Below are 72,089 nucleotides of genomic sequence, written 5' to 3' on the forward strand. Positions count from 1 at the left end.
TGCACGGGGACGACATCAGGTTGCAGGAGCATAGGCGGGAAGATCATCAAGAAGTCAGACTTTCATGGATACGAGAAGAAGGCATGACGCCAAGAGCGGCAGGTGCGAGCGAAGGCAAGGAGGTCGGAGAAGGAGCTTGCCAGAGCAATGATGGAATGAAGCAGCACATCTGATAGGTGTTAGAATTTCGCCCACAAGATCGATCACATGAAATCACGACAGAGACGCGCACAAGAAACTTTGATAGCCAAAGGCACATGTCGTGCCTCTCTTCCTTTTTATTTGTTTTCTTGTTCTCTGTCGATACAAAACCCAGACCAGACCTGTGCATATATATATGCGTCAAGCAACCGACCTAACAACTCTAGTCCTATACCTACACGGACTCAACCAGCCAACACACGGCCACGTCCTAGAAGGACTCAGCCAACGTGAAGGACTTGACTAGTACGCTACTTGGACACGTAGCGCAGGAACTCACCTAATACATGGAAACTAATCAAGATTACATCTAACAGTAGGTCTGCCCAACCTTGATGTCTAGACATGGCAGAGACACAAACACAAAGGCCCTTGGTTTTGCAGGTTGCGGCTTCTCTGCAACAAATCATGAACCCAAAGACAAACATTAGATGAATACTGAACGAGGTGCTAAGAACATGAGATAGACTGAATGGTGACCAAGAAACATGACAGGTGCACATATGGTTCCTGGGGTGCTGGCTGTAAGTATAGAAACATGTTACATTAGAACATACAAAAATAATTAAGGCACCCTGAAGTTTTTGCATTTTTTAATTGAAAGAACATCTGTATAGTGTATGGTTCAATGTATAATCCTGAAAAATTTGCATACACAACACAGCAATTTGCGACCTGCACAAATCGACACACGTTTTATAGCATACTACATTACATCCATGACCTCTTACATATAATTCTGTTGTAAAAACTTGCAGGTTTTCAAAACTGAATGGCTCTTCTTAAGAGCAGGAAAAAAAACTAATTTACCACTATTAATATCAACCTAGTACAGCAGCATACTACATACTCCCTCCGTTCCTAAATACATACAAGTCTTTTTAGAGATTTTAATAGGTGACTACATACGGTGGAAAATGAGTGAATCTACACTCTAAAATATGTCTATATACATTCGTATGTAGTCCATAGTGAAATTTCTAAAAAGACTTATATTTAGGAACAGGAACGGAGGGAGTACATTACAATCATGAGCTCTTACATATAAAGTTTTTAAAACTTGCAGGTGATCAGAACTGAATGACTCTTCTTAAGAGCAGAAAAAAAATGTTTTACCGCTGTCAATATCGACAAAATACAGAAGCCACTATGGAGTCGGAGTGATCGTCAGTCATAGTCACGCTACTAGTAATGGGTAAAAAGAGGTAGCTCTTGAGTGGGGCGTGAGTGTTACCAATACTGCTAGTAGGCTGCTAGTAACATCATGAACGAGCCACAAGGAAACAAATACTAGTATAGCGGCAGATCCGCCTACTGTGGAGGGAGGACGAACTGGGCTGCTGCTGGCCCCCGATCTCCGCTGCGCCGGAGCCGGCGCCTAGGTAGGTCTGCCGACGGGTCCCATTCCGGCCAACCGACCGCCGCGGCTCCCAGATCCGCGCGCCCACAGCCAGCCAGCCATCGATCGAGCGAGGGAGCGGAGCAGGGGTTATCGGCAGCGCTCCTCTGGTTTCTACTCCCGGGAGAGACCCAAGAGATTGGTATCCCGAAGGCGACCCTGCCCAGCACCAGGCAGGTTCATCGCTATCCTATCCGACCGTGCGCCAGCGTGCCGAGCAAAGGCGCCAAGCATGCGGTAGGCCAGTGGACCACTGCCTTTTGGCTGGACATGTCATGATTTTCTTTTTTCTTTCTCAAAATCAACGTAAGCAAACCATATCCTTCCGGTCCCTCTTCTTCTTTCTTCCTCGATCGATGGCCACCCCTCGAAGACGCCGTCATCGAGTAAGTCAAGGGGAAGGGGCTATTGGACGGCGTCGTGTTGATCTTGTCTTTTCTACCTTTGGATAGGCCAAAGGACCGAGACTATTGTACTTCAATTATTATTTTATTATTTTTGGATCTTATAAAGTTTCAAAACAATCTGAAAATTTCACCACAATGACATTTGCACTCTTTGAGCCTTAACTATGTACATGTAAGGCAAGGGGCCCCTGTCCCTTCTTCCGTCGCTCCGGCGACAAGAGTGGGCGGGGACCCTAGGGCTTCGGTCCAATGGTGGCATAGTTAGGACAAATTTAGGGTTTGTACCTATTCAGCGTTGACGAGATGGCTCACTCGGGGTGTGTAAGTTTTGTGTTCCCTGACTTCGTCTCACTGGAACTAGGGTGTTCAACAGGCCCTCTCCGGTGTTCTCTTTTCTAAGGAGGCGATATACTACGTAGATCGTGCCAGCCGACATCTTATGATTTTCATCGATGACTTCCTGGCCAGTTCTTCTACAAACTTCTAGGTTTAAACAAGTTTTCTCCGCTGACATAGAGGCCGAGAGACGACAACGAGCTTTGCTCACAGTGCGTCGTTGATGGATGTGGGGGGAAGATGACTTCGACGCCCAAAGAATTTAGATGTATTTTAATTTCCGTAGGGGTTCATGCTATTTAATGTATGGCCTTTGGCCTTTTTGCAAATAAAAACAAGTGCTGGGTAGAATAGACAAGCATGTGGATCTCTAATATATGCGTGTTTTCCATTTTTTCCATAACTTTAAAATGTGATTTAAGAAAAAAGAATCAAAATCAGAGACACCCATGAGCCAAAAAACTCTCTTAGCATACCCAAAATGGTAGCAATCGTTTTCGAGGGGCAACTTGAAAAAACCCAACGCAATCCTCTGGAAGGAAAACTACCTAACATTTCAAGACACGCCCAGAACAAATTCCCTATAAGACAGGTGCGGGTGCAAAGAGCATTATGTTAACTTTCCTTTTTTGAAGTTCATGTTATAGCATTCTTATTTGAGTAAATTTCATTGGACAACAACCACATTTATATTGGAAAATATGAAAAACGAAAACATGAAGTATAATAGTATCATTTATCAGGGAAAATCTTAAGCGCTAAGTAATGGCTTACTCGCACGGGGTCCACATTATTTCTTCCTTAGAAGGTTCCCCTAGATTTATGGGCGATTTCTCTCTCTTTGTTTTTTACTTCTGTTTCTTGGGTTGATTTTTCTAATCAGTTTTGTTTCAGTTTTAACAGTTTACTTACGCAATTTCTAATATTGTTCACTGGAGATTAAAAATGTTCACCAAGCGCAAAAAAATGTTCAGACCATTTAACAAACGTCCTTGGTATTTAGAAAAATGATCATAATTTTAAAATATATTAAATGCAAAATTTTAAAATGGTAAATTGTAAAAAATGTATGTGCCATTTAAAAAAATATTTATAAAATTTAGGAAATATTGCATGTATTTAAAATATGTTCATTACATCTTAGAAAAATGTTTGTGTGCTATTAAAATTTCTTCACATAATTTTGAAACATGTTCAAAAAATTAAAAACACATTGTGGACCTTGTGGAGTGAGGTGGTGGCGGCGACGATGACAACATGGTCGCCGGTGGCAGTGATCTCTTTCCACCCGGTGATTGATAGTTTCACTCTGCTCTCTGTTCTCCCCAATCATTGGCAACTTCGGGACTTTTTCTTCATTTGGAAAATTTGGGGTTTTCGACCGAAAATGCTAAATGGAGACTGAGCTCCATGGAGCTCTTTATTTTGAAAACTTTGAAAATCACATTTTGAATTTTCAACAAAATCTAAATAAAATCACACTCGTTCAGATGGATGTTTAATACATGTGTGTGAAATTTGAAGATGATATACATTACGGTGGGAGCTGCACAAAAAGGTCAAAATTGTTATTTTGAAATGGTGAACAGTACAAGTAATTTTCACTATAAAAAATGCATGAATTTGTCTTTTTTGTGTAGCTCTCACCATAATGTACCTCATTGTCAGACTTTACACACATGTAAAACACATCCATGCAAATGCGTATGATTTTTTTCCAGAATTTTTCAAAACTTAAAAATATTATTTTGGAATTTTTCAAAAAAAAAACGAGTTCCATGGAGCTCGTGCTCCAAAATGCTGCACTCAGTTTTGGATGGGCTACCGTCTGCTTGGGATCTACCTAGCTGGCGGTACTAATGGGGCTCATGCTCGACATTGTACATAACTTGTGTACCAACCACAACAAGACGAGAGACCGAGTGTTCCTGAACCAGAGTGGCCCATTCTCTTTTGTGTTGTTGGTAAGGTGAGCCATAGGTTTCAATCCGTTTCAAAATTCAAAATATCTTTACATTTCTCTACAAAATCTTTGTATTAGAATAAATATGAGCTGAAAGTTCCTTCATACAATGGGTCTAGGAACCGTAGTGGAACGGTCTTCACCGGTACTCTACGAATTGTACCAAAGACCGTTCAAGATTACATGGGCACAATTGTATCTAAGACTCGTACATGACATATAGACTCAGCAACATAGAGCCCCAATTTGTTTGTCTTGTTCAGCAAGTTCTAGCTCTAATGCATGCATATGCACTATGCTGCTTGGTGAGCTTCTGACTCAGTTTTCCAATACATCCCATTCCGCTGCTAGATCATGTTGTGTGACAGTCGGTGCCATTCATCCTGCTCCTTATTGGTGCTGGCCTCCCATGCTTTGCCATCCTCTAGCAGTCTCCTAAATGTGATCCATCTACGAGGGGAATAAACTAGCTATTTATAGGAGGTCACCGATCGATAACCGCTGTGTGTGGCCAGGACATCATCACTGCTTCACCAAACATCACATGCCAACAATTTTGATCGTTGCTGACATTCATACCACTCATGGCATTTCTAAATATGAGAACCCTTCTGGTGTGAACTAGCAACATGACTCTGATCTCTTTTCCCACGAGGACCAACACACGACGGAGTACCAAACAGAGAATCAATTGATGGGGTAAGGGAAGGGGGAAAACTAGCATTCAAGTGAGAGTGTAGAGGAACAACGCGAATATGAGATTCAAAAGGGCCAGGATGCTAGCGCTCCTTTTTGGCCTGTCAGTATATATAAACTACAGAAAATCCGCTTGTTTTATTGATGAACCAAAATTCGATCAGTGAGGGGCTAAAAACAGTGTCCAACAAGATCCGCGTACCATTTTGTGTGGCATGGGGAGACCATAGTACATGCTAGGGTTCTAGCCACACTAGTCAAGGGAATGCGAATGTTGCTTCTTCGCAAAACCTACTCTACCAATCAATGAGTCGGCCAGTCCCACCTATTCTAGGATTCTTCAATTACATTGAGGCAAGAAAGGATCCAACCAAGCAACGCGATTCAGACCTCTTTTCCCCAAGGATAACCACATGATGGGGCACCATACAGAGGATAGATGGATGTATGGATGGAGGAGGGGAGGGGAAAACCATAGTTCAGGTGAGTGTGCAGAGGAATTGCGCGGACCTAGTAGAGCGAGTCTACGGCAATGGTGACAGAGATGGCTGGCTGATGCGGTGGTCCATGACGGCTTCACGCTGCTCTGCTCTCCCCCTCTGCTGCTACTTTAGAATTCTTTTTTCTCTAATAGAAAAAAATGGTTTGGATGGGCACCATTTACCAGGCTGCTCCATACAACTCGGGTTCGAGCTCAACATAAACACTTGCTGATAGGATAAAGTAGCTCGATCGGATACATGCTGGATCGACGAACTGCGGCCGGTAGTATATGGTAGTGTCCTATAAATTAGGAGGTGTGTTGGTTAACATATGTTTATTTGTAAATAATAACTTCATGCCACTGAGTAGATGGATTGTACTCTCGTGTGGTTGAATTATATCATGTCACTGCTAATACCCGATCCATGTATGAATCACGGGAGACAAGGTTGTCAGAATCATGATTCTGAATCGGATCGGAGCTCCGATGGTAGGATAACAAATCATAGAATCTTAACTACGAGGATCGTAGAATCAAATGGGTTATTTTGGATCGTAAAGTCGTAGAATCATACAACAGAATCACTATTCTGACAACCTTGACGGGACATCATCCGAGATTACATGTGCACGAGGATGTAGAAGAATGGGATGTCATTAGATCCACTCTTATGCAACTTGACTGATGCTATCTACGTACTGCTGTCCGTTAGGCTTTAATCACGTACATTTGATAGCACAAAGTCATGATTTGTTTCCTTGTAGAGTGATAAGAGCCGTGAATTGTTCAGTATCTTCTAGTTACACCCATCATCGAAGGACTATGCTTCTATACGTGCTACTATCTCTAATTCCCAACACATCTCATTTCTCCACCAGACCGTGCTATCTGACTGGTGGTGCCATTCACCCTGCTCGTGATTGGTGTTCTCCTCCTACGATTTTTCATCCTCTGCCAGTCTACCAACTAAATGTAATCCCTCTACATGGGGAATAAGCTAATTAATATAGGAGATCACTGAGTGATCAACGTTGTAGTGTGACCAGGACATCTTCATTGCTTCACCAAGCATCACGTGCCAACTGTTGTGATCATTTAATTCTACAATGAGTTGTGTAGCTGCAGACATTTATAACACTCATGGCATATCTAAATATGAGAAACCCTAAGTTGAATGTTCCTAGCGAACCATCGGAATGAAGTTGTTTTGAACTCAAACTATTATAAATACTGATGGATTTGGGTTTGATGAACCATGTATACAACCCTGTAGGAGTTATTATATATTACTCAATACAATGTTTTTCAATCCTGTTTCGTTACTTTTTAAATATGTGATTTAATTACCTTGATCTCCAAGACTTGTATACATCAAGAGAGATATGGCAAACTTAAACATGTGAGGTAGTAACCACATCATTTCAACAGTCTCCAAAAATTAACTCTATAAACAAAACATATTGTTCTAGTGAATTGGCCGGCAAATATGCTCAACTATTTTTTATACATATAATATTTTTATACAAAAATTCTATGAGTTCAATAATTGAACCTATTTTGGAACGGTAGCTGCCTTCTACAGGTATTCGGTTGGGGTCTTGACAGGAACATGAAGTAGATCATTTCACTAACTCGGTTAAAACTGTGGAACATCACAGCTACACAATTCACCTAGCAATGAAATCAGCATACAAATTCAGTTACTTGGATAGTTGGATGTTCTTTGATCAAAAAATAACTTTGTTAAAAAGCATTTCAGAACCTGTACACTTTGGACATTAGTTGTCTTCTTCAGTGATTCATAGAGATGATAGTTAGGTTGATAGGGCTAGGAAGTAGATCATTTCACCAACTAAGTTACAACTGTGAAATATCACAACTATGCAATTGAGCTAAAAAAAGAACATGCAAGTTAAGTTTCCGGGATATTGCTGCCATTGAGGCTGCATGGCTGTAGAGAATAGTCAGAACAGAGTTCACCAGACCATGAAAATAAAATCTATCATATATGTGTTGTTCTTGGAGATATAATCAGAGAGCAAATGGCTATTAACGGATAATAAGTTACTAACAGCGGGTCTAATTCCTTCTACAACTATACCTTCCATGGTGACCCTGAGGTAGGGGCAAAGGGTTGACCGCCTTCATGCGTTGCTAAGGAGTGAATTCCCATATGAAATATGTCTTAGGTGTGGGACAGTAAATATAACAAATTGCACCAGCGAGATGGTGTGGTTGGGGCCGAAGCCTTAAATTGCCTAGGGGCAAAAGTCTTCATGCTAGTTCACTACCTTCCCTTTAAATAGGGGGCAACCGATTCCTCCCCTCCCTCAAATTGACAAAATGACTTGGCAATTTACACAAGTATATCTTGTTTACCAACTTTCAAGTCCACTCTCGCATGTCTCAGTCAGTTTCTCCCCGTCGTGCACACTTGTGTGATTGTGTAGTCAAATAAGGGACCACAATCTAGTCTACTTATCCAACAGCATAGTTCATTCACGTGCCCTTTTCTGTTGTTACTCAAACACCATTGTCATTGTGAGCACAACATGTCACATTTTATTGAAATGTGATAGTTATGCATGGAAACTGATGCAGGTTTACTGCTCGAGCACTAGTACTTCTTTCGATAAAAGATAACATATTAATATCAAATTGAAACAATGCAATGTCAAGAGCTAGCTGGGACATGACTACTAGAAATCCCCATTTCCCCCGCCATTTGAAATGTTCCTTTGTAACAGTAATGCAACAATAAAGAAAGAATATATCCATGACATGTGGTTGGCACACCTATGGAAAAAACACTTTCCATAACTTTAAATTTTGCTTCATAAAAATTGTTGGAGAGAGAGAGAGAGAGCAAACAAACCTAGGGGACGGTAGTTTCCTTATTCTCACTCTTCTATTTATTTACGAGAGGAAGAAGCCCTTTGTCTTCCTTGTTGTGGGAGGAAAAACAAGCTTCACAAAGCTCTTTCTATCCTCTTCATATTCTGAATTTTCAAAATTCTCATAGAAAGCGAAATTTGCACATAAAAATTGTGAGAAACTCCTCTACTAAGCATATAATGATTATATAATGTATCAAAGCTACTTACAAAAAACTAAAATCAACAACATGCAAGCTCATTTTCTAAGTCACCAGTAGCAGCATAAATAGAATGATGTAGAGCATTGTTCAAGAAAGAAAAACTAACTGTATACATGGAGGAGTCACATACCAAGGGGAAATCCCTTCAAAGGAATTTGAAAATAGTGCAAGGAGCAAGGAGATCAAAATGGGGCATCAAAGCACCAGGAAAATTTTGATAAATTTTTGGAATATTGTAAGATGGCAGGGTACATCCTTTTTCTCGAGGGTATTTTTCTAACCATGTGTTCCTTATGATAGGCAGTAATGGAATTTTTTCCTTACAGCCTTAAGAGTATTATTTAGGACCCGAAAAAAGAAAGAACATTCCTTGGGGACCTTTTGATTCGAAGGATTTTCACAGGATTTTGGTAGGATTATTATCCTTAGGAATTTTCCTACATTGGTCATTTCATCCAATAGAAACTTCCTCTAAAGTATCATTGTAGTACATTTCATAGAAAATCTAACATCCACTTCAACTTCTTAAAAAAGCATTTGATGCAATCAAACAACTGCAAATTATGTAGGACTCAAATGCGTTTTTCCAATCCAGCAACCCCGACACCGTATCCTAGAGGCTCACCCCTTCAGGAGTCTTTTCTCTTGGCTCAGCATACCATGCTTTGTGCCGAAGGCCGTCTATGGCCTAGACATCATCGTTCTGGAAAGCGCCTTTACCATTGAAAATCAAAAAAATTGTTTGCCAGTTGTTGAGGGATCGCCTTCCATTCGGAATGTAGGTGATCAAGAGACACACACCGAGGAATGGGTTGTGCCCTCTATGTGATGTCCCAGAGATAGGGACTCACATCCTCTTCTCTTGCACGATGGCTAGACTACTTTGGAGTTTTGTCCGTGAGGTTCTTGGGCCGGACTAGAAGGCCCTGGACCTGGTCGGGTTCCTGCAAACCCGTGTCAACCAAATCGTGAAGATAACACGCCTTCTAGCTGGTGTTTGCAGCACTAGCTTGGACGTTGTTAACAACACGCAATAAGATAGTGATCAAGCGGTTCTTTCTTAGGCTGGTCTCTGACTCGATCTTCAAATTTGCGTTTTTCTAGCACTAGCATCCACTGTCTAGGCAGCATGATCGCGATCAACTGGGCCTTATGATGGATGTGATGATTGTTGCTGCTCGTTGACGGGCCTCGCCGCAGACTTCCTAAGGCGCTAGATATTTTATACTTTTTTGGGGGCGTGTTTGTGTTGTTGCCCCAGTTGGATATTTTATTTGATTGCACTTAAACTTGTGGTTTGGATGTGGTGACGGTGCTGATGGCTTTATTTATAAAGCGGGACGAAAGCTTATTTCGAGAATTTTCCACGGTAAATCAAATGGGAAATTCTAGTGGTGGTTGAGGTAGCATACATCCAAATTACTACAGTACCTTTGAAGGCCAATCTCGTGGTGCTGTCTAACGCACGTCTTGCTTTCAAAGTTTTCGGAAGAATGCATACCATATTTGCGGCTCCCATTCTCTCGGTCAAGCAACGAGAGCGACGCCACCCATCATTTGGCTGCCTAGTTTGCTTTATGTATCTATCGGATGTTTGGCAGCCGACTTATATGACCCCAGTATCCATCCAATTATTGGAATCTACAGCATATATTTGCCGTGTGAGATAATGGAACCCAGCCATCCGCAGATCGGTATGCACATGGCCCCAGAACGTACGAATGACTTTGACTTTCATGTCCAGCATGGTCACCGTGAACATATGGACAGATGTACGTGTGCGTTCGTCCATCCACTATTTAAACAGCGTGCTAGCGGCCATTAGCTCTCACAACCACCAGAGCAAATTCCATCCAGCCTAGCTAGCCATGGAGACGGAGCCACCCAAGATGCTCGCCGTGATGGCGACGATGATGATGATGATGGCCACCGCCGCTGCACTCGTACCGGAGGGGGCGGTGCTTGCAGGACAGGCGAGGGCGCTCCTCGTCTGGAAAGCCAGCCTCGACGACCAAAGCCAGCACACACTGCTGTCCTGGGAGAACATGTCGGCGCCCTGCAGCTGGCGTGGCATCACGTGCACAGGGCAACATCGCCGGCCGGTGATCAGCGGCATCTCTCTGCAGGGGATGCGGCTTAGAGGGGCGCTGGGGCCACTCGACTTCTCAGCCTTGGCGACCCTGACGCGCCTCGACCTCTCGCACAACCACCTCAGCGGGAGCATCCCTGCCGGCATTGAGGCCCTCGGAGAGCTCCGTGCTCTGCTTCTACAAGGCAACCAGATAAGAGGCTCCATTCCACTAGGCCTAGCAAATCTCACAAAATTACGCTCCTTAATGCTTAATGAAAATGAACTCTCCGGTGGAATACCAAGGCACATAGGCAACATGAGTAATCTTGTGAACCTCACCTTGTCGGTCAATCACTTGGTTGGTCAAATCCCCTTTGAAATAGGCCACCTAAAGCACTTGGTTACATTAGATTTTTCTAATAACAATCTTTCCGGCTCAATCCCAAGCAATATATGTGACTTGACAAAACTTGCTACCTTGTACCTTGACGCCAACCAACTCTTTGGACACATCCCTCGAGAACTTGGTCATTTGGTCAATTTAAAGGACCTGGGCCTTAGCCGAAACAAGCTGATAGGTTCCATCCCAAATAACTTGAGAAATTTAACAAAACTCACTGCCTTGTATTTTGGACAGAACGAACTTCCTGGCCAAATTCCACAAGATTTAGGTTATCTAGTGAATTTAAAGGTCTTGGATCTTTGTCAAAACACGTTCTCAGGTTCCATTCCAATAAATTTGTTTAATTCGACGAAGCTCACTATCTTATCTCTATGGGGCAACAGGCTCTCTGGTCAAATTCCACAAGAATTAAGTCAGCTAGTTAACTTGGAGGAATTAGAACTTAATACAAACACACTATCAGGTTCTATCCCAATCACTATAGGGAATTTGACCAAACTCACTAGATTATACCTTTTCCAGAACCAACTTTCGGGGCAAATTCCACGGGTGCTAGGTTATATGATGAACTTAAAAGAATTGGCTCTATATGAAAACACACTCTCAGGGAACATTCCAAGAAATTTATGTAATTTGACCAAGCTCACTGTCTTAATTCTTTCACGCAATAGACTTTCTGGTCAGATTCCACAAGAATTAGGTTACCTTGTGAACTTAAATGACATGGATCTTACTTTTAATACACTCTCAGGTCCTATCCCAGTCACCATAGGCAATCTGACAAAACTCAATATATTAAGCCTTTTTATGAACCAACTTTCGGGGCGAATTCCACGAGAATTGGGTTACCTTGTGAACTTAGAGGAGTTGGATCTTAATATTAACAAACTATCAGGTTCCATCCCAAACAGCTTACGAAGTTTGACAAAGCTCACCAAGTTATGCCTTGCACAAAACCAACTCTCTGGATCTATTCCTCAAGGAATTGGCAAGTTAACGAGCCTAGTTCAACTGCAACTCCCTTTTAACAACCTCTCTGGTTCCTTGCCATCTGGTCTTTGTGCGGGAGGTCAGCTACAATTTTTGATCGTTAACGACAACAACTTGGTTGGACCCTTGCCATCAAGTTTGCTAAGTTGTACAAGCCTAGTCAGGATTCGACTTGAACGGAATTACCTCGAAGGAGATATCACCGAGATGGGAGCTCATCCAAATCTTGTCTATATTGATATAAGTTCAAATAAACTATTTGGTAAACTATCTCATCGTTGGGCTGAGTGCTACAATCTTACAGTGCTACGTGCATCAAAAAACAATATAACCGGAGTAATACCATCAAGTATTGGGAAATTATCTTGGTTGGGGATACTTGATGTTTCATCAAATAAGCTTGAAGGACAAATTCCTCCAGAAATCGGCAATATAACGATGTTGTTCAGTTTGAGCCTTTTTGGTAACTTGCTCCAGGGAAATATGCCCGCAGAAATTGGATCACTGAAAAATGTGGAATATCTAGATTTATCATCAAACAACCTAACTGGGCAGATACCAGGATCAATTCAGCATTGTTTGAAGCTTCACTCTCTAAAGTTGAGCCATAATCACTTCAATGGTATAATTCCTAATGAACTAGGGATGTTGGTAAACCTACAAGATATGTTGGATCTAAGTGAAAATTCAATTGATGGCGCTATTCCTAGTCAACTAGGTGGTCTTACTATGCTTGAAGCCTTGAATCTTTCTCACAATGCACTGAACGGCAGCATTCCACCATCATTCCAGAGCATGAACAGCCTCCTATACATGGAAATGTCATACAACAAATTAGAAGGGTCAGTGCCACATACTAGGCTCTTTGAAGAGGCTCCAATCAAATGGTTTAAGCATAATAAGAAATTGTGTGGTGTTGTAAGAGGTTTGCCCCCTTGTGATCTTCCTCAAAGTAGTGAACAAGGGAAAAATTCTGGTGCTATTTTACTCTCTATAATAGCCGCAATTGCATCTTTTATGTTTGTCATTGCACTGGTAACATGGCAGTGCAAAAAGAAGAAAACCAAGACAGCAGTTATAGATAAATCACAACAAACCAAGATGTTCACCATTTGGAATTTTGATGGGGAAGATGTGTACAAGAAAATTGTTGATGCCACAAACAATTTCAGCAACGCTCATTGCATTGGATCTGGAGGTAATGGATCAGTCTACAGAGTCCAGTTACCAACAGGTGAATTGTTTGCAGTGAAAAAGATCCATATGATGGAAGATAATGAGCAATTTAACCGTGAAATACAAGCATTGATGTATATTCGACATCGGAACATTGCAAAGTTATTTGGTTACTGCTCTGCAACCCAAGGAAGATTTCTTGTGTATGAATACATGGATAGAGGAAGCTTATCAGCATCTTTGAAGGGTACAGAAACTGCAGTTGAATTGGATTGGCCGAAGAGGTTAAATATTGTTTGCGATGTTGCTCATGCTTTGTCTTACATGCATCATGACTGCTTCGCACCGATAGTCCACCGAGATATAACAAGCAACAACGTTTTGCTTGACCTGGAATTTAGAGTTTGCATCTCAGATTTTGGTCTAGCGAAAATACTAGATGTGGATGCATCGAACTGCACTAGTCTCGCAGGGACAAAAGGATATCTTGCCCCAGGTAAAATTATTATATCTATGTTGCTTACATCAATAATCTTATCATTATTTCAAGTACCTCTATGTTTTAACTCTCTAGTGTTGATGTTTCAGAGCTTGCATACACAACAAGGGTGACGGAGAAGTGCGATGTTTATAGCTTTGGGATACTTGTTCTAGAGCTGTTCATGGGACATCATCCAGGTGATTTCCTTTTGTCCATGGGCAACAACAAAAATAGTACATCAATTGAGAAATTTCTGGACACCCGGCTCCCACTCCCTGAAGCTGAGGTCGCAACTAAGATATTTCAAGTGGTCGCCATCGCTGTTCGGTGCATAGAGCCCGATCCATCGCACCGTCCGACGATGCAGCAAGTAACCAAGGTGTTGTCAGCAGCTGAGCGACCTGCTAATAATCTTGATTATCTCCACACTAGCATTGTCATCCCTGCCTGCTGGTCGTGAATGTTCATCTGATTATTACATCCGACACTGTATATAACACATCATTTTATTCGCTAGATAGCTTGTTTTCTGCTATATATCATTCGCACCTACTGGTTGGCAATTAACTACATCTAAATATATTTTGTATGGCAGAGCTCCTGCTATTTCGGTAAAACATTGATAAATAAATCCATCTGCATCCTCTCTCGGACGTCTCCTTTTGGTCCTTATAGCCTTACAAGGTGCTCGAGCCTTTTAGCTGTTCGTGTCACTTGGGGCTGCAGCAAGAAGGGATTCGCACTGCATTACCCTGTGAAGGGAGTCAAAAGAAGCCACACAATCTGAGGAAAGAACTCCCCATGGAAGAGGAGCAAATCAATCAGATCAGGGAGGAGTGCAGCGTGCGTGCCTGGGTGAAGGCATCAGGGTCATTGCTGGCGGACAGAAGGAGGTAGTCCGGGCGACAGACGGTGGTTGCTGCGGCGAGGAGGAGCATTGCGAGCGTGGCGCCCGCAGCCGCGACGGCGGGGCCAGGGTTTTGGATTTCGGACCGAAAAACCGAAAAGTGGCCGAAATCCGCCCATTTCGGTTGGGCCCGGTAAATGTTCAATCCGGTCAAAACAATTCGGCCTCGTTTGAATTTCCAGCCCGGCCCATGGTCCAGTACAGCCCATAGATAGAACCTTGTGCTATAAAAGCTCAAACCAAACCCTACCGTAGCCCTAATTTCATTTTCTCCACTCTCCACTCCTCTGTGCGGCGGCTGCAGACAACGAAGCCGAGTGAGGCGGGGGCGCGGCGCCGTCTCTGCCCATCTCCCTCCTCCCCGTCGCCTCGAGAGATCACCACTCCCTGTCCCTCCCCATAGTCCGTTCTCCCCTTCTTCCATCCGCGACCATGGATGAGGAAGGCTTTCTCGACAGCAGCCGTCCGGCCGGCGACCCAGTTGGCGGTGGCAGCCATAGAAGATCGAGGTCAGGGGGCGACTGGGTCGACAATGAGGGAGCCATGGGGCGTGGCCACGTCCGGCCGAATATGGGGCTGGACTTGGGCAGCGGCTTTGGAGCTGCCGATGCACAAGCTGGGCAAGGTGAGCCTTTCAGCCTTACTGTGCGTGCATGTTTATTTAGCATTTGCGTTAGCATATAGTTTGTAGATAGATTACGTAATACATGTGGTTGCTAGCTTTTGTAGCAGTTTTACTTTCCGGCCGGCCGTCCTAATTTGAATCAGTAGATCTTCTTGCGTAGTTTATGCTAGCTTATGCTACGTAGATGTTTAATTCTAGCTTATGTAAGCTATAGCTTGTAAAAGTTCTTCTTGATGAAAACTAACACCGGTATTTTATACGCTCCTCTCGTAAGAGGGTAGGCATCGATGCTAGAAGGAGTGATACTGTCAACTTAGACGATGAAGATGATGGTCTGATCAGGAATGGTTCAACAACAAGAGAGGCACCTTTTAAAGGTTGATACCGTGTTACTCTTGCTTTTTGTATTTCTCTTTGTTCCCTATGTTTTACCCCTGTAATTTGTGAAGCACCTAAATGATTTTAATTCTACCTGTTCTGTAATTTCTTACTAGCACTACTTGTACTTATTCTAGTTTTGTTTAGTTTTTTAATGCTGATTTTACCTACGCATATTTTGTGGAAATCTAATTCCATTTGCTTGCTTAGTTCTGTTTCTGCCAATGCATTTTTTACTTGTGCTTAATTCTGTTCTGTCTATTTTTGTTTAGTTGTTTAATTCTGTTTTTGCCTATGCAATGTATGCATTGTTTTTGCCTATTACAAGAGTGGTTTATTCGTTTCATTGTTAACATGGTGCTTTCATTTTGAAATGCAGGACTTAAGACCAACGACATACATCATGTGTGGAACCATGGCCCCAAGCACGGAGGAGGATTTCATTGTCGGTATTGCAACATGAAGAATTCTGGAGGAGGTGCAACCCGCTTCAAAGAGCATCTTGGCAAGATAGTAGGTGAAGTGAAGGAGTGCCCAAATGTTCCAAGAAATGTGCATGATATAATGAGGAAGGCCGTGCTTGAGATGAGGAAAAAGAAGAGGGAGAAGGAAAGTCGTAAGCTTAGATTTGAACGTGAGTTGATGGATGAGATGTACCAGAGAAATGGTGTGATAAATATTGATGATGATAAAGATGAAGAAATTCATATGGCACTACGGGAGTCACTAAGAGACAGGAATGTTCTGTTTTTACTTTATTTTGTCTTATTCTGGTTTTACTTTATATCATGATGCATTTAGAGTTCTTTGTATTATGCCTTACTCTTGCTTTACTTGATATCATCATACATATTGAGTTGAACTTTTTTTACTTATGTTTTACAGGAATGTATCTCGTGCAGTTGAGAGGAGGCGTGGTAGTGGCAGTGGTGTTCGCGTTTCCCTTGGGAAACAGAGTATCACAGCCTACTTTGACAAGCAATTGTCGAGCAACAAAGTATCAATGCAACCCAAGATCAGCACTGCTATGGATAGCAGCTCAAGGGATGCTGTTGGCCAAGCTTGGGCGAAGTTTTTTCATGCAAATGACATCGCTGGTCGAAAAGCTGACTGTCCATATTTTCAGGCTGCCATGAAGATCACTCAAAATCTTGGTGCTGCTCCTATTCCAACTGGAAAAGAGATTGATGGGGAGTATTTAGACAAAAATTATGAAGAGTCTCGAGAGTGGCTGAAGCTATTCAAGCAAGATTGAAAGAACTATGGTGTAACTGTTATGTGTGACTCCTGGACTGGGCCTACTGGCATGAGTCTTATCAATTTCATGGTCTATTGCAATACACGGATGTTCTTCCATAAATCCATTGATGCTTCTGGCCAGTCTCAAAATTCAGGTTAGATTTTTTGAGAAAGGGTTATTTCTGGTTAATTATGACTATTGCAATTCTTTCTACTATGATGCTCTATATTTCTGTTCTGTTATTAATTCTAGCATATTTGTTCTGTTTTTATTTGATATCATGATGCATTTCAAGTTGAGGAAGCCAAACGTTTATAATAGAGTACTTTGTCTACGTTGCAGAATTTCTCTATAGAGAGATTAAACAGGTTGTTGTTGAAGAGATAGGCCACGAAAATGTAGTTCAGATTGTTACTGATAATGGCTCAAATTACAAGAAAGCTTGTAAAACTCTTGTTGAACAACCAGAATTCAGTCATATTGTTTGGCAGCCATGTGCAGCCCACACGGTTAATCTAATGCTTAAAGACATAGGTAAGTTTCCTGAGGTTGATGTGATAGTCAAAAGTGCCAAGCAAATCTGTAGGTTTTTTTTATAATCACAACAACCTACATGATAGCATGAGGAAGAACGTTGGTGGTGAGCTGATTAAACCGAATGCCACCCGGTTTGGAACTGTGTTTATGTTCCTTGAGAGTTATTTGGAGAAGAAAGATAAATTTAGGAAATGGATGGTGTCCGACGACTGGAAGAACAGTATTTGGAAGAATGATGCGGACCATGTGTTTGCTGAAGAGTTGCTATCCAGTAACATGTGGTGGACAGCCTTAGAATGGGTTCTTGATTTGCTTGAGCCACTCTATGTAGCCCTCAGATATGCTGATACACAAAAGAAATGTACTCTATCTGGTTTCAAGAAGACTATGATGACAGCCATACAAAAGATGAGTTCTCATCTTGGTGGTGGGTCACAGATGTTAGATAGAGTCATGAGCAAGGTGTCCCCGAGGATGGAAGATATGCAAAATGAGACACTAATGGTTGCAGGTAGATACTAAGTTAATGAAACTGAAATTTTGTTGCTTTTTTCTTATGGTTATTAACTTCTCTTGATTCTCCTTTTCTTATACAGCTGCTGTCCTTGATCCGTTCACACATTATCGGGTGAATTTGAGCAACCTTCCAGAATATGCTTCTGCACTAACGGATGTCATCGAGAAGATAGCAGACCCTGAGAGCGCTCTTTTGGCTATCAATGAAATCAGCACTTATAGGGAATGTCGTGGGAGGTTTAGGCATAGTTTGGCACGCTCTTCCGCAGAAAGAATGGCACCAAGTAAACCACGATACTTATCTCCATTGATTAGCTCTATTGCCTCATGTTGCAACTTCATTTTAGCATCTCTAACTTTGTTTTAACCATGCAGCTGAGTGGTGGTTCCAGTTTGGAGGGGAAGTTCCTAATTTGCAGAAGTGGGCATTGAGAATTGTTTCACAGTGTGTCTCTTCAAGTGGCTGTGAGAGGAATTGGACTGCTTTTGCCTTGGTCCACACGAAGCAAAGAAATCGCCTTCTATACTGCAAGCTTCACAAAAGTGTTTCTGTACGCTACAACCTGAAGGTATGTTTGCCATGGTCTATGCATAAAGTCTCAACTTAGCTATGCTACAAGTATTTACTTTGCTAAATCTTGGGTTCTGTTTTTATACATTGTAGTTACGTGCTGTAGAAGATGAAGATATTGTGAAGCTGAGTTATAGGGAGAAGGAAATTGATCCATGTGCAGTGATGATGGATACAGTTATGCATGACGAATCAAACCCAATGATGGAGTGGCTGAACGAGGATGAAGAGCATATAGTCCTTGATGGATCTGATGCTGCTACTGCTGTGTTGGAGGAAATACGTCGCCTTAACTCAAGGAGGAAAGCCTCTCATCTTGGAAGGAAGGAAATTAGCAGGAAAGGAAAGAGGGTACGTGAAGATGAGGAGGATGAGTTCATTAGCAGTGAGGATGATGATGAAGCGAATGGATCCATGGACATTGATGATGGTGATGATGGCCAAGAAGAGGATGATGAATCTGATGGAGAAGGTTTGCCAAGACAAGCTGAAAAAGATGCACGAAGCCAAGTGAATGATATTGAGGTAACAAGGGATGAAAATATGGTGAATCGTAGATCTGGACGGCAAGCCAAGAAGGTCAAGGACGTCAACTCCCTTTACTATTAGGTAACAAGTTACTTTTTCTTATATGAGCTAGCTTCTGGTTGTATATTTTTCTTCATACTGCACTCATGTTTTTGCGTTAGTAATAAATAACATGGTAGAAGCTTACTGCCTGGACATACTTTGCAATGCTAGCATCCATGCCGTTTATATAATTTGTAATGCTAGACATTTTTGTTTCATGTACACATAACTGATGTTTTGTATTGCAATATTTATGAAGCCTCTGACCATATTTGCATTTTTGTTTCATGCAAGACTGAAGACTGGAAGAAAATTGAAGTCTACCTGATGTGTTTTGGAGGCGCTGGTTTGAACTTCGATTACTTCTGCTCTATGACTTGTGGATTGTGAATCTGGACTATTGTGTGTGTATTTTGGACTCGTAGTAGGGATTGGTGTGTGGGTATTTTGGACTGTAATTTGAAGTTCTAATATGCACTGTTATGTGTGTACCTTGGGCTAATATGGACTGTTAACTAGCCTATTGAGTAGATCTGGACTACTGGATGTTATATCATGCTCTGAACCGATGTTTACCATTGAGATGGAGTTCTAATCTGGTATAACATGTAAATTGCTGCTTTGTGATTCTATATTTTGCTTGTACATGTTTTCTTGTGGCTATTTCAAATTTCTGGGCAAATTTCGGTCAATTTCGTTCAAATTTCGGTCATTTTTCGTCCCAAAATTCAAATTTTGGTTTGTGCTTTTCGTCCGAAGTTTCCCGAAATTTTTCTGAAAACCCGATTTTCGGCCATTTCGCCCTGGGGCGAAAAATTCTGCAAACCGAAATCTAAAACCCTGGGCGGGGCAGCGGCAGGGTGATGCTTGGGGAGGAAATTTGTGGATCTGGTGATAGGTGGAAACCCAATTGCTATCGAAAAAGTCTTTTGCCCTGTTTTATATATAAATAAAGCAATGATAAACCACAACCAAAGTACAAACGCACCCCATCACAACACACGCACACATCCAAGGCGGGATATATAGGCGCTGAGCGCAGCAACACCACCCCTAGCACTACATAGCAATCGGGGTCCATCATCGTGAACACGCCACCGTGAAGAGATGAAGCCGCATATGACGAACCGTGTGCTCCAAGGCGGCGACACCAACACGCCGCCACCGCCCGACCTGACGATCAGAGTTTCCCCTGGAGCAACACAATGACCGATGAGAGCCACGAAGACGCCTTCAAGCAGGGAACGAGCTACGCCGCCGCCGGTTCGTCCGTGGATAGAGCAGGTTTTCACCCCGGCCAACATTCACCGCCACCGAACGCCACACCCACGGTGACCATGCCACCCACACGGCCAGCCATGGCCACCAGGCAGCACTGATCCACGGGCTCTGCCCAAGAGCACCGCAGAGCCACCACCAGGGCCGCCGCCCCGGCCTCCAAGACCTTGATACCACCTCACCTAAGGCCCGCCGCTACCCCAACCGAAGAAACGAGCGGAAAGGACCCACCTTTTGCACCCCTGGGTGGCCCCCAGCAGCGAGACCCAGTAGGCCGGCCAAAACTAGCCTCCATCGACCCGTCCAACGGCACCGAGCGCGAGACGGGGCCGGTCCTGCTGCCGGGCGTGAGACGGGCGATGGATCACAATTGGGGGAGGACCTGCCCTTCGACGAAGCCAACATCCGGACGACGAGGGAGAGGGATCGCAAGTCGAAACGGACCGCCTACAAACGAGCCGGCGCTGAAAAACCAGCCGTCGCCGCACCCGGCCCGCCGAACTGCCGTGATGCCGCCATGGCGAAAGAAGCCGCCAAAGAGGGCTGAGCCACCTCGTCGCCGCAGCCCATAGCCGGAGCAGCAGCCACGCCGGGCCGAAGCCCCAACCCGCGCCGCCCGCCGGAAACACAGCATCAGAGCCGGCCGGCACGCTCCACCACCACCGCCACCAAGTCGCTGGCGTCGAGCGTCCACCACAAGCACGGGCGGATCCCGGCCAGCCCCGCAGTGGCCGGCAGCACCAGCCAGCCCCACGAGCACCACAGCCGAGCGAGAGGACGGAGCCACGCCGCCCATGGCCCACGCCATCAAAGATGCCACCCGTGAGAACTGGCCGAAGACTAGCCGCGCCGTCGCCACCTTTGCGCGCACCACCCGCCACTGTGCCGCCTGATGCATCATGGAGCCCACCACAACGGAAGCACGTCGCGGCGCCGTGGCGCCCGTCGCCCGCACAGCGCCCAAGCCGGAGGAAGCTGCCTCGCGCCGGCCCCGTCCTGCAAGAGATCGAGGACGCCCCGCCGCCACCGGCTGAGGGCGGGCTTTGCCCGGCCGAGCCCAGGGCGACGGCGAGGGACGAGAGGGAGGAGGGCTGGGGAACCCGGTGGCGGCGGGCTAGGGTTTCCTCCCGGCCGCCGCGCGGGGGCGACACGGGAGGAGGAGGAGGGTGTGGCGACCAAATTGCTAACAAAGTATGCTTTGAACTTGCCTGTTTATTCAAACACCACGTGTATAGCTTTGACCTAGAACACAGTTACACTATGTGCCATGTACCAGGGAGAAACTTAACAAATACATTCGCACATTTTATTTGAAAGTACAATGACTGGCAACAAATAGAAACATGACCAGTAAAATGCAAGTTAAATGATTGTAAATTCATAATTCAAAACAAGAGACTGCCAATAAAAATTGGAGGTTGGGGTTTTTGATTATTAGCTGAGAGTTTTCAAACACAAAAATCTGATTGATCGATTAACTGCAGTAAAACAGAAACAGGGTTAGAAACATTACTTCGCTGAAGTTATGTCGGTCATATGTAAATCCATCCTTCTTCAACCAAGTAACAAGAAACAATCTACAAAAGAGAATTTTAAAACAACTGAAATGAGATTTAACGGGACCACAAAAGCAAATGGAGCCATCATAATCAAGAAAGTGATTATATTGTTATCTACCTGTCACCGAGAAGCTTTAGACCTTCTCCAAACATATCCCCATCGATTTAATGCTGATCTAAAACCTGATGAATGACACATCAATAACTAGTGATTTGGTCTAGGGTGGGTGAACCATTGTTGCGCCATGTTAAACAAGGGAAGTAAAATATTTAACATACTTTGCCAGTTTGAAGTTCAACCTTTCGGACCGGTGACTGTAGATATAACATTTAGTGCTTTAGAAAAAACGATTGACAAAAGATTGCAAGCAAAGCAAATGCAAGCTCAAGTGACAAATTGAAACTATATCCACAACGTACTATTTAGGCCCTCAAATCGTGACACGTGAATACAGTAATTATCGGGGATGGTTTTACTCGAAAAACGCTCAAGGCCGGTATCATCAAATCATATATGTGATGTCCTCAGAGATATAATTATAGAGCAAATGATTACTAACGCATAATAAGTTACTAAGGGCATCTCCAATGCCCCTCACATATGCTTCGGCATCCGTCCAGGGACAGTGGACGGACATTGATGCAGTAGCCGGCCATCCAACGCTATCCACATACATTCAACTACTGTTTGAACTAACCGGACAAAATACATGTAAACACAGTAGGTTTCATATAAACCGGATGAAATCCATTACATTTTTGATATTTTTTAACTAAAAATGATATCGGACTAAGATAAAACTAATATATGACTGGCGGCGGTGGATATCCATTCCGATGACGTGGATACACTTGACTAGTCTACGACTGGCGGCTGTGTATCTCCATTGTCTTCCCCATGTCCGGCAGCCGTGAGCCCTGAAGGTATATGCTTCGACGCAAATGGTGGTTCGCTTCCCCATGTTCGGCAACGCCGCTCATCGAAGTGGAACCGCCGGCTGATGCTTCAGCTGAAGGGGAAGAATGCGCTAAGCTGCACGGATCAGGGTTGGTTTTTGAGTAGAGGGGCGACGAAGGCCTGCGATCAGGCAAGACACCGGTTGTGTACGTCAAAGTCGCCTCAGTGGTGGCCTTCATGGAACCCGAGCGGCGGCGGCCTTCCATATTGTACTTCTCCCTCTTATGATATAACTTGCAATTTAAGAGAGAAAAGGTATTAGAATTGCATCACAAATTGAAATACAACTCTAAAACATTATAAACAACTGTTGAAAAACATAATGCCAAATGGATGTATCAGAATGTACAAAGCTGATGCGTGCCCTTAGAGCATTTACAGCCACGGACAACAAATCCGGGCACTCAAAAGCCAGGTGCGCCGCAGATAGTGACTGATCACACCTTAAATAATCGATTCCACATTCGCGTACCTCATATCTAGCACCCTATATCCATAGTACGCATGCAGCGTTATGAACTACTCTACATGATCAAACAACAGACAAACAAATCGCATCAAACGAACAATGAAATGCACATAAACCCACTACATCATCCAAAAGATCACCAAAGTTTATGGCTGGACAAGTTCTTAACTTAAACAACTAAAAACAATAATATAAACGAAGGAGGGGCGGGATCACCACTTCCTCGCCGGACCTTTGCTCTTTCGATTGTCGGCGCAGCTGTAAGTGTCCGTGGCTGTTGGTGAATCTTGGTCATCAGGGGAGGAGGTGGAGCTGTGGTCGTTGCCGTCGTTGGACGAGGAGTCGAAGACGATGATAAGCCCCTTCATCCAGCGGATGGCCCTATCCTGCTGTAGCTTCAGCTTGGCCACCAGAGCCACCTCCGTTGCCTCGCGCTCAATGGCAAACCGGACTGCCTTCGCATTCTTCCTACGTAGGCGGCGAGCATCCGTCTCCGCTATCGTTAGCGACCGGCGATAGACACAAGAAAGGAGCTGCTCGTCTCGTCGGGCTCCTCCAGCAACCCGCGGTGGCGGTGCACGGACTGCTCCATCACGTCCCTCTCCCTTGCCCGCTGTCTCTCACGGTGGGCCGCGCGCGCCTCTGATACGTCTCGAACGTATCTATAATTTATGAAGTATTCATACTGTTATATTATCACTCTTGGAAGTTTTACAATAATTTTATAGCAACTTTATATTATTTTTTGGTACTAACCTATTGACATAGTGCCCAGTGCCAGTTGATGTTTTTTGCTTGTTTTTTACATCGCAGAAAATCAATAACAAACGGAGTCCAAATGCGACGAAACTTTTTGGAGAATTTTTCTGGACCGGAAGAAACAACATGGGCCAAAGAAGTACCAGAGGGGTGCCCCGAGGGGGGCACAACCCACCTGGGCGCGCTTGGGGGCCCAAGTGTGACCTGGTGGGTTGTGCCCACTTCGGTGGCCTCCCGCACCACCTCTTCGCCCTATAAATTCCAAATATTCCAAAAACCCTAGGGGAACCGATAGATCCGAAGTTTCGCCGCCGCACGCCTCAGTGACTGGTCCGCCTGCCCGAGCGTTCAAGATAGGTATAAAATGCCTGGCTGTAGATGCTCTTAGAGGCGAAGGTCCACCAGCTGGAGCATCTCGAGGGATCAACTGACGGAGGTGCGTCGAAAGAACCCGTCCGTAACAATTAGTATGTTTTTTTAGTAAAGAATTAGTATGGGTTTCTTATACCAGGGTGAAAGAGAATCCAATCACTAACGATTACAACCACTTTTCAACAAAAACAATCACACGATGGGGTGCCAAACAAAATATTGCTGAAGTTTTTAGATATAAGGCCCAAGGCCCTGACATTATATTAATAAATCCCTGAAGCAAACTATTGGTGAATGGAGAAAGCGGAGAGAATTAAGGTTTAAGTGACGTTGTAGGAAAACGACCTAGACCTTGTAGAGATATCCGCGTCACTTGTCACACCCTAAGAAGGTGGGAGTGATCTTTAAAAGAAATCTATATCTATAGCTACTATTAAAAGGAATAGGTATTCTTGATTTGGTTTAGTCCTTTTCGTTTGGTTTATACACGCTAAGCGATCTGGCCCAGGTACTTGTATGTCGATGGGTCTCTAATGGCTTTGGCGAAAAAAATATTTAGGTCAAAATAAGTTAACATTGTGGGCATTGAAGACATGACCTCATGTCTAGCTCACTAGTAGAAAATGGGTCATTAGTCCCGGTTCATAAGGGCCTTTAGTCCCGGTTTTCGAACCGGGACTAAAGGGTCGTTACTAAAGCGAAACATGTCCAAATTTAAGTTTTTAAATTTTCCTAAATAGTAGATGTAGTAATATAACTACCTCTCGAAGGATTTTATTTTTTGAAGTTTTTATCATTTTCTTTTAATTTTTTCAAAACAAAAAAGGCGATCCAGGGGGGGTAGAGTTTGAAAATGGGACCTTTAGTCCCGGTTTGAGACACAAACCGGGACTAAAGGGCATCGCACCCTTTAGTCCCAATTCGTGTCTCAAACCAGGACTAAAGATTTTAGTCCCGGTTTGAGACACAAACCGGGACTAAAGGGCATCGCACCCTTTAGTCTCGATTCGTGTCTCAAACCGGGACTAAAGGGCTCAGGTGAACCGGGACTAATGCCTTAGCCGCACGAACCGGGACCAATGCTCACATTAGTCCCGGTTTGTGACTGAACTGGGACTAATGTGAATATTGCCCTGTGACCAAAGCCCTATTTTCTACTAGTGGCTCTTTAATGTAACAACCAACAACCTATGTGCCTTTCACATTTACTAATCCAACTCGCTCTAAATATATGAGTGGCAACCGTCATGTTTAGGGCGAGCTTATTAAGCGGATAAGCTAATAAAGAAAGGATTGTGGGCTTAAATATAATATTTAAATGAATGTGGCTAATTAAAGAAAGGATTATGGGTAAACCGATGAAATAACTAAAAGAAAGATTACGGTCTTAATAAATTCTACATGGAGGATTTGAGGTAAAAAGGTAGGATAATTAAAAGGAAGGATCTGCAGGCTTCAATTTGTTGGGGCTGCTAAATTAGAAAAGGAAGGATTTTATTCCTGACTAAAACGAGTGAGGACGTCATGATAATTAATGAAAGAATTACACTTAAATATCATTAAAAAGGATTATAGTTAAATAGAATCAGTGGGAGATTATGCCCGGCAAAGAAAATATGAACACAGCTAAATTGCAACTTATTTTTTTATGTTCATTTTTTAGAAGGATGCTGTGTTGCAGCATGTTCTTCATAATGAATATGGTGCTGTGGGACATTATGCTTGCACAAAACATCAAATTTTCCGTTGCAATGCACGGGTGTATGTGCTAGTACTTCTTAATTAATGATATCGGAGATCCGCCGGCGACGCTCCCTCTCATGGATTCACTCTATGCTTCCCTCTCAGCTTCTCTTCGAAACTAATGTTAATCTTCTGTTCGGGAAAAAATGGCGTACACAGGCCGCTTGCTGCTTGGGCTCCACAAACTTGGATGACCCTTATCGATTGGGCTCCATCTTGTTCAAGGCAACCACCGCCTCATCCTCCCTCTCCCGCCGCCTCATTCATTTAATGTGTAAATAGTTGAAATATTATATGTGCGCACTGGCGGAGGAGACCGAGACATATTTAGATCCTGCGGCGTAGCCAAGGCTGGGCTACGCCTCGGGCCATCTCTCACAACTACGACACCTTTAATAGCTACTCCCTCCTTTCCGATTTATAGGGGTTATCTTAAAATTTTAGTTTTTCCATTTTATAAGGCTCAATTTGGTTGTTCCTCATCACATGTTCAGACTTCAAGGTGCATTAAATCATTGCATGCAAGTATTAAGAGAAAACTGACCAATGCATGCATTTTATGCATGCATGCATTGCAATTAATGCATTCATAAACATAATTTTTTGAGGAAAACGAAAGCATTAATTGGGTGCTTTTGCAAACTATAAAAAATATTCCACCACTCATCATCTACCTTAGTTGGTGAGATTTTTGAATTGAGTCGTATAAACCGGAAAGGAGGGAGTACAGTGGTAAAAGAAGCTACAGCGAACGAAGGATTATACAGCCACGCCGCAGGCCATGGCCCTGCTAGAACTACGCCCCTGTTTAGAACTACCCATATGCCACTCTAGTGATGAACTACAGGAAGCAGTTGTTCTGCTCGCGAGCACAGGTGAGCACCTTATCGAGACCAGTCGATACCGCATTGGGATGTGTGTCATTGAATTACTGAGCCAGCGCATCGAGCAGTGTTAAATCGCGAGGGGAGGGAATACAGTATACTGCCGCCTCGTACACCGTGTCAGGACGGAGCCCGCGGATGGCGCCGTGACAGAATTTCCCCTGAGCCGTGGCTCGGGGTGTCAGTTTCTCCAACTTTAGTTGAATCGAGTGTGTCTACGCCCGGTCCTTGCGAAGGTTAAAACAACACCAACTTGACAAACTATCGTTGTGGTTTTGATGCGTAGGTAAGAACGGTTCTTGCTCAGCCCGTAGCAGCCACGTAAAACTTGCAACAACAAAGTAAAGGACGTCTAACTTATTTTTGCAGGGCATGTTGTGATGTGATATGGTCAAGACGTGATGAGATATAAGTTGTTGTATAAGATGATCATGTTTTGTTGAAGTTATCGACAACTGGCAGAAGCCTTATGGTTGTCTCTTTATTGCATAAGATGCAAGCGCTAAATAATTGATTTACTTTATCGCTATGCGATAGCAATAGTTGCAAGAGCAATAGTTGGCGAGACGACCATCTGACGACACATTGATATAGATCAAGATGATGGAGATCATGGTGTCATGCTGGTGACGATGGAGATCATGACAGTACTTTGGAGATGGAGATCAAAGGCGCAAGATGATCATGGCCATATCATGTCACATATTATGATTGCATATGATGTTTATCTTTTATGCATCTTATTTTGCTTAGTTTGACGGTAGCTTTATAAGATGATCCCTTACTAAAATTTCAAGGTATAAGTGTTCTCCCTGAGTATGCAGCGTTGCCAAAGTTCGTCGTGCCCAGACACCATGTGATGATCGGGTGTGATAAGCTCTACGTTCATCTACAACGGGTGCAAGCCAGTTTTGCACACGCGGAATACTCAGGTTAAACTTGACGAGCCTAGCATATGCAGATATGGCCTCGGAACACTGAGACCGAAAGGTCGAGCGTGAATCATATAGTAGATATGATCAACATAATGATGTTCACCATTGAAAGCTACTCCATTTCACGTGATGATCGGTTATGGTTTAGTTGATTTGGATCACGTGATCACTTAGATGATTAGAGGGATGTCTATCTAAGTGGGAGTTCTTAAGTAATATGATTAATTGAACTTTAATTTATCATGAACTTAGTCCTGTGAAAGTGCAACTATCCCTGGGTGGTTTTGGTAATTCCTAACAACATATAGCTCATTGAGCTAACATTATTCCAAGATTAATATTTCAGGAAAAGCTCAATGAATGGCATGGCATGGATGAGGAAAGTGGATCCCTCAAAATTCTAAGGACAAAACGTTTTGCTCAAGCTTGAAGCTCAAGACTCTACATTATATATTTTAGTGATCCAAGATCACATTGTGTCTATAGGAAAAGCCAATACTATCAAGGAGGGATGAGGTGTTGCTTAATGGCTTGCTTGCTCAAAGTGCTTAGTGATATGCTCCAAAATCCTCAACTACCTTCCCACATCCACATATGACCTAAACCAAAAGTCAAACTCGGCCCCACCGATTCTTTCTATCCGGCGCCACCGAGTTTCAAATGTCATAGCCACTGCCACAAACCCTAGGCAAATCGGTCTCACCGATAGGGATCTCGGTCTCACCGAGATGGGATTGTAATCTCTCTGTTTCCCTTCGTAACGTTTCAGTCTTACCGAGATGAGCGATCGGTCCCACCGAGATTGCAATGTAAACTCTCTGTTTCTCTTTTGTAACATTTTGGTCTCACCGAGATGAGCGAATCGGTCCCACCGAGTTTACCTGACCAACTCTCTGGTTAGCTTATTACCAAAATAGGTCCCACCGAGTTTGTGTAATCGGTCACACGAGATTACGTTATGCTCTAACCCTAACCATATCGGTCCTACCGAGTTGCATCTCAGTCCCACCGAAAATCATAACGGTCACTAGGTTTGCTGAATCGGTCCGACCGAGTTTAACCATTCGGTCCCACCGAGTTTGGCAAATTGTGTGTAACGGTTAGATTTTGTGTGGAGGCTATATATACCCCTCCACCCACTCTTCATTCATGGAGAAAGCCATCAGAACATACCTACACTTCCAATACACATTTTCTAAGAGAGAACCACCTACACTTGTGCTAAGGTCAAGATATTCCATTCCAACCATATGAATCTTGATCTCTAGCCTTTCCCAAGTTGCTTTCCACTCAAATCTTCTTTCCACCAAATCCAAATCCTGTGAGAGAGAGTTGAGTGTTGGGGAGACTATCATTTGAAGCACAAGAGCAAGGAGTTCATCATCAATACACCATTTGTTACTTCTTGGAGAGTGGTGTCTCCTAGATTGGCTAGGTGTCACTTGGGAGCCTCCGACAAGATTGTGGAGTTGAACCAAGGAGTTTGTAAGGGCAAGGAGATCGCCTACTTCGTGAAGATCTACCGCTAGTGAGGCAAGTCCTTCATGGGCGACGGCCATGATGGAATAGACAAGGTTGCTTCTTCGTGGACCCTTCGTGGGTGGAGCCCTCCGTGGACTCGCGCAACCGTTACCCTCCGTGGGTTGAAGTCTCCATCAACATGGATGTACGATAGCACCACCTATCGGAACCACGACAAAAACATCCATGTCTCCAGTTGCGTTTGAATCCTCCAAACCCTTCCCTTTACATTCTTGCAAGTTGCATGCTTTACTTTCCGCTGCTCATATACTCTTTTGCATGCTTGCTTGAATTGTGTGGAGATTGCTTGACTTGTGCTAAGATAGCTAAAATCTGCCAAGAACTAAAATTGGGAAAACGCTAGATTTTTATTTGGTCAAGTAGTCTAATCACCCCCCCTCTAGACATACTTTCGATCCTACATCCTGGTAGTATTAGCATATCTATGTTGTAGGTCAATAGCTTGCGATGTTGCTCCCAGTTTATTGTGTTCCTAGAGAAAACTATGTTGAAAAATGTTAGTAGCAATGATGCGGACTTGGTCCGTGATCTGAGGATTAACCTCATTGCTGCACAGAAGAATTATGTCCTTGATGCACCGCTAGGTGACAGACCTATTGCAGGAGCAGATGCAAACGTTATGAACGTTCGGCTAGCTCAATATGATGACTACTTGATAGTTTAGTGCACCATGATTAACGGCTTAGAATCGGGACTTCAAAGACGTTTTGAACGTCATGGACCATATGAGATGTTACAGAAGTTGAAGTTAATATTTCAAGCAAATACCCGAGTTGAGAGATATGAAGTCTCCAACAAGTTCTATAGCTAAAAGATGGAGGAGAATAGCTCAAGCAGTGAGCATATGCTCAGATTGTCTGGGTACTACAATCGCTTGAATCAAGTAGGAGTTAATCTTATAGATAAGATAGTGATTGACAGAGTTCTCTAGTCACCATCACCAAGTTAGTAGAACTTCGTGATGAACTATGATATGCAAGGGATAACGGAAACGATTCCCAAGCTCTTCGTAATGCTGAAATCGATGAAGGTAGAAATCAAGAAAAATATCAAGTGTTGATGGTAGACAAGACCACTAGTTTCAAGAAAAGGGCAAAGGGAAGAAGGGGAACTTCAAGAAGAACGGCAAGCAAGTTGCTGCTCAAGTGAAGAAGCCCAAATCTGGACCTAAGCCTGAGACTAAGTGCTTCTACTGCAAAGGGGTTGGTCATTGAAAGCGGAACTACCCCAAATATTTGGCGGATAAGAAGGATGGAAAAGTGAACAAAGGTATATTTGATATGCAGATTATTGATGTGTATTTTACTAGTGTTCGTAGCAACCCCTTATTTGATACTGGTTCAGTTGCTAAGAGTAGTAACTCAAAACGGGAGTTGCAGAATAAACATAGACTAGTTAAGGGTGAAGTGACGATGTGTGTTGGAAGTGGTTCCAAGATTGATATGATCATCATCGCACACTCCCTATACTTTTGGGATTAGTGTTGAAAATAAGTGTTATTTGGTGTTTACGTTGAGTATGAATATGATTTGATCATGTTTATTGCAATACGGTTATTCATTTAAGTAAGACAATAAATTGTTGTTCTATTTACATGAATAAAACCTTATATGGTTACACACCCAATGAAAATGGTTCGCTGGATCTCGATCGTAGTGATACACACATTCATAATATTGAAACCAAAAGATGCAAAGTTAATAATGATGGTGCAACTTATTTGTGGCACTGCCGTTTAGGTCATATTGGTGTAAAGCGCATGAAGAAAATCCATGTTGATGGGCTTTTGGAATCACTTGATTATGAATCAGTTGATGCTTGCGAACCATGCCTCATGGGCAAAATTGCTAAGACTCCGTTCTCCGGAACAATGGAGCGAGCAACAGATTTGTTGGAAATCATACATACTGATGTATGTGGTCCGATGAATATTGAGGCTTGTGGCAGGTATCATTATTTTCTGATCTTCACAGATGATTTGAGCAGATATGAGTATATCTACTTGATGAAACACAAGTCTGAAACATTTGAAAAGTTCAAAGAATTTCAGAGTGAAGTGGAGAATCATCGTAACAAAAATAAAAGTTTCTACGATATGATCGCAGAAGTAAAATATTTGAGTTACAAGTATGGCCTTCAGTTAAAAACAATGTGAAATAGTTTCACTACTCACGCCACCTGGAACACCACAGTATAATGGTGTGTCCGAACGTCATAACCGTACTTTATTAGATATGGTGCGATCTATGATGTCTCTTACCGATCTACCACTATCGTTTTGGGGTTATGCATTAGAGACAGCTGCATTCACGTTAAATAGGGCACCATCTAAATCCGTTGAGAAAACACCGTATGAACTATGGTTTGGCAAGAAACCTAAGTTGTCGTTTCTTAAAGTTTGAGGTTGCAATGCTTATGTGAAAAAGTTTCAACCTAATAAGCTCTAACCCAAATCGGAGAATTGCGTCTTCATAGGATACCCAAAAGAAAATGTTGGGTAAACCTTCTATCACAGATCCGAAGGCAATATATTCGTTGGTTTGAATGGATCCCTTCTAGAAAAGGAGTTTCTCTCGAAAGAAGTGAGTGGGAGGAAAGTAGAACTTGATGAGGTAACTGTACCTTCTTCCTTATTGGAAAGTAGTTCATCACAGAAATATGTTCCTGTGACTACTACACCAATTAGTGAGGAAGCTAATGATGATGATCACGTAACTTCAGATCAAGGTGCTACCGAACCTCGTAGGTAAACCAGAGTGAGACCGGCACCAGAGTGGTACGATAATCCTGTTCTGGAGGTCATGTTACTTGACCATGACGAGCCTACGAACTATGAGGAAGCGATGATGAGCCTAGATTCCGCGAAATGGCTTGAGGCCATGAAATCTGAGATGAGATCCATGTATGAGAACAAAGTATGGACTTTGATTGACTTGCCCATTGATCGGCGAGCCATTGATATTAAATGGATCTTCAAGAGGAAGATGGACGCTGATAGTAGTGTCACTATCTACAAAGCTAGAATTGTCGCAAAAAGGTTTTCAACAAGTTCAAGGTGTTGACTACGATGAGAGTTTCTCACTCGTATCTATGCTTAAGTCTGTCCGAATCATGTTAGCAATTGCCACATTTTATGAAATCTGGCAAATGGATAAACAAAACTGCATTCCTTAATGGATTTATTAAAGAAGAGTTGTATATGATGCAACCAGAAGGTTTTGTCAATTCTAAAGATACTAACAAAATATGCAAGCTCCACCGATCCATCTATGGACTGGTGCAAGCATCTCGGAGTTGGAATATACGCTTTGATAAGTTGATCAAAGCATATAGTTTTATACAGACTTGCGGTGAAGCCTATATTTACAAGAAAGTGAGTGGGAGTACTACAACATTTCTGATAAGTATATGTGTATGGCATATTGTTGATCGGAGATAATGTAGATTTATTCCGCAAAGCATAAAGGAATGTTTGAAAGGAGGTTTTCAAAGAAAGACCTCGGTGAAGCTGCTTACATATTGAGCATCAAGATCTATAGAGATAGATCAAGATGCTTGATAAGTTTTTCAATGAGTACATACCTTGACAAGATTTTGAAGTAGTTCAAAATGGAACAGTCAAAGAAGGAGTTCTTGCCTGTGTTACAAAGGTGTGAAGTTGAGTAAGACTCAAAACCCGACCACGGCAGAAGATAGAGAGGGAATGAAAGTCATTCCCTATGCCTCAACCATAGGTTCTATAAAGTATGCCATGTTGTGTACCAGACCTATTGTATACCTTGCCCTGAGTTTGGCAAGGGAATACAATAGTGATCTACGAGTAGATCACTGGACATTGGTCAAAATTATCCTTAGTGGAATAAGGATATGTTTCTCGATTATGGAGGTGACAAAAGGTTCGTCGTAAAGGGTTACGTCGATGCAAGTTTTGACACTGATCCAGATGACTCAAAGTCTCAATCTGGATACATATTGAAAGTCGGAGCAATTAGCAAGATTAGCTCCGTATAGAGCATTGTTGACATAGAAATTTGCAAAGTACATACGGATCTGAATATAGCAGACCCGTTGACTAAACTTCCCTCACAAGCAAAACATGATCACACCTTAGTACTCTTTGGGTATTAATCACATAGCGATGTGAACTAGATTATTGACTCTAGTAAACCCTTTGAGTGTTGGTCACATGACGATGTGAACTATGGGTGTTAATCACATGGTGATGTGAACTATTGATGTTAAATCACATGGCTATGTGAACTAGATTATTGACTCTAGTGCAAGTGGGAGACTGAAGAAAATATGCCCTAGAGGCAATAATAAAGTTATTATTTATTTCCTTATATCATGGTAAATGTTTATTATTCATGCTAGAATTGTATTAACCGGAAACATAATACATGTGTGAATACATAGACAAACAGTATGTCACTAGTATGCCTCTACTTGACTAGCTCGTTGAATCAAAGATGGTTAAGTTTCCTAGCCATAGACATGAGTTGTCATTTGATTAATGGGGTCACATCATTAGAAAATGATGTGATTGACTTGACCCATTCCGTTAGCATAGCACTTCATCGTTTAGTTTGTTGCTATTGCTTTCTTCATGACTTATACATGTTCCTATGACTATGAGATTATGCAACTCCCGTTTACCGAGGAACACTTTGTGTGCTACCAAACGTCACAACGTAACTGGGTGATTATAAAGGTGCTCTACAGGTGTCTCCGAAGGTACTTGTTGGGTTGGCGTATTTCGAGATTAGGATTTGTCACTCCGATTGTCGGAGAGGTATCTCTGGGCCCTCTCGGTAATGCACATCACTTAAGCCTTGCAAGCATTGCAACTAATGAGTTAGTTGCAGGATGATGTATTACGGAACGAGTAAAGAGACTTGTCGGTAACGAGATTGAACTAGGTATTGAGATACCGACGATCGAATCTCGGGCAAGTAACATACCGATGACAAAGGGAACAATGTATGTTGTTATGCGGTCTGACCGATAAAGATCTTCGTAGAATATGTGGGAGCCAATATGAGCATCCAGGTTCCACTATTGGTTATTGACCGAAGACGTGTCTCGGTCATGTCTACATTGTTCTTGAACCCGTAGGGTCTGCACGCTTAAGGTTTCGATGACAGTTATATTATGAGTTTATGAGTTTTGATGTACCGAAGGAGTTCGGAGTCCCGGATGAGATCGGGGACATGACGAGGAGTCTCGAAATGGTCGAGACGTAAAGATCGATATATTGGACGACTATATTCGGACATCGGAAAGGTTCCGAGTGATTCGGGTATTTTTCGGAGTACCGGAGAGTTACGGGAATTCGCCGGGGAGTATATGGGCCTTATTGGGCCATACGAGAATAGAGGAGAGAGGCCAAAAGGAAGGAGGCGCGCGCCCCCCCTCTGGTCCGAATTGGACAAGGGGTGCATCCCACTTTTCCTTGTTCCTCTCCCCCTCTTTCCTTGTCTCCTACTCCCTCCGTTCCGAATTACTTGTCTTGGATTTGTCTAGATACGGATGTATCTAGACTCATTTTAGTGCTAGATACCTCCGTATCTAGACAAATCCAAGACAAGTAATTTAAAATGGAGGGAGTACTCCAACAAGGGAAAGAGCAGTCCTACTCCCGGTGTGAGTAGGACTCCCCCCTTGGCGCGCACTCCTCCTAGGCCGGCCGCCTCCCTCCCTTGCTCCTTTATATACGGGGGCAGGGGGCACCCCATAGACACAACAATTGATCATTGATCTCTTAGCCGTGTGCGGTGCCCCCCTCCACCATAATCCTCGATAATATTGTACCAGTGCTTAGGCGAAGCCCTGCGACGGTAGAACATCAAGATCGTCACCACGCCGTCGTGCTGACGAAACTCTCCCTCAACACCTGGTTGGATCGGAGTTCGAGGGACGTTATCGAGTTGAACGTGTGCAGAACTCGGAGATGCCGTGCGTTCGGTACTTGATCGGTCGGATCGTGAAGACGTACGACTACATCAACCGCGTTGTGCTAATGCTTCCGCTTTCGGTCTACGAAGGTACGTAGACAACACTCTCCCCTCTCGTTGCTATGCATCACCATGATCTTGCTTGTGCGTAGGATTTTTTTAAAATTACTACATTCCCCAACACATTTTCCATTGCCAACATGGTTTCTGTTGGCTGAATTTTTTACTGAGACAATCTGGTTATCTTTGGCTGCTGGATGGGCAATTGTGCTAAATGCTGGACAAGTGCATGCCTGTGTGAGGCCGTGCGCCCAGTGCTCGGCCGATCCATTTCTAATTGCACTACAAGAGCAGGGAAAGCAGAGGAGCAATTACATAAGTGTTCCTCCACCATGCGTGCCCCATCTGACTGATCCATTCCTTTTCATTTAGGTAGAAAAGACTGAATACTACAGGGCAGTTCTTGCCATGGCTCTGACCGTGCTATCCCTATGGGTGTCTGGCATTACAAAATCAGATGCAACTCGCAAGCTGGATGAAGTATCCGCAGAGGTGATTCCCCTTGCGCTGTAAACTCTGTTGTAGCATGAATTGGCAGGAACTTCTATTTAAGTTGAGCTGAAAGTTCAGTAAACCAGCCTGTAGGACTACAAGTTGTTGCGCTGACTTCATCTTCTGGAGTGTCTGCTGTCTTTGAGCAGGTAAGAAGATTCAGTCCACCCATGAATTCTGTTCCTGATTTTTCTCCTTGCTTATCTTGACGAGTTTCCTGCAGGAGACATGCCATGCAACCGCAGATCTGGAGACATAAGAGATGGGCCCGCAGGACGAAGTGCAGATGCAGGCGCTCCGTGCGGTGGATGAACGGTGCAGAGAACACGATCCGGAAAAGCATGATTAGCTGCTGTGTGAGCTTGCCGAGCCCCGAGCTTCAAGACGGCGAGCAATCTACGGCTAGGGCGTGCGGCGACTGGAGATAGCTGCCGTCGTTGGTCCAGAATCAGCGAGTTAGCGGCCCAGTCCGTGACGCTGTACCAATGGCCGTTTGCTAGAAGTGGGCCAATAAAACTGTTCATTAATAGATATACGACAGTAATACGTGGGCCTGTATGCGTCAGAATGGGAATCTCGAAGATCGCGAGCGGGAGGGATATCGCGAGCACCTACGATCGCGCTCATAAGAGCACTTTCGTGAACTACACGACTTGACAATCTAGGTAGAGTAACACCGACAGGACAACAGAGAGTTGTGGTGTATTCTCCTACAAGTAATAAAGAAGCGGCATTGGTTTTACACTCACTAGCTTTATCATCCGTACATGAACTATGTTTCTACTATTGTTCCCGATTCAAATTACCAATGCATCACATTCCCCGTTAGATCGTGCTATGTGACCATCGGGGTAGTTCACCTCGCTCATCACTTGTTATCTCTCCTCCGCACAATTTCATCCTCCTTTAGCCCTCTACAAACTAAAGTGTGGCCTGGTACATGACAAGTATGCGAGCTATTTATAGGAGGTCAGCTAGAGACCAATGTTTTGTGTGGCCAAGATATCATAATTGCTTCACCAAACATCACTTGGGAACGGTTGTGGTCCTTTAATTTTACAGAAAGTGGTGTAGCCGGGCTCCTCCCCCCCCCGGCTCTCGCGTCGCCCCGAGTGGGCGACTCGGGGGCGACCAAACCCTAGCCTCCCGAGCCCCTCTCTCGTTCGCCTCCCCTTTCCCCGCCGCCACCTGAGGGCGCCGCCGGCCGCCGTGCGGCCCCAGTGATGGTGGTGGCGAGGCCCTGCTGGCCTGCATCCGCGCAGGGAGCGCTGGTTCCCAGGGCGGCGGCCCTGGATCTGGTGGGTGGCGCCGCTCTCTCCGGTGGAGGGCGCTGTGGGTGCTGGCCGTCCCTCCGGCCGTGCGGGCGGCGGTTGGACGGCGGAGGTACCTCGTTGCTGCGGGCTGCTCCGGTGGCTCCGCCAGATCGGATCTCCGGCCCCTTCCGCCTGCTCTGCATCCCCTCTCCTGTCCGGATTCAGCGCGCCCGTGCTGCAAGATCTGGCCCCTGAGGTGCGGTGGAGGGAGCTTGGAACGGGGGAATCCCCTGGTCGACTCCGCATCGACCTCGACGTCGGCGGTGCATCGGCTCCGAATCCCCTCCTGAGGGCGCGTTGAGTTTCCCCCCCTCCACCTCTCCCTCCCCTGTTCTTCCCCAGGTGAAAATCTAGGCTTTGGCCGGCTGTCGACGGCGCTCCATCGTCGTGTTCCTCCTTGGAGGCGTCGGCTAGGGGTAGGGGTTGGGTTGGGTGCCTGCAGTTCTTGGTTGGTGGCGGCTGCGGTGCAGTGCTTGCTCGGGTTTCCGGTGGTGGTGGAGATGAGGTGCTGTGCCCTGCTATCCTTCAGTGGTTGCTGCCCTGCCGCGCTCGTGCTCCGTTGGCCGGTTTACGGCATCCCCGTGTTGTGGCACGGCTTGGATGTAGAGGAGATGGGTTCTCCTCTCTAGCATGTGCACGTCCGGGTTGTGGCACATCCAATGTTTTCCTCCCTGCAGGCACGATCCTCCTCTACTCTGCTTGTTCGGTGCCCCGTGGATGTCTTTGTATTCGTTGTTCTGGTCTGCGATGTACCTCCGGCGGCTTGGTCTTGTTTGCTTTGTAATGGCAAGTTTGCACTTTGGTCTGCCGAAGTGTGATCTCTCTTGTAATCTTTCAGTTTTTCTCCAAGCTTTGCCTTGTAATAATGAGCACCATGTATCCTAGCCGGTTGATGGCTTCATTAATTTGAAGTCGGGCTTTATGCCTTTCATCTAAAAAAAAGAAAGTGGTGTAGCCCTTGACGTCTGTAGCATGCATGGCACATCTAAATATGAGCAACCCTAAGGCCTTGTACAATGGGAGGTGCTTAGAAAGATGCTTAGAAAAATAAACCAGATTTTTCTGAAGCATAGGTGCCTATTTCTACAGGAGATACATTTAGTTAAGCGCCTATCCTATACAAATAAGCACCGATGCTTAAAAAAAGCCTGGTTTATTTCTCTAAGCACCTCCCCTAAGCACCTCCCATTGTACAAGGCCTAAGGGGAATGTTACTAGCAAACCATGGCAATGGAGCCATACCGAATTCATGCTGTCATGGATTATTCATCAAAATAAATACCACGATAAAAAAAAGTAAAGAGAGATCAGGGTTCAGAGTAGCTCAGCTCACCTAATAATTCAGGTGTACATGTGACGACCCAAGTTGTCACGGAGCATTTCATCATCACAAATGGTCTGTTTCTTCCTAATTGGGGTGAGAGGCTAGAATTCTCGACCTTAGGATCACTCACGTTGCAGCTATGAGATCTATGCGCTAGCCAACTGCACCACCACGGCACTACCCCACTGTTGGTTTAGTAGTGAAACAAGCATCTTTGTTAGCGACAAGACCATACCACAAATCCTCTCAATTATTTGTCCACTCAAGGCTGTAGAGAACAGTCAGGACTCAAGACAAAGCTCTCCTGGCAATGAAAATAACTCATCATAACCTAGCCTGCAGATCCAGCTTTACCCTCACATGGTGTATTTTTTTTTAGAAAAGGAGGAAGACCCCCGGCCTCACATGGTGTATTACAACCATGTATACGCTAATTAAGAATGCCTACGTACTTGCACTTGTCTGATCACTAGCACTAAATACTGCATGTATGACTGTCAGATCCAAGCACACTAATGTGCATATATTGGCAAGGCCACACTTTCAGTTACTAAAACCAATTCTGATCCTCTTTTTTTTTTGTTGAGAATCCACCAACCGTGATTCAGGAACATTCTTTTAGGTGATTCTTAGGAATCCACGCATCAACCATTGCCTACACTTCTGATCAGTCCTACCACGCTGACATTCTTCGTGCTCTTTTAGAACAAAGTGAGCCCTGGAAAGAAGGACATGCCAATTCACTGGCTTTTTGGTGATTCTTAAATGCAGTTCAAACAGTGACCATTCCCGCTTCATTTTATTGTAAAATGGAAGTTAAACATCCACAGAAACATTTTCTTCTCTGGTCCAAACAGGTAATTGCGTTCTAGCTCCTTTTGACAACAGAGATCGGCTTTTCTACTCCCAGTAAGGAGCAAGATTGAAGAACACAACTTTGAAAGCTAAATGCCGAAGCCAAACATCGTTTTACCATGTTCTAAGAACTCAAGGACAAACTTACATTGAAACATTCAGTACTCATCTCCTACCCAAGCTACAACGGCAACACATAGGTATCTGCTCTCTATTGCAAGGGGTACCTTTTACCAGGCGCTGGTGTTGCAGCAAACTATGGTTCTCGGTACCACTCCCACCAACGATCACTAGCCATCAACACAGAGCGTGGTAGGATACACTTAGACTGCCTCCAATGGGTGTTGGGTGGGTCTCCATTATCACCCAGCTCAAGAACTGTCCAAGGCTGCCAGTTACACGAGCAGCTGCACCTTCCTCCCCATGGTTCCGGGCTCTTGCAATACAACATCAGTAGAGCCAGACGAGGCTGCACCACCTACTCCTGCTTACCATAGGAAATGAAGATAACATTGTCGCCCTCGTCGTTCCTATCGTTGAAGTTGGAGACCTCAGAGAAAATTGCATCCAGGTCTCGCTGGTGCAACCCAGGAATACTATATTGGGAGTGCATATTCAATAGGTGCCTCAATATTTTTTTGGGGGTCGCTCTCTTTTTTCTCATCCATCTAATCAGCATCCAATGGCTCATGTCCTTTCCTCTTGGTCCCAACGGTGTCCTTCCTCTAGTCACTATCCAACCTTGATCCAACTCCAATCTCCTTACCATGCCGGGCGGGCCGTTTGAAACCACCAGTCTCGGCCAGCAGCACTCCCACACACGCCTTACTGCCCGCCCTCCCCTCAACTCCGCCCGCCGTCATGCTCCCGCCACCCAGACATCCCCACCGGCCAACAGATTATCCGGCGAACCCACACCCCTCAAACCATGTTAGGAGATAAACCACGAGTATGTCATGGCGTGTGAGCTAGGGTCGCATGCATGCGTGCGTGTGTGCCGGGGATGGCGCGTGAGTCCGAGGGATGCGTGCGCAGCGGAGGCTCGCTTGGACGCTACGTCCAGCAGCTACAAAATCGGCCGCATACGTTGGTTTGTTAGCGGGCTGCACGAGATAGGGATATGGATGTGCATGTAGTGGTTTGTTAGTGGATGCATGCAGGTCGCACGAGCTAGGGCTCACAGCGCCGTCCCCGTCTCTTGCGAAGTCGGCTCGGCCTTGCCATGGTCGAAGCTCGCCGCTATCACTCGCCACATGGACCCCACCTGAGATTAGCGAACACGTTCTTTACTTAGTGCTAGTACCAGAAGAATCGCCAGCAGAACACGATACATGTATTGCGGTCGCATACAATTACATGCAGGCGCACGCTCGATATGGTCTGGTCACACACTTATAGTATAACTCAGAGCTTGTCGCAGCGCGCAGGCGCAAAGACCATCTTGTCGCTCTCCAGGTCGTAGACGATGTGTGTGTTCTGCTGCTGGAAGTTGCCGATGGTTGTCTGGTCGCTCTTGCCCGCCGAAGATATCACCACGCACAGCTCCCTGCCCGCGCCGGTGCCGTCGTCGTCGTTATCCAGCACGTAGTTGTCCCGTGGAAGGTCCCAGTCTGCACCCTCCAGGTGGAGGATCAGCTTCGGCACGGCGGGCGCCTTCTTCATCGCCGGGAGGGAGAAGCACAGCCTGCCGTCGGCGTCGGTGTAGCCGTTGGCGACAGGTAGCTGTACTTGCGCCACGAACGCTTCACGGAGGCTCTGGAACACGGCCTGTGGGAAGGTCGTGATGGCCGTGCCGGAGTCGATGATCGTCCCGCCGGAGCCATCGCCCTTGAGCGCGAACGCCGACGCGTTGAACGGCAGCCGCGTCTTGCCGACGGTGACTCCTCTGAGGGAAAGGTAGTAGAATGGCGAGCTACCCACAGGCGCACCCGCAGGGCCTGGGGCGAACGGGGTGGACTGAATGGGCCCCGTGGCATGAGCTTCAAGGTTGTCCGGCCTGCCGCCCAGGAACACCGGGCTGGTCCTCGACTCTATGATGGCCGTGAAGCAGTAGGAGAACCTGCCGACCTTGAGCTGCGACGGCAGCGACAACGGGCCGCGCCCGAAGCCGGCGATGCCGGACTCGTTCGACTTGAAGAGGCCGACGTTGAGCATGCCGCAGCCAAACCGGAGGTTGGGCACGGCCACGGCGGCGTGCTTCTTGCCCCCGAGAGCATTGAATGTGAAAGTGTCCTCGACGACCTTGCCAGTGGTGACCGAATTGTCGCCGTAGCCGTAGGCGTATAAGCAGGACCTGTCTCTGGCGGCGCACCCGGAGACCGGGAGGTACACGGCGTGACCGCAGAGAGGGTCGGAGCACGGGACGCGGCGAAAGGTGCTGGAGGCGGAGGCGCGGAGGACCGGGAACGGCTGGTCGAAGCAGGCCGCGCAAGCGCACTGCGTCCAGACGAGGTCGCTGCCGGTGTCTAGCGTCAGCGCCACGCGCTGCGGGCGCGGCGTGCCGACGCCCAAGTGGACGAGGTACTCGGAAAAACCCACGTCCAAGCCGCCCCGGGCTACTGGCACGGTCACCGCCGGGGCGCTGCCCGACGAGCGTAGGGTCGCCATGCGGACCTTGGACCGGGCGGCCATCCGGCTGAGGAGCTCGTGCTTGGTGAAGCCGCGGCCGCTGTCCACGTGTGTAAGATCGGCGCGCATGGCCACCGGCTCCGCGACAGACGAAGCGAACAAGAACGTCAGGAAGAGAAGAACGCAGGGAAAAGGCGGCGACACTGGCCAGTCTTTCATGGTGGAGTTGCAGACGCTATACTGCATTGCCGTTGAGCTCACACACAACAAAGAATTTATCGTGTTCGGTTGCCATGACACAACAAAGAAGCACGCTAGCTCACACACGAGCATCGCTCGTATGCATGACACCTAGCGTGAATCGCTCCACATCTTGCCGTCGGTGTCGCGTATGCTTCCAGCACCACACTGAACCAGCGGCCACCGCTACGACCTGCTCTAGATATGCTTGGATGCATGCCTCACATCTCACAAGAGTCCAGCCAACAGCGTGAGCAAAAGGTGTACGCATGTAACCTTGGGCATAATGCTAAAAAAAAACACTAGCATAATGCCCCGGCGATGGTGCCTCTGGATGGGGTACATGCTGCTTTGGGCTCAATTTACCGGGTTGTTTCGTACCAATGGAGCTCGAGCTCAACATATAACACTTGCCAATTCTCGCAGAGTACCAAACAGAGGATCTTATATATATTGATGTTTAATTGGCTTATACACGTGGCCGCTGTCCACGTGTGTAAGATCGGCGAGCATGGCCATCATCTAAAAAGCGACCGGCCACCAACTAACAAAAATGGACGGCCGGACTCACATGTGTGTCTTTTTTGTCAGCTAGTGGATATTATTTTTAGGAAAAGCCTTGTTTTAAACCAGATGATTCCCCCCACCGATCCGCCGCCTTCGCGGGCAGCCACGTGTCCACATGGGGACTGCTGCTGTTTCCGTCGGGCACGCGCTGGTGCTATATTTTAGCTAGGGAAAGCGTTTAAAATTGCCCGACTGATTTCTGGCTGATGCAAACTGCCTCGCGAGCCATCCGATCAGAGCTGATCGTGCGGCGCTGCGCGTCCTTCTGGACCACGCACCCAGCGACTACCTTATCTTCACGCACAGCAACGAGACCCACTTGTTCTTCCACTTCCACCACTCACGCGATCCCGATTTTTCCTCTTTCTTTCTCCTCTTTGACCTTTCGCCATGGCCCTTGCCGGAGCTTCCGCACGCGGCGTGCAGCACTCCCGCGGTGAACCTGCAGCATCCCAGTAGCCGTCGACCCGCCGCACCCATGTCGTCTCCTAGCATCTGTGGCGCTTGTTGTTGTGCTCAGTGTTGCCGAGCGCCATCGGCACCGTCGGCCGCTGCTGCGACGCTGCATCTCAGCGCGCCGCCGTGCTGCGTAACAACTTCTGCCGCCGTTGCCGCGTGCTGCATCGCAGAACCCCGTCGGCGTCGTGCCCGCTACAGTGAAGCTTCACCAGCAGCCATCGGGGTGCTGCGGTGGAGCTTTGATGGGGCAGCCGCGCGATGCTGACGTTGCAGTGAAGCTTGGCGACGGCCGTCGGTGTGCTGCCACGGAGCATCGCCGTGACGGTGTTGGCGCTGCAGCGAAACATCGACGAGGTTGCAGTGAAGCACCGCAGGGGTCTTTGGAGCTCCGGCGAGGTTGCAATGAAGCGTCGCCGAAGCTGCAGTGAAGCACCGCGAGCTCCGGCGAGGTTACAATGAAGCGCCGCGAGGTTCGTTGGAGCTCCGGCGAGGTTACAATGAAGCGACGTCGAGCACCGCAGAAGCTGTAGTGAAGCGCCGCGAGCTCCGGCGAGGTTACAGTGAAGCGCTGCAGGGGTCGTTGGAGCTCTGGCGAGGTTACAATGAAGCCTCGTTGAGCGCCACTGAAGCTGCATTGAAGCGCCGCGAGTTCCGGCGAGGTTGCAGTGAAGCGCTGTGGGGGTCGTTGGAGCTCCAGCGAGGTTGCAATGAAGCGCAGCCGAACATCGTCGGAGCTGCAGTGAAGCACCATGGGGGTTGTTGGAGCTCCGGTAAGGTTGCCATGAAGCGCCGCCGGGCACCCGTCGGGGCTGCGAGCTGCTGTCATGAGTGCTGGCATGCTGCTGCGTGGTGCTATACATGGGAGCTGGCTGATTTGTACGGCTGTAGAGCGTTTGATCGGAGGGCTGTGGAGGCGGCTTAATTTTGACTAAAATCATCCGGATGATTTGTAGTAGGCTCCTTTAGCTAGCCCTTGTGGCTACACAGCTACTAGCTGATACTAGTATGCCCTTGAAAAAACTGATACTAGTACTAATCCTAGCGCAAGTGCATACATGCATGGCTGCATGCGGCCGCAACGAGACGCCCAGGTCCAGGAAGATGCTCTGCTGCTCTCTCTCATCTGCCGTCCACTGCCATCGTTTTTTTTTCGTTTTCTTTTAAAGAGTTGATTACATTCAAGTTAAAAAAAAAGTTGACTACATTCTCTTGGGATGATTCTAAGTGTTTGATGCAACTATGATCCATGCTGCAAAGTGTTTTTTCATGTGATATAAGTGTTTGGCTCGCCATGTTACATCAACCTAATATATTTTACTTTTTCTCCGACCAAATATATATTTGTTGCATCGGAAAGTTGGTAGCGCGGACGCTACAAAGGATGGTTGGCGCTACCGCATACACACGTCGTTATAAGACCGGTTGGCTGTAAAGCCTGGCGCGTGGTGCTGCGAGGCCCGGTCGGTGCTACTATAACCTAGACACGCAATGCTGCAACTCATGCAACTGATTTTTTTTGGCGGGCGCTATGCGTCAACTGGCTGACACGTGGCTCACGCCATTTAGCGGCGATCACCATTTACAACATGACTCATGTTGCACTCATCATTTGCAACATGACCCATGTCGCGCTCGGGAGGTTTGCAACAAGGTGAGCGTTGCAAACATTCATCGCGACACAACATCGACAATGTTGCGGCCGTCACAACATGCCCCATGTTGTAGTCGAAAATCTCCCAAGTTCTAGTCATCCCGCATAACATCGCCCAAGTTGCAATCGCAACATTGCGATCGCCACAACATGCGACATCTGCCAAGTTGCAACCGTCACCATACAACATCATCCATGTTGCGGTCGCAACATCGCCTACATTGTGGCCTTCGTAGCATGTCCCATGTTGCAGTCGCAACATCTCCCAAGTTGCACCCGTTGCTGCACAACATCGCGTGCGTTGCACCCCCAACACATCATTGACCTCATTGCTGCGAGGTGGTGTTGTGAATCAGGGCGGACTCATATTTCATAGCAGCGTTGGGGCGCCCTTGCATGAGCATGTCGTCCTTCAGCTGTCATCTTAGAGCATCATCTGCCACCCCAGCGACGCCTTGTAGCAACTGGTGCCCCCTCGTAGCACCAAATGAAGCTACAAGACCAGTCATGTTGTGGTTGAACGCTTGAATGTTTCAAACTGGTCTTTTGACACGCAAGGTCAGTCGCCTGGCGGTGATGTTTCTGTTGCCGCAAAGCCAACCGTGACGTTACAGAACTTATTGCCGCTCCTGATAATAATCGTTTCCCAAACACCTTTTTATTGTTACGATCATTAGAAAAGTGTTTCATTTAGAATTTTAGTAATTTTTAAAAAATGTGTAAGGGTGTAGCATGTTTTTTCTAAATACCAAATTGGTTTTTAATGATGCGTTTGCGTACTTTTGGTTGCAATAGCGAGTGGGTTTTACTATAAATCTACACCATTTTTTTCTTCTGATTATTATCTCTTTTCAAAATGTAACTCGACAATAAAGTTCGCCGTGGAAAAGAGCTGACATACATGCGCAGGCCACAGGGCAGAACTGCAGACAGCATGAACTCTGCAGTGTGACCCTCGCATGCATGTTCTTTTTTCCGAATCATATCCGGCCCATGTATGTATTGTGTGCCCACGTGATGCGTCAGCGGACAAACCCATGTGATAGTCAAATCAAATGGCTGGCTATGTTGTAAATCAACGGCTAGCGAGGCGGATGATATTTAGCTGGTATCATCCGATTGATGGGTAGCAGCGTCCTTATTGTTAGCATTAGATGCGTGCAGACTAGTTTAGAAAATAGATTCATGCACATTTATTTTAGCGTCTTAAATTTTTTAAAAGTCATATCTTCTAAACCACATGTCGGAATTCAGATTTGTTTTCACCGTTGGATTCATCGCGGCGAGATCTTCGAAACTAGATCACGCATGAATATGTTTCGATAAAAAAAATTTGATGCTAACTTTGGTGCTATATGGTGCAACTAAAATATTGCATTGTGCAACTTTAGTACTATATGGTGCAACTCTTTTTAAACCAACTTTGGAGCTACATGATCTAAATTCATATGAGGTTGCAACCTACCAATCATAACAACTTGATGTGCAAATAGTCTAGTACCCCGACCAACTATCTAGTAGTGGATTGCAAGCCTTGTCCTTACTTTGGGCCTCCTTCGACCCGTCCATCACCGAGCTCCGCACCATGGTTGTTGTCCTCCTCCGCAAACTCCTCTCTCCGACGACATCCTCCGACTCTGGCCCCTCCTCTTCCCTGAGAGCCTGACCGCTCAAGTTCAACCTCCTCAACGCGTCCGATAGTGCCGCAGCAGACCTGACGGAGTTTGATATAATCAGGAGTGTCTTATATTTAGCTACTTTGTGCTCAGTTGGTTTTTAATATATACTAGTTGCACACATATTGATGTTTAGTTGGCTTGTAATGTAGTCTAGTTGCACACACATTGATATTTAGTTGACTTATAATGTAGTCTAGTTGCACACACATTGATGTTTAGTTGGCAGGAAGACTAGTTGCACACACATATACTCAGTTGGCTTGTAATTTAGTCTAGTTACACACACATTGGTGTTTAGTTGACTTTTAATATAGTCTAGTTGCACACACATTGATGCTTAGTTGGCAGAAAGACTAGTTACACACACATATGCTCAGTTGGCTTGTAATTTAGTCTATTTGCACACATACTGATGTTTAGTTGGCAGGACACTAGTTGCACAGACATATGCGCAATTGACGTAGCAATGTAGTCTAGTTGCACACACATTGATGTTTAGTTGGCAGGATTATTGACACACATATGCTCAGTTGGCGCGGCAATGTAGTCTAGTTGCACACACATTGATGTTTAGTTGGCTTTTAATGTAGTCTAGTTGCACACACATTGATGTTTAGTTGGCAGAAGGACTAGTTACACACATATACTCAGTTGGCTTGTAATTTAGTCTAGTTGCACACATACTGATGTTTAGTTGGCAGGACACTAGTTGCACAGACATATGCGTAATTGACGTGGCAATGTAGTCTAGTTGCACACACATTGATGTTTAGTTGGCAGGATTATTGACACACATATGCTCAGTTGGCGCGGCAATGCAATCTAGTTGCACACATATTGATGTTTAGTTGGCAGAAGGACTATTGGCATACACATATGCTCAGTTGGCGCGACATGTAGTCTAGTTACACACATATTGATGTTTAGTTGGCAGGAAGATTAGTTCGTCGAAACATCTCCATGTGGGATCTACTTTTGAAAAACACGTCGCGAGGACTTCAACGATGAAAACGGATGTAAATTTCGACACACGGATTGAAAGTTATGACTTTTTAAAATTTTAAAATCATAAAATAAATGCAAATAAATATATGCACATGCATATACATGCACAGGAGAAGATGCATATGCCGGCATTTAATACGTAGAAGGAAAAATGACTACTAGATGACTATTCTAATTAAAAGGGGAGATAAAAAATACCTAAAATGGTGGGCCACTCGCTAAGCATCCCGGGCGGCCATTTTCCTATATATATATATATATATATATATATATATATATATATATATATATACACTAACTAATTGGAGGCATCATACGAAGCTCCATATTAATCCACATCATTAAAATATCTTAACTATTCTTTGTCGTTCGATCTATGTAATTGATGTACGCTACCCCAGTCGTGAGAAAAAGGTCCAATCTAAACGTAAACCTGACCCAACATGCACATAATTTGCAGCACAAAAAAAACAATATTTTCCTTAGAAGAGACCATGTCTCACAAGAAACAGGAACATCAGCACGTTTCCTAAAAAAGACCATCACCACGTTTCTCTCTTTCCCTAAAAAAAACACGTTCCTCTCCTGATTCAATCTGGTGCGCCCCTGCCAAGCCTGTTTCCACAACTTGAATACATGGTACCTCCTCCTTTTTCTTCCTCGAATACAACAACTATCCAAACCGAAGTAAAAGGCTCCTGCCGCCCAGCTGAGCAAAAGGTTCACATCTACTTAACTAGCACAATGCTCCCAAAAAAAATGCTCAAAAAAAAAAAACTAGCACAATACCCCGGCGAGGGTGCCTCTGGATGGGGTACATGCCGCTTGGGCTCAGTTTACTGGGTTGTTTCATGTCATACCAATGGAGCTCGAACTCAACATATAACACTTACCCATTCTCGCAGAGTTCCAAACAGAGGAGGATAGATTAATGGATTAAGAGGGAGGGGAATGTACTAGCAGGCGAGGGTGCAGGGGAACGGCTCGGGCCTTGTAGATTGTACCGGTGGCGGTAGTGCGCTCCTTCTCCTCCGCTCCGACGATGGCTCCGTTCTGCTCTGCTCTCCCCATGCTGTCGGCTGCTATGTTGAATTTTCTTTTACGTAATACTCTATCTGTTTCTTTTTACTCCACATATAAGATTTGTTTGAAGTCAAATATCATAAAATTTGAACAACTTTGTAGAAAAGAAGTATTAACAATCACCATACCAAATCAAAATCATTCGGTGTGTCATAAATTTAATTTTTATATTTTCTGACTCTAGTATTGCAGGCGTTGGTATCTTTTCATATAAACATGATCAAACTTTACATGTTTGACTTTAGCTAGACAAATATTATATAGGTGAAAAGGACCGGATGGGGTATAAAATGGACTCGATAGGGTACCTGCTGGTTGGGCTCCATTTACCGGAGCGCCGATAGAAATAGGGCTCAAGCTCAACATACAACAATTTCCTATTCTCTATATGTATGTACTGTACAGAAGCTCCGTCACGGTCACCGAGGCTTTGTGAACCCATTGATAAGGACACATACTGTCAAACCTATGAAGTCATCACAACCGAAGTACAAGGCTCCTGCCGCCCAGCTGCAACCCAGTAATGCAACTATGGATTGAGAAACTATAGTAGTAATATATGTTCGCATAAATTAGGAGGTGTGATGATTAATAGTTGTTTATTAATCAATAATAACTTGATGTCATCATGTGTTACTTTGTGATTCATGTAGCTAAACTACACCATGCCTTTTCAAAAACTTGGTCCTTGCGGATATAAATCAAAGACGGCTGTTCGGGACGACATGGTCACAAGGCGTAGTAGACTCTTAAATGCCACTTGACCGACCGAGGAAACCTATGGTTGGATCTCATCCTTACTCAATCGCACTGACTTGGCAACATAGATCGTGATGTGTTTGCCTAGAAAGTACTGAGAGACACTGCTTGTTTTGTGCTCGCTAGTTTCATTCATCATTGATGGACTCGGATTCTATATGTGCCTCCAACCCAAATTTCCAATAGACCCCATTCCCCATCTATATCGCGCTTTTTGAAAGTCAGTATGATTAACGTGCTCGTCATTGCTGCTCTCGTCCCCACACTTTGTCCTCCTCCGTTAGTCCCCTCCCCCCCCCTCCCCCCCCTTCGACCTAATTGTGATCCCGCTACATAGGTAATAAGCTAGTTATTTGTAGGAGGTCAGCTAGGGACCAATGTTGTGTGTGCGTAGTGGCCAAGACATCATCATTGCTTCACCAAACATCACATGCCAACGACATGATCATTTAATTCTTTTGTGAGTGTTGTGGTTGTCAACATTTTTAGCACACATAAACCTAATATAAGCAAGCCTAAGAGGAATGTTGCTAGGAAACAATGAGAATGAAGCCATTCCGAACTCAGTCATGTATTTTTTATCAAAAAAAATACAACAATGGATTCGTGTCTGGTGAGGCATTTGTATGACCCGAAAGAGTGGCGTGGATTCAATCATGTTCGACTATCTTATTTTTAGTATTAACTGTTTTTTTGTGCTGATTATTCAGTTTAGCTACCTTGATCTCCAATACTTATCAAAATCGAGAGATATCTGGTGAACTTAAACATGTGAGGTAGTTGCCATGTCATTTCAATAGTCCCCCTCAATCATAACTTCGAAGTAAAAGATTATTGAATTAACTACTAAGAAACTTTCTACAATAGGTTTTTCTGATTAACTAATATAAACACCTATTTATTAATGATTTATTACACTTCATATTGTTCTATTGAGAAGTAATATAATGAAGGGCTGGTTCGTGATGTGCATCAATAGATGCAGAACTCGAGGTTATCTATTTTTCGGGGGAAATGCATCTCAATACAGTGCTCCTAGTGTATAACTCTCATTGTACATGATGCATTTTCACACTAAATAGGCAGTTCTAATACAAAACCAAGCATGATATAAAAAGTACAAATATCACATTCACAATCTTTCACAAAGAGAAGAATGTCCGGATGCCACCGGCCATAGGTTAGCAAGATGTTGTACCATAGAGTTTTCATATTATAGACTCCTTTCTAAGTACTCAAATGTGAGGTGCCAATGCATAGCAAAGAACATGACATCAGAGTCCATGCCGAAGACCTGTCTTTCAAGGGCCACACTCATCTTGGCCATTCCATTGCAAGGGCTAGGCATGAACCACAGGTTTCTACCAACACTCCATAAGGAACCGTGGGGTCAATTTGTTACAAGGAGGTGTGGGTTGGGTGACACTAGAAGATCCCTGGGTCATTGAAGTAGACCTCTGTGTATTGTGATGGTGAAGCAATAACACCTACAAACACATGATGTATTGATGGAGAAGATGAAATTACCGTTAGAAGTACACACAAAGAAAATGCTATCCAGAGAACTCAAGGATCATTAATAACCAGAGAAAGAATAACTATGTGATCTGACAACAAAGGTGCGAGTTCTGGATGCCTAGATCATTGACGTGACAAGGTCATTTGTGGCCAAAGGGGCGATTACATGGAGAGCTATCAAGATCATTGGGATGGAAAAGGACAGAGGAGGAGAGTGTTGAGAAAGTAGATATCGATGGATATGAGGCAAAGGCATCACATCAAAAGCGACATGCTATAGTGAAGACAAGCAGGTGAGAGAAGAAGCCTAATAGTGGGATGAACAGGTATTTTGTCCGGTCTACTCAACCTTCTTGTGCACGTGGAAAAGATACAAACAAAATGACACTAGGTAAAACGGTTGTAGCTTATCTATGTCAAATTGTGACTTCAAAGAAAAGAAATAAAAAATTGACATGGATGCTCAGAAAGAAAATAGACTTGAAAGCTAATTAAGAAACATGGCAACGCACACATGGTTTCCAGAGATGTTGTATGTAAGCATCTTCTATCTTCTATCTTCTATCTTCTATCTTCTACTTCCTCCGTTCCTAAATACTTGTCTTTTTAGGCATTTCAACAAGTGACTACATACGTAGTAAAATGGGTGAATCTACACTTTAAAATATGTCTACATACATCCGTATGTAGTAGTCATTTGAAATGTCTAAAAAGACAAATATTTAGGAACGGAGGGAGTATTTACTAATTGGAGCCACCAAATGAGGCTCCACATTAATCCTGGAGGTTAGAAAATTTCATCCATTAGATTGAGTAATAATCAACTAACAACCATCGGATGATCATGAGGCCCGCTACACCTATTCCACATGTGTGAGGAAACCTGACTCCTCTCCTTACGTTTCCTTTCCTAATAAAAATAGTAGTAACGAAAATAAAAAAAACACATCTAATCTCTTTCCATCTCCTTCCATGATAAAAGGAAGAAATCGAGTAGAAGTTGCGTCCTTCCCCATATTGATTGGCAGGTACAAGTGGGAGGAGAATTCATCGCCTGTGTTCATGCGCCTCCACGCAAGGCTGCAACAGCTGATCTTCCATGGCACTTATCACCCATGTGCTCAGATCTGATTTGTAGCAACAACCCAACAAGATGCGGAGCAGGTGATGATTACCGATGGACTCTCCGGCACACATGCTTTCTGGATGCCCAAAATATTTGATAGAGGGTTTATCCGGTAAGCACCAGAATTTTGAGGTGTTAGCAATCTGCAATCAGCCATGAGGAACAAAATTCATTTTCCTTATTTATTTATGGATCTTAATTTCTTATTCTAGAAGAAGATGTGTGGATGATTTCTGGATTCTTAGAGGGAAATCAACCTAGAAGATCTCCACAAAATAAAAACACTAATCAGGCATGTACTTTAAGGAGAACAAAACTTGCAGATCAGTTGCAAAAGAAGCTCATGAGCATGTCGTACGGACAAAGTGAAGTGCCTAGGGAGGCACATGGTAGAAGACGTTGGCAAGTACTGCCGGCATCAGGCCATCCACTCCAAGAGCTTCTTTTCAATACCTGTACATGCCGGCTGCAGTAATTCCTCCAGACACGGACAAAGCTAGGCTTGATATTGCTTTGTGTGTGCTTTAGATTTGGGTAGTTCATATGTTTGGGTGCTGGCATGGAATTAGCTAATACTTTGACCCATGTCTCTGCCTCCCCCCATTGACTCTCCGTACAGCTGTGGCGCTGGCCAGCTGAGGCAAGTTCGATTTGGGTAGTTTATATTAAACTTCAACAGTAGCGCTGGCCAGCGCCAAGTTCGTACAGCTGTGGGCAGCAGCCCTGACCTGGTAAGCACTAAGCATGTCCACTTCCTTGCATGATCATGTCAGATCTAGAACAATTTTTTTAGCTATGCGTAATTGCATTGAATTAATCTGATAAGATCAATATGATTTTGACTTGCAAGTTCATGATGACCCAGATATTTTGGACTAAGTGGTTTTAGAATAATTGCCGGTCTCACAACATGAAACATTGGTATGTTCGTTAAGTACAACAAGAATTATTTAGTGAAGCCGATATGGCTAGGACGATAGTCTGTTCTGCAAGATTGCAATTGATTGAAAGAAAACGTGTTCCATACTCTCTAGCCTTTCAAATATTCTTAACTGCCAACCACGCACGAGCCAAACATCTATTTGTAGCTTATTCGAGCCCAATTTTAATGTAGGAGGAGGCATACCGATGTATACCAACCACGTTTGATGCAGACTTAATTTCCGCAGTCGTCGACGACGTAGCCGGGTGTATGCACTGTAGCAGACTGGTGCAACGGAAATGGTTTACCGGTTGTTTGAAGGAGGGCGCCATTGATATTTGAGGGCACACATGCCAGAAGTTAAAGGCAAGTACAGGCCGATGGCGGCTTCGTCATCTGCTCCTGCTCTGTTTGGTCTCGACAGGCACACACACACCTTCTCTGTTTTTTATGGGAAGTACTTATTTTTTGAGGAAAGTTCTTTCTTTTCTAGACCCTCTCCCAGGCAGAGCAAGCGGCTGCCCTTCCTCCAGATCGTCTTTGGTGATTGCGGAGCATGCCGCTTGCCTATTGATTACAAGGATTACATCATATCAATAGAGAACATTACACATGAAGATTTTCCTACCGGCCATGGTGACGAGCAACGAAAATTGTTTAATTTCAGCTGTTGTCCTTTACCCATGACCTAATTCAAGTAGTAGCAAGTAATCCCAGTTCCAGAAGTGTTCTCTGACCCATCGTTTCATTGTAGAAGTCTGCCAAATTTGCATGATTCCTAATGTAGAATCACAAAAAGATAAGTTCTAGATGTGCCAGGACTCGATTATGTGCTATACACAGAGTCCACGAGGATGAGGGTCAGCTTTGATTGTCACCATCAACTCCAGCGACGCAAGCAGCAAGGCTCCAGATGATGATGTTTCATATAAAAATGGAAATATTCATATGTGATCAGCTTGCAACTGTTACTAAATATTGAATGTATATTCTCTCTAACTCATTTTAAATAGTTAATCTTCTGCTACAATCTGCCTAAATTGTATCTTTACGTTCTTTTTATAATATATGAAAATGAGTTATACACGATGTAAATAGTTTACATATTCTATGTTAAATCTACCTGCACAAAAGGAGTGGATCTATGACTTTATCTCCACTGTGCGCACTGAGTAGAACTATGACTTTGGTTGTGCTTCCCAGCATAAATAGATTTGTATATGCATATATAATTTTTCAAAATGCACTTTGCGGAAACGTTCTCTTCAGACATATATTCATATCGACTTGAATAGAACACATACTTTTTGCATGTATCACTATTAATGGAACTGCGTAGAATTGGCACTGATTTATCTCTAGACATTTTTCACTCTTCCCGTTGAAAGCAACTCTTAGTAAATATTCAATATTTTTTAGGACGGGTGGTGAATCATGTTTTATTTCCAGAAGAATATAGTTGAAGACGTGTACCTTCAAGGTTTTATCTCTGCAAATAACATGCACTTATATGTAATTTCTGGATGATTAATCTTCTTTTTGTTACCAGATATGTGTAACTAGATAAGAGTTTCTTATTTACCTGACAGTGGCAGCATCTAGGGTAAAAGGCAATGGAAAAGGATCTCCAGAGGGCAATGCCACATGCTGCTGACAGCTGTTGCAAAAGGACAGTGACTGAGAGGCACATCCAAGACGTCTGGAGGCAAATGGAGCCAATGGTAATGAAAGGTGGAGCTTAATCCACTTACAAACAAGTTAAATCACATTAAGAACCATATACAGGTTTAGGAAAAATGGATGGAGAGTCAAATGTAAGATGATCCGTCCGAGTGCTTTGTGTATGAATGGAGGAATGGTAAACATGAGTAGTTAAATGAGAACGAGTAAATTACACAACAAGGCATTCTTATAGGAATTCGAAAATGGTTGATCTCACATTTTGACGTGATTATAAAGTTTGTTATGTTGTACGAGTAATGTTTTTTTGCTCGGTGTTGTATACTGTTAAGGAGTATTAGTATTGGTCTAGGAGTCCTTATTAGTCTATGTTTAGTTTCCTTGCACCTCAAGTCTTGTGTAATATATATATGCCCCTTGGGCCTTCAATAAAGATAAGTTGCTTTCCTAACATATGGTATTAGAGCCTAGGTTTAGGTCTCCGGACGTCGCAACTCGTCCTTACGATCCACTATTTTTTTTTCTCGGCCGATCTATACTTCTCTGGGTCGATCTCGTCTTCCGCTGTCGTTCGCGGGGCACCTGCCGCCCAGCTGCTTCGCTGGATCCAAACTGGTGACGAGTGCGCCCATGACGTGCGCCTGCACAGCCGTGATCGCCTGGTTGGCTACTGTGCTGCGTTCGCACCTGTGCGCCAGATCGGGTTACCTCGTCCAGCTCCAGATCGATGTGCGTGCTGCTGCGTTCAGGCTGCTGTGCTATAGCTGCTGCTTTGCTGCTGAGTTCGCTCCTGCATACTAGCTGCTGTCTTTCCGTTCCCATCTTGATTTCAACAACAAAAAAAAGGAGTCCAATGTCTTCTGCATACACGATGGATTTTGCATCTTTGTGTCGTGTATGCTTCCTAGATTTTACCTTCCTTGTTTTCTGCTGTGTCCACCAAATCCGTTGATATTTTGTGTTTCTCATGTCATGCGAGTCCACCAAACTTTTATCCGTCAGCCTTTTTCTGGTCATTGTCCTCTCTATAGGATTTCTGTGGCCTCTCTTTGCATTGTTGATCTAAGCTCATTCTCTTGCCGCCGAGCTTCTTTCGCCGTCGGTTTTCATGGGCCATGATTCTTTAAGCAATGCTTCTTCTCTTGATGGTCATCTTCTTTTGACAACCCATCTTCTCTTGATACTTCTATTGTATCTTATATTGGTGCGGTGTCTTCCTCTGATGTGCCATCTCTTCGTTATCCCCTTTGGGGACTCGACAGGTTTTGAAGACTCTTCATGCTACGACGACACTCTCAAGACGCGGATTTGGATTATCATTTTTTTTAGTATTACACTTCTTCAAATGCAATGCTATTGCATACGCTTTGCATTTGAGGGGGGGTGTTAAGGAGTATTAGTATTGGTCTAGGAGTCCTTATTAGTCTATGTTTAGTTTCCTTGCACCTCAAGTCTTGTGTAATATATATATGCCCCTTGGGCCTTCAATAAAGATAAGTTGCTTTCCTAACATATACATCCATTCATGTTGAACTCATAGTCGATTCTCACATTTTGTATTCTATTTACAGATTCTTTATGTCGCATGGTATGCTGAACATATTGCTGCGCTTCTAAGGTGTCATGATTATTGTCCTTGCGAGGTTGCCATCTATTGTACATTCACTATTTCAGCTAAATTATTAATTTTTTCCAAAAAAAAATATTTAGGAGATCCTACAGAAACTTAGTTCTCCCATGCAATATATGGCCACTCTTAGTGTAGTATGCATTCAAATGCAGCTGTATTATTAGATTGCTTCTTTGCTCACAACACCGTTTAACACGCTATTTATAGCTCCATTCATGACACTGGCATTATATTAGCACAAAACTAATTATACGCAAGTTTTATTTGTACCTAGAGAATTATCGTTCTAATGTATTCTAAATTGATTTGTTTTTCCGTTGAGTGATTCAGTATAAAAAGGTTATGTGTGTTGGTTGCCCTTTCATCTAATATCAAACTATGTTCACATTGTACAGAAGGAGAAAAATGTAAGATGTTGAAGAGGACTAAGGGTAACTACTACTGGTAGCATCTTACTGGGAAAATCTAAAGGTCCTATAAGTGATCATGGTGGAGATATCCATGCCCATGGTCTTTAATGCACTTGATTAGAAATCTCCTGATTGGATAGTGTCCTACTGTGTTTGAAGTACTACAGCCTTGGTCATGTTCACAACACCACTTTTTCATCAAGTATGTAGCCATTTCACCACAACTACAACAATTGTATGATGTTCGTTGTGAATCATGGTGTGTGTGTCTGCACTACGGTTTAGCCTTCATATTTCATCGTTGGACAATCCATTAAAATATCTGAGTTAAACTATACTGAGAAAAATAGAACATATGACATTCATTTGTTTTTTACTATTTAGTGTCTACAAAGTTTACTTACGAGAATAATAATGTAATCCATATTTATAAAAAGGGGTTAAATAAAAATACCTGGCCGGTGCAGATGCACGGGTTGATGACTAGTATAATGAAAGACACTACATGTTTTGCGATGAGAAAAACACAGTACATTGCATCATAAAAGAATCTAGTTACACAATAAACGATCTACATGTTGATAAGTAAGATTGTATTCAATTCATTTGATATAAATGGTCAATTTTTTTTATCAAGGCCACATGGTTCGCATGTCACTAGCATGATTTCTTTTCATGTTGGGGTGCAAAACTATAGCATGTGTATGCTCTTTTGAGTACACTCCAATCCATATAATATAACATCATCCGACCCGCTGTCGTGGTCTCCTAGCGCGGTCACCACCGAGTAGCTGGCGGACGAGCGTAGGCTGGCCACGCGAGTGTTGGACCGGGCGGCCATTTGGTGGAGAAGCTCGTGCTTCGTGAAGCCGCGGCCGCTGTCCACGTGTGTAAGATTGGCGCTTACGGCCACCGACTCGGTGACTGGCCAAGCGAATGAGAAGGCGAGGAGGAGAACATAGGGCAAAAGCTGCGACACTGACCAGCCCTTCTTCGTGGATTTGCACGCGCTACTGCACTGCCATTGAGCTGGAAGTGCTATAGGTAGCAGGTGGGTCACCATGGCACAACAAAAACAAAGCATCACAAACAATGTTAAAATAAAACCGAGGTCACCGTCGATCTACCGAGAATCAAGCAATCACACGAGCCACGACACTGAGATTTGTTAACGAGGTTCACCATCATGGCTACATCTCCGGGGCCTGACTACGGGCGCTCCTTCCCATGATACCGTTACAATACCGCACCCTGGCCGCCCGGGCGCCGACACAAAACCGCCGGCTTCCCTCTACTTTGTGCTCCCAACTTCCGGAGAATCCATTCAACACCATCACACACCGACCACTGTCTGCGTGAAAGTGAGCAACTCACGTATTGGACGTCACATATAAGAGTTACCTGAACTCAACATCACCGCTCTTCCTTGACCACCTTTCTGAAATTTGAATGAATTTCACCGTTGCCCTGTGTCACCCTGAGTCAAATTCACAGTTGTCTCATCCTTTTTTTCCCTGTTAGTCTTTGACATGTCCCACAGCTATAGCACTCCGCCTCCTTTTGTCTTGTCATCCGCACTTTGCCATGTGCACCGAACACCACAGAATATACGGCCATGTACTCTCTCTGTTTTGACAATTCCAGACTTCCCGCAACTTTCTCAAATTCCCCATGGTCAACTCTTGTCCATCAACCGGCACCGATAGACCCAGTCACCAACTCGAATCTGGTACTCATCAACACTGCTTCAACACCCTGCACATTTTGTGTGACCACATGTCTGACCACCAGTGCCTTGGCCTGTCGCTGTGCCCCGTGCTTGCCGCACGCCTCGCCGCTATCACCGCATCGAGCCTCTGCTGTCCTGGTCGAGTCTCCCGCGTAGCTAGCCCTCATTGCCTCAACCCCCACTGCAGAGAACCATCGATCATCACCGACCGATGCCGAGTATCACGTCTTCATCAGACCACTGGTACCCAGTCCGATCCACGTGTCTCTCGCTATCCCGCTGAAAATAGGCTTCGACTCTCCGAATTCTTACACCGTAGCCCCTCCATCAGCACAGAGTGAAGTCATCCATCAGACTCCAGCTCCACCTTCAACATGACTCCATGTAGCTGCGCCGTGCTACCCCACGCCCCGTCAACTTCAAGCTCTCTTGTGTGCGCACTGCCTTGAATCAACCCCGCGTCATAGTGTTGTCGAAGCCGCACAAGCCCTCAGGCCTGCACCATGTGTTTCCACGCCCTAGAAGTTGACCGCCATCAGCATCACGCTCATATGTCGTCGTCGCCGAAATCATCGTCATCTTCTGCTTTGACCAACATCCACGTCAGTCCATCAGACTGTCCTGTCTGACCCAGTCGAACTTATCCGACTGCAGCCATGCTCCACCTCGCATCATGTCCGCTCCACGCATCTCGTGCATTGCCTTGGACACCCTGTGTATGCATGATCCCGCACGACGCACTCCAGACTCCACGAGCCTTATATGCATGTCATCTGTCTTGATTTCCATTCGACCATCATGCCGAACAACACTGACACTGCATTCCAAACATCTTCACGATCCACATACAAAGCAAAGAATTCCAAAAGAAATAGCACCCAGATCGTTCTTGTTTCCATGTAGCAAGCCACCACACATAAGTTTTCTGAACTATTCTTTTCATCTTTCACACACGTACCCGATTGATCCATGGCCATCAATGTTCACGCCTTGGTGACGAGACAACACCAAGCGACACCCTTTGACTACAGCAGAACGGCATTTTTTTCTTTAACAAATCTCACGGTCGCCGCAACAGCGTGCGTACAGGAGCCCCGACACTGGTCCAACTTCATGCCCATGCACACCAGTCTGCAGCGCAGTCTGCACACGCCCGTGCTTGAGCCGCACCTGAGAATCGGCACCTGTACGTGCTGCCTTGAACTCCACCCGATCGCTCTCCACGCCAGCTTGGGCCCCTCCAGCAGCACACCAGCTTGGGCTACCCTCTGGGCTGCACCAGGCCCCTTTGCCTTCGACCACACGCCAGATCGATCTGGAACGCCGTGACGCTACGTGACGCCACCACGCGAACACGATCCGAACTCGATCTGAACTCGCCGAGTTCTCTGGTACACGCCGCCGCCGCGTTATATCGACCTGCTCGCACATGTTTAAACCGATCTCGTTCGATCCGCCGAGAGCCGCTTCCGGATCGCTTCTTGCACTCGTCCGCTTCCGATCGATTTCTCATCCGCCTATGCCACTCCATCCGCGACATCTTTCCTGCGATAAACCGATTCAATCCGAACTTTTTCTCCTCTAGATCAATAATCCATAACCTCAAATTAAACCTTGTTCATGATACCACTTGTTAAAATAAAACCGAGGTCACCGTCGATCTACCGAGGACCAAGCAATCACACGAGGTACGACACCGAGATTTGTTAACGAGGTTTACTATCATTGCTACATCCCCGGGACCTGACTACGGGCGCTCCTTCCCATGATACCGCTACAATACCGCACCCTGGCCGCCCGGGCGTCGGCACAAAACCACCGGCTCCCCCGCGTGCCTGTGCTATTATGTTGGCATAGGTTACATCGTGTGTCTACCCCCGATATATATGGAAGACCTAGGATACAAGTGTCCTATTAGGACACGACTCCATATTCTGTCTACACAACGTATGACTTCAAGTCCAACTGTAACCTAACTTATATAATAATATTCGACACAACTCTAACAAACAAAGTAGAACGCGAATGGCTCCAGATCTTGCCACCGGTCTCGTGAATGCTTCCAGCAGCGCACTCAACCAGCGGGCGAATGCTGCCACGGCGCCACCATCACGACCTTTTATGAATTGGATATGCGTTTCCAGATCATGCATGCATAGATGCATGTACTTAATATCCACAATTCTGAATCAGTATTACTACTTCACTAGATCCATCATCAAATATATTCTAATGTTATATTTATTTGATATTACAGGTGTGTTACTTTTTTGCTATAAACATCTGGAAGGTTTACTCACCCTTGGATTCCGGACACAGCAAGAGTGAAGTCCCCAATGATGACACTTCACATGAGGACAGAAGGGATCTCTGCAAGACATAGAAAATCGAAAGCAAAAAAATAGACAGATGTGATGCTAAAACAAGACAGCAGCAAACAGAGTATGAAGAAAAGAAAGACTTGAACAAAATTTATGAAGAACAAGAAAACTACACTACCCGATAACACTCCAAGCAAACTACATGAGGAAGCCCCTTGAAGTTCCCGGAGCTTCCTCACGTCTAGGCTTGTTTAGTTCTTAGACATGGGATTTATGTAGGTCGCATAATATTTTTTAATACTATGTTGACAAAGTCTTGAACTCAAGACGTCCTGGCTCGGATCTCATCTTGAATTCATGCTATAGCCAACCCATCCAAAAGTATGAACTAGTGAAAAGAGGCGGACAATATATTTCAACACTCTCAACCGTGAACGATCACTACGAAGTGACGAAGCCGTGTACACCAACCGGGTACTCCAAGGTGGTGTAACACTGGAGCGCCGCCACAGCCTGATCCAAGGATCATGGTTTCCCTTGAAGCAGCATGGAGGACGAAGAGTAACCGCGATGACGCCTTCACACTAAGAAAACCCTTACCAGTAGCGCTGGTTTTTTGGCTATTAGTAGCGCGGGCAGGCGCGCTACTGCTACTGCGCTATAGCTATTTTTTAGCAGTAGCGCTTGTTTGAACCAGCACTACTGCTACCTATATCTAGCAGTAGCGCGCCTCTGTCCATCGCTACTGCTAATACTAGTAGCGTGCCCCTACAACCAACGCTACTGGTAAGCAGCGCTGCTACTACTCCAATACCCCACGCTACTGCTAGTATTTTCTTTCTTTTATGTTGGTGTATTCGTAGTTTTACAAGTTTTATACAATTACAACATACACATACACTGAAACTATATGAAAAAGGAATGTCTCATCATCATCATCGAAGTGGTACAACATAGTCTCATCATATCAACATAGTCTCAACACAAATGATGTCGATCTCATCATCATCTCGAAATAGCGATACAAGTTAATGATCACATGTCTCTTACATTGTCACCGTAGACACATGTTTCATCATCTACCTAAACTATGACATAGGAGATAAGAGCGATCACGATGATCAAAAGCGGTATTATGTAGTAGTTTTTGCAGTGGCGCTGGTTCTGAATCCCCTGTTGTGCTATGAATCTCAAGTAACTAGCTTCGGCTTCCGCTCTGCTATCAAACCCTTTCTGGCTTCCGCCGGAGAAGCCAGAGACTTGGGCCTGACACTCTGGCCACTCATCACACACACCCCAAACATGCCCTACATACATGACATACCACTTCCTCGCCATCGTTGATCTATATACATGTCAGAGATGCACACACACACACACACACACACACACACACACACACATATATATATATAGATATATATATATATATATCATGAAGAGAATTCAACGAAACAGTTATGAAATAGAAGCAACATATGTACTAAACATAGTTAACAAATTTCATCATACCGGAAGTAATTAACTAGAGCGCGGCACCATACATCTAATAGTTTCGTCGTACTGAGAAATTCCAAGTTTCATCGTATAGAAAGTAACAAGTAACTAAACAGACACATTGTTTTTAAGTAGTGCACTCTGCCCATCTGTCCATATCCGGAAGGGTGCACCCAAGCTTAGTGAAAGGTGTCAGCTCGTGATATTGGGCCGCCGTAGAACATCCCTTTCTCTTCGAGGACATCTTTCATGATGATGGACGCAGTTTCCTGCTGGATCCGGTAGAAATCATTTCAAAGTCGATTATCCGGCACGGCTCCAAAGGCTTCAGCCCATCTCTGGATATGGGTATCGGATGAAGATTTCATGCAAAGTGATTGCACATCCCTTCTGTACTCCATCATTAGATGGATGACGTAGAATCCATCATTCTCACTTCTTGCCGGTTGCTGGATGCAATAGAAGTCAGTCTTGTGGCCGAAACAAAGTTCGGCCTTATTTGTTTTTTTGCATTGGATGTAGGCACCCCGCATGCTGAAGCTCAACATAGCTCTATCCAAAACATACTTTATATGTGTGTAATCTTTCTACTGTATGTTCTTTGAAGGGTCCAAATATAGAGCACGGGAGTAACGCGAGTAAAGAACGATGAGAACGACACGACACCCCCCGCTGCGCAAAATACACGATCAAATTAGCCTCCATGCGTGCAAAGTAACTATTGAAATGCACGTATGTGTTATAGTGCTATCCGCGGATGACAAGGTAGGAGAATCGTGTCTTTGTCCTTATAGCGCTTGCCAAGCCAAAACGCGCTGCTGCTAACTTTTTCTTTTTATTTTTTATTTTTCTTTTTCATATTCCACAAACTTCCTTTATTTTTATTTTATTTTTATTTCTCTTTTTACTTTTATTTTTCTTTTTCTTTTTCTTTTTCTTTTTCTTTTTCTTGTTCTTTTTCATATTCCACAAATTTTCTTCCTTTTTATTTTATTTATATATAGCTCTAGCTAGCTAGGGTTTAATTTGGTCTGTCGTTGGAGCAATAACACTGTTACCCTCTGGATTATAATTAGTATAATATATATTACATCATTTGACCGGCCGCTATCGGCGGTATACAAAATAGCTAGACACACACAAAATTTATGGATTAGTTTGTCAGTTTGGGCGACAACGACGCTTCAGACTGATTTTCTTCCCTCTTTTGTTCGTTGTCGAATAATTGAGCCCATGGTCGTGACTTTTCCTTCTCCAGGGATTACGATCTTTCGTAAGTAATGTAGTCTTCATTCTTCTTTTGACGTATGTTTCATCGTCATCAGCATCATCTTCCCTCATCGGATCACCGTACTGGTCGTAGTCTTCCTCGTTGGCGACTCCATCCATTCTGGCGATGCTCCTTTTGCTTCTCCTCACAACAACATGGCTGGGATTGATCGGATTAGTTATGAAGAAACATTGTGTCATGTGTTTAGCGTGTACCCATGCCTCATTTTTGGCGATGGCGTTGACGATAATGTTATCGGAGTCGGGTATACACATGGTAGTGAAATGTCAGTTTTCTCTCTGTACATTCTTATCCCATCTGACACGGAACATCGTCGCGCTATGCAATCCAGAGTAGTTAAGCTCCCATATCTCTTCGACCCTTCCTTAATATCTTTCAATTACATTCCCGGTCATGGCTTCCATCGTCACCCTTGAGTTTTGGTCATCACTGTTTATATCTTTCTCCTCCATGTAGAACATGTATCCGTTGATATCGTATGCTTGATAAGTCGCGAGGTTGGTCGAGGGGCCATGTGCTAAGGCGTATATGAGCGTTCCGTTCGGACAACCCTCTTCCGAGGGATTTGCCAGAACTCGCTCTTTGAACCAACGCAAGAAAGTGGAGTTGTGCTCTCTAATAACTTCAGCATCCGTCCTGTGCACCCCACGGTCACGGTACTTTGTGCAGTGTCACGAAATCTTCTAGAACATCTAGGTGTTGTAGCACTACTAATTAAGTTTGCCCTGTCAAGGTCATTTTGTCGGCCCGAGCGTAACACATTCACATCCCTATGACCGTTGGTGTGACCTACGCCTTCGAGCCTTCCACAGTGCTTGTTGACGGGCAAACCAACAACAGGGTCTCCGGTGCCTACTAGATAACTCTCACAGAAAGAGATGCACTCTTTGGTCAGATATCCCTAGGCTATGCTTCCATCTGGCCGGGACATGTTACGAACAAATACTTTGATGACGCCATTCATCCTCTCGAACAACATCATGTTGTGCAGGAATGCCAGCCCTAGGTCGATGATGTCGTCCATGATGTGGACACATAGATGCACCATGACATCAAAGAACGCGGGTGGGAAGTACATCTCTAGCTCATTCAGTATGACAACGATCTCTTCCTGTAGCCTATGGAGTTGCTTCACACTGATCGACTTTCAAGAGATAGCATAAAAAAAGTGGCATAGGCCAGTAAGCGTTTCACGCACATGTGTGTCCATAATCCCTCTAAGTGCAACCGGGAGTAAATGCGTCATCATCACATGACAGTCGTGAGACTTCATCTCACTAAACATTTTTTCTTAGTGTCTAGATATCTGCTTATCTTCACACAGTGTCCAGAACTAACTTTGATTCCGGCAAGGCACTTGAACAATTGATCGACCTCCTTTGGATCTAAGGTGAAGCAAGAGGGGGGGGGGGCAATATTGTTCTTCCTTCTTGTTTACTTTTTTGTCCCTATCTTCCGTCTTCGTCTCCGTCTCGGTCTCCTCTGACGACCTTTTACCGGGCATTTGGAGATCTTTCCTGATATTCAAAAATTCCAAGTCTTTTCTTACCTTCGGCCCATCCTTAGTCCTCTCCGCATGTTCATAAATGTTCCAAGCAAACTCTCAAGGATATTTTTTGTGATATGCATTTCATCAAGGCTATGAGGCGTGTCGAGTATGGGCCAGTATTCCAAGTACCAGAAAACAGATCATGTCTTCCATACCTTCAGCAGGGGCTCCGACGCCTTTTTTTCGTCTTTCCCGGCGGGGGCTCCAGCGCCTTTTTCTTCGTCTTTCCCGGCGAGGGGCACTCTTCCCAATTCTTCAATAACTTATATATTTCCGCACCGCTACGCTTACGTGGAGGACCTCGATGCTCAGCCCTACCATTGAATAGATCTCCACGCTTTCTACAGGTCATCCTTCTCGAGCCATCTTCGATGCCCCATGTAAACGATTTTCGAAGACCCGCCACCTTTCGATAGCTGCAGAGAAGTTTTATCATCCCTGCACCTCGTGCATCCGCAATATCCGTGGCACACCTGACCGGAGAGATAGCCGTAACCGAGATAGTCTTGCACCGTCGTGATCAGCGCGGCTCTCATGTAGAAATACTCTCCTTTGCTTCCATCCCATGTCTTGGCCGGCGTTGTCCATAAGGTATGTAGCTCCTATTTCACTAACCCTAGATACAAATTTATATCATTTCCCGGTTGTCTCTGGCCTTGAATAAGCATAGCCATGTGTATGTATTTTTCCTTCATGCACAACCAGGGGGGAGGTTGTACATCCATACAAACACGGGCCATGTGCTAAGATTGGTGTTCTGGTTGCCAAATGGATTCATGCCATCACTACTAGCGCCAAGCACGACGTTCCTTGGATCATTTGCGAAAAAATCAAATTCAGCATTTAATGCTCTCCACTTGCTAGCATCTGTGAGGTGTCTCAGCTTCGGTTCATCTCCGTCATCTGGCTTCACCCTCTCCGCGTGCCAGCGCATAAGCTTTGCTTCCTTAGGCTCTACGAAATACCGCTGTAGACGCGGAGTGATTGGAAAGTACATACAACTTTCTGTGGAGCCTTTTTCTTGCCTTTTTATATCGTGAAGCATTGCACTTTGGACAGATGGTTTTTTCCGTGTTCTCGTTCCGATATATGATGCAATCATTGATGCATGTGTGATTTCTAATGTGTGGCAGATCAAGAGGGCAGATGATTTTCTTTGCCTCCTCGACACTAGTAGGACACAGGCTTTCCATGGGAAGAACCTTCTTTAGATACTTCAGAAGCTCATCCAGGCTTGTATCTGTCCATTTGTTTTTTGCCTTCGTCTTTAGAAGTTCTAGCATGAAACTCAAGCGGGTCACCTCAGGATTGCAACCATCATACAAAGGAGTCATCGAGTCTACCTCCAGTTGCGCCAGTTTGGCCTCCTCTCTAGAAGCAGCTCTGTCACTAGTCGTCTTCTTGCGAAGCAGGTCTGGAACATGCGGGTCCCGCATGGCTGAACTTAGTAGCGACGAAGACGGCAGCGTGTCCGCGTCTTATCCGCCTTGAACTGCCTCTTTGCATTCTGAGCGCGTCTTCCTCTTCAGGCACATAATCGGTCATCTCTTCGTCTGGTGGCCCCATGTCATTATTTCCCGCCCCGTCGACATCCTCATCATCATCATCATCTTCACTTATCCACCGAGTATGGACATGCATGAAACCATGCATGAGCAGGTGCGCCTTGAATGTGCCACCCTCAAAGGGGTCGAGCCTGACTATTCCTTTGCATTTTCGACACGGACATAAAACATCCTTCAGTCTTTTTTCATACATGTCGTCCACAGCGGATTGGCAGTATCTTTCCACCATCCTTCCATTGACCTTCATGATCACCTGCGCGCGGAGCAAATATTATAACCACATATATATGCATGCATGGATCAAATTCATACATAAATTCGGCATGACCTTCCCTAAACATAGGTCATATTGAGTTTGCCCGAAATTCACAACGGAATTGAATTGATATTTCTGCAAAACATAGGCAACTCACGTCACCCAGATTATTTCATCAAATACACAATGTAGGCAACTCAAATTATGACACACACAATTCGGTATATACATTCTCATATCGCCCATATATATATATAGTTGCGGTCCCATCCACACAAACACCTTTTTTGCTCACCTATTTGTTGAGAGGGATATCAAGCACCTTTCTTCTTAATTACCTTGTAGCTCTAGATATATAGCTCTAACTAGCTAGCTAGCTAGGGAGAGAGAGAGAGAGCTAGCTAGCTAAAGAGATAGTGGGAGAGTAGAGGGAGAGAAGAGGGAAGGCATTAATGGAAGGGGGTGGAGGGCAAAGAAGAGGGGGAGGGAGGGCATTAATGGAGGGGGTGGAGGGCAAAGAAGAGGGGGAGGGAGGGCATTAATGGAGGGGGTGGTGGTGGAGGGCACAAAGAAGAGGGGGTGGTGGAGGGCAAAGAAGAGGGGGAGAGAGGGCTCTAATGGAGGGGGTGGTGGAGGGCAAAGAAGAGGGGGCGGGAGGGCTCTAATGAAGGGGTGGTGGAGGGGGAGCATTGAAAGGAACAAGCAAGGTGCAAGGAAAGAGGAGAAAGGAAGGGGGAGAGGAAGAAGAATGGGGAGGAAGGAGGGGAAAGCTGGTAGATGGCTAGCGACCATAGCAGTAGCGCGGGGTGCCAAAGCACGCTACTGCTACGAGTGCCAGCCAAAATATCTACTGATACGTAAAACTAGCTATAGCGCTTGTACAAAAACAACGCTACTGGTATAAGTTTACCCATAGAAGAAATAGCAGTAGCGCGTCTAGGTGCACAGACGCTACAACTACTTTCTTAACAGTAGCGCTGGTTAGACTACAAACGCTGCTAATATTTTTTGGTCGGGTGGTGTGCTGTGGCAAACTTACCAGTAGCGTGGCCTCCATAAACCCACGCTGCTACTATGTTGTATCAGTAGCGCGCTTTATAACAGACGCTACTGGTAATTATCAGTAGCGTGGGGTCCATAACACACGTTACTGGTAAACTTCTTTGTATAAGCCTTTTTTTAATAGTGTCAGGTAAAAAATGACGCCCATATGCACCCCCATCGCCGGTCTGGCGGAACCAAGGAAGGTTTTCACCCTGTCAAACACTTCTCCTGCGGAAAGTCGTACGACAAACCACGAATGTCTGCCGCACCAACTCCACCGACCATCGTACCTTGGCCACCATGCCGCCCGCACGACTAAGATACCAAGCCAACACCTCAGCCGCAAGCTCCGCCCCCAAGCAACACGGCTCCCACCACCAAGGCTGATGCCCATGCACCCATGGATGCAACTCCATCCCCTCCACAAGCTTGCAACTAAGACAAGGAAGGCACCTCCTTCCCCACCCCTTAACAACCCCAGGCCAGCCAGCTCTAGTCAACACCGCCCCGCTTTGCCCCTCCCGAGTAAAGGCGAGCTCCTTTGTAGCGAACGGCCATCAGATGGGAGGCAAGGCTGACGTCGTGGCCCTCCCGCCGATGAATCATCCCTCAATGATGATCAGAGCTGGGAAAATTCTAGCACTTTGGTGCATCTTGCCAAGCACGGCTTGGGAATGGAGTGGATGCACTCTCGGACTGACACCACTGCTAGAAAACCACCTGCAGTGCCATCAACCACCGCCGAAATCAGCAAGTGCTCACCACCGTCTTGCTGCCGGAGCAGCCAAGGACGACACCCATCAGCATCAGCGATGCCCTGCTGCTAGGAAGCTGGTGTCCTCTCCGCAGTGGCCACTACAACCCATGCGCTCCATGGGATGGCATAGTGAAATGTTGGATGAACTGCTGGTAAGCGTTCGTCCCTAGAAACGTCAATGGAGAAGCCTCTATCAATTCAATGTACGCCATGTTTACAGGGTGTGGTTCTTAGGGTTGTCGGGACAACGAAAGACTGAATTTACATAGTTAATGGCGGCCAGGAATATCAAGACGTTCCCATGACGGTTTGCAGTCATGAGTGTAACTACATGGTGGCGCCTCGCAAGGTGCAACCGTATGCATGGTGCTCCAACTGTGATCTTGCGCCAGCCCCAACCATGATTGGCCAATTCCCTTTTGTGTTGATGGAAATGTGAGCTGTAGGTTTCAAATTGTTTGAAAATTAAAAAGATGTTTATATTTCTCTACAAAATATCTATGCTGGAATTTTTTTTTATATCAAAACTTCCTTTTGAATAATTGGAAGGAACCATTGTCGAATTGTGGTTTCCCGTACTATGCAAATTGAACAAGGTAGCATTCGGGATTACATGGGAACAATGGTATACAAGACTCATGTATGATCTACCATCTCGACAAAACAGAGCCTCTATCTTTGTGCCCAGAAAGTAATAAGAAACGTGGCTTATTCGGCAGGTTCTAGTTCAACTATGTCACCACAGGCTATGATTCTATGGGTGCTGCTAACTCAATTTTTCAATACATCCCATTCCGCCGCTAGATCAGGATGTGTGACTCATAGTGCCATTCACCTGACTCGTTATTGATGCTCTCCTCCCCTCCCTACCAACTAAATTTGATCCTTCTACGTGTGGAAATAAGCTTGTTATTTATAGGTGGTCACCGAGTGATCAACATTTTGTGTAGCCAGGACATCATCATTGCTTCACCAAACATCACATGCTCTAATGGTTGTGATTTTTTAATTCAACTTTGAGTGGTGTAGTTGCTGACATTCATAACACGCATGTCCTATTTAAGTATGAGAACCATTCTTGTGTGAATAAGCAACACAACTTGAGTCTCTTTCCCCATAAGGAAAGCCAGATGATGGGTACCAAACATAGGATCAATTGATAGAGGAAGGGAAGGGGGAAAACTAGGATTCAGGTGAGGGTGCATAGGAACGCGGACATGAGATTAAAACGGTTGAGGATTCTAACACTCCTTGTTGGCATATCAATATTATGAACTATGAAAAATCCACTTGTTTGATAGAGGAATACAAATTCAATCAGTGAGGTGCTAACAGTGTTTGAAGAGATCCGCATACCATTTTACGCGGCACCCTAGGACCATCATACAAAATCAAAGTGGAGTTACTCATGCTAGGGTTGTAGCCACACTAGTCAAGGGAGGTGCACGCTGCTTCTTTGCAAAACCTGCTTGACCAATCAATCAGTTGGCCAGTCCCACCCATTCGAGGTTTTTGCATTATCCTAAGGCTAAAGAGAATCCAACCTAGCAACACAATTCTAGTGGGTCTCTTTCCTCTTAGGACAATCGCACCACGAGTAGCAAATAGAGGTCAGACATGTGGATGGAGGAAGGGATGCGATGCGAGAGCCCCGAGGAACAACGCGGACCTTGTAGAGCGAGGTTGCGCAAGCGGTGGCGATGGTCGGCCATGAACAGTGATGTGGTGGTCAGTGGCAGCGATCTTTCTCGACTCGTCGGACGATGGCTTCACGCGGCTCTGCTCTACTCTTCCCACTGTTGTTGCTTTTGTTTACCTATAAAAAGTTGGTATGGATGAGGGACCTGTTGCTTGGGCTCATTTTACCGGGCTGGTCCATACAAGTCGGGCTCGACTTCAACATACAACACATGTCAATTCTATCAATATGGTAGAGTAGCTCCACTGGATACATAATTGTTATCCATCCTCTTTTGTCGGAAATGTGATGCGTGGATTTCAATCGTGGTATCTCTCTTTTGTCCAACCTCAAGTAGTTCTTTTTTTAGGGAACCAAACTACTAGAGGGGATTTCTCCCTACCATATTTTTTTAATATTAATTGATTCAAATCAAGGAATAAAGGAAAGCCGTGGGTAACTAAGGGAGGTGACAGTGACAAAAAAGGAGAAACAAAAAACAAATAATGGGGCGCCAAGATGAATCCTCGCTGAGAATCCATGGCCTATTTTCAAACTCAGGTACCACTTCCTTTTTTTGCGACTGAACTCAGGTACCACTTCCTCTTGGGCCTATGGATGAGTAAATGGACCTCTTAAAAATAAATGTGCAAGAGTAGTGGTTCGAAGAAGTTAGTTTGAATATGAAATCATTCTTTGTAATCCTAATTGCCCAAGCCACCACAATGATTATCTTCCTAAGAAAGTTCAGGCTCAGGCGGTCCTTAAAAGAGGTGATCTGATCTTGGATTGGTCTACGCAGAGGATACCAAGTTCGGCACATGTATTTCTAGGAGGCAACAGCAAAAGGGCACCCAAAGAAAAGGTTGTCTCTAGATTCAGCAGCCCAATCCCCACACAGAATGCATGAATAGTCTGAGATGAATTTATTCTTCATCTAGATCATTTACCTAGTATATAGCCTATTATCCAGTAAGAGCCAGAAAAAGAGTTACTTTCGTCAAGTTACCATTCCAAAAGATCTTTTTATTCAAACAAGAAACCAAACCTCCCCGCCCCAAGAAAACGACATCAATACGTCGGAGCTCTGTCGACAACGTCCAGATAGATGAACTCGAGAAGGATCGGAGCCCGCAAGACAAACTCGAAGAAGAAGCGCTGCCATCCGGTAGAGCGACGCACCTGTGAGGACTAAAGAGACTTAACTAAATTACTAACCGGAGTGCAGGCACCGGGATTCCTCTCCCTGCCTGTCGTGGAATTGTCACGGCAGATGTCCTTAGTGTGAGGACTTAGTCGCGAGGCCAACGCATCTATGTGGTAGCTTGAGAGGGGTTGGGCGGAATCGAGAGACGCAACATAAGACAAGGATTTAGACAGCTTCGGGCCCCGGGAAACATCATCTGGTAATAACCCTACATGTTGTTTGTGGCTAGGTCTTATTATAATCATGAGAGAGTCACCGTATAAGCCGGCTCCCCCTTTGTGTCTAGCCCTAGAGATTATTTTCTGTCCCTCTATGGGGAGCCCTGCCCCTCCTTATATATGTTGAAGGGGCGG

At 44.9% G+C, this 72,089-nt stretch overlaps 4 protein-coding genes across 4 annotated transcripts; 3 read left to right on the forward strand and 1 right to left on the reverse strand.

Annotated features, from left to right (window-relative positions):
• Window positions 1–10,412: 10,412 nt before the first annotated feature.
• On the forward strand, window positions 10,413–14,283 carry LOC123150280 (probable leucine-rich repeat receptor-like protein kinase At1g35710). The gene is made up of 2 exons (XM_044570113.1): window positions 10,413–13,719; window positions 13,812–14,283. Exons 1-2 carry the CDS (start codon window positions 10,452–10,454, stop codon window positions 14,162–14,164), a joined length of 3,621 nt encoding a protein of 1,206 aa, XP_044426048.1. The 5' UTR covers window positions 10,413–10,451; the 3' UTR covers window positions 14,165–14,283.
• A 306-nt stretch (window positions 14,284–14,589) lies between these two features.
• Window positions 14,590–16,869, forward strand: LOC123150282 (uncharacterized). The gene is made up of 4 exons (XM_044570115.1): window positions 14,590–15,236; window positions 15,511–15,613; window positions 15,994–16,351; window positions 16,500–16,869. Exons 1-4 carry the CDS (start codon window positions 15,048–15,050, stop codon window positions 16,867–16,869), a joined length of 1,020 nt encoding a protein of 339 aa, XP_044426050.1. The 5' UTR covers window positions 14,590–15,047.
• On the forward strand, window positions 16,742–19,695 carry LOC123150281 (uncharacterized). The gene is made up of 6 exons (XM_044570114.1): window positions 16,742–17,008; window positions 17,197–17,902; window positions 17,988–18,191; window positions 18,283–18,476; window positions 18,572–19,087; window positions 19,343–19,695. The coding sequence occupies exons 2-5, from the start codon at window positions 17,476–17,478 to the stop codon at window positions 19,085–19,087; spliced, it is 1,341 nt and encodes a 446-aa protein (XP_044426049.1). The 5' UTR covers window positions 16,742–17,008; window positions 17,197–17,475; the 3' UTR covers window positions 19,343–19,695.
• Window positions 19,696–40,788: 21,093 nt separating this feature from the next.
• LOC123150743 (aspartic proteinase nepenthesin-1) lies at window positions 40,789–42,389 on the reverse strand. The gene has a single exon (XM_044570575.1). The coding sequence runs from the start codon at window positions 42,357–42,359 to the stop codon at window positions 40,950–40,952; it is 1,410 nt and encodes a 469-aa protein (XP_044426510.1). The 5' UTR covers window positions 42,360–42,389; the 3' UTR covers window positions 40,789–40,949.
• Window positions 42,390–72,089: the final 29,700 nt, after the last annotated feature.

Source organism: Triticum aestivum, chromosome 7A (assembly GCF_018294505.1).
Source record: "Triticum aestivum cultivar Chinese Spring chromosome 7A, IWGSC CS RefSeq v2.1, whole genome shotgun sequence".
NCBI lineage: Eukaryota > Viridiplantae > Streptophyta > Magnoliopsida > Poales > Poaceae > Triticum > Triticum aestivum.

Coding starts and splice junctions, on each gene's coding strand:
- LOC123150280 (XM_044570113.1), top strand. CDS start 10,452: ATGGAGACGGAGCCACCCAAGATGCTCGCCGTGATGGCGACGATGATG. Junction 13,720..13,811: donor AAAAGGATATCTTGCCCCAG/GTAAAATTATTA, acceptor TTGATGTTTCAG/AGCTTGCATACACAACAAGG.
- LOC123150282 (XM_044570115.1), top strand. CDS start 15,048: ATGAGGAAGGCTTTCTCGACAGCAGCCGTCCGGCCGGCGACCCAGTTG. Junction 15,237..15,510: donor CGATGCACAAGCTGGGCAAG/GTGAGCCTTTCA, acceptor TCCTCTCGTAAG/AGGGTAGGCATCGATGCTAG. Junction 16,352..16,499: donor CGGGAGTCACTAAGAGACAG/GAATGTTCTGTT, acceptor TATGTTTTACAG/GAATGTATCTCGTGCAGTTG.
- LOC123150281 (XM_044570114.1), top strand. CDS start 17,476: ATGAGGAAGAACGTTGGTGGTGAGCTGATTAAACCGAATGCCACCCGG. Junction 18,192..18,282: donor CGCAGAAAGAATGGCACCAA/GTAAACCACGAT, acceptor TTAACCATGCAG/CTGAGTGGTGGTTCCAGTTT. Junction 18,477..18,571: donor CTGTACGCTACAACCTGAAG/GTATGTTTGCCA, acceptor TATACATTGTAG/TTACGTGCTGTAGAAGATGA.
- LOC123150743 (XM_044570575.1), bottom strand. CDS start 42,359: ATGCAGTATAGCGTCTGCAACTCCACCATGAAAGACTGGCCAGTGTCG.